Source organism: Macaca thibetana, chromosome 2 (genome assembly GCF_024542745.1).
Source record: "Macaca thibetana thibetana isolate TM-01 chromosome 2, ASM2454274v1, whole genome shotgun sequence".
In the NCBI taxonomy this organism is placed as follows: Eukaryota; Metazoa; Chordata; class Mammalia; order Primates; family Cercopithecidae; genus Macaca; species Macaca thibetana.
Window position 1 is genome coordinate 53,125,373 of NC_065579.1, and position 54,615 is coordinate 53,179,987.

General features: G+C 39.2%; 1 protein-coding gene and 1 pseudogene across 1 annotated transcript; one reads left to right on the forward strand and one right to left on the reverse strand.

Moving 5' to 3' along the window:
* Positions 1–5,167: 5,167 nt before the first annotated feature.
* On the forward strand, positions 5,168–39,038 carry SELENOT (selenoprotein T). The gene is made up of 6 exons (XM_050779801.1): positions 5,168–5,401; positions 30,018–30,128; positions 30,972–31,098; positions 32,703–32,790; positions 35,193–35,346; positions 36,272–39,038. The coding sequence occupies exons 1-5, from the start codon at positions 5,265–5,267 to the stop codon at positions 35,315–35,317; spliced, it is 588 nt and encodes a 195-aa protein (XP_050635758.1). The 5' UTR covers positions 5,168–5,264; the 3' UTR covers positions 35,318–35,346; positions 36,272–39,038.
* LOC126947673 (histone deacetylase complex subunit SAP30-like) lies at positions 21,285–21,818 on the reverse strand (annotated as a pseudogene).
* Positions 39,039–54,615: the final 15,577 nt, after the last annotated feature.

The following is a 54,615-nucleotide window of genomic DNA, read 5'->3' on the forward strand; positions in this document are numbered from 1 at the left end:
TTTTTTTTTTTTTAAGACAAGGTCTTGCACTGTAGCCCAGGCTGGAGTGCAGTGGTGTGATCATGGCTCACTGCGGCTTCGAACTCCCTGACTCAAACAATCCTCTTGCCTCAACCTCCTCAGTAGCTGAGACTACAGGTGTGCACCACCATGCCTGGCTAATTTTTGTATTTTTTGTAGAGACAGGGTTTCATCATGTTGCCCAAGCTGGCCTTGAACTCCTGGACTCAAGTGATCCTCCCCTCTGCAGTATTCCAAAGTGCTGCGATTACAGGCATGAGCTACTGCACCTGACCTATTTGGTATTTTTTTTAAGATGGGGTCTTGCTCTGTCACCCAGGCTTGAGTGCAGTGGTACAGTCATGGCTCACTGTGGCCTCAAACACCTGGGCTCAAGCAATTCTGCCACCTCAGCCTCCCAAGTAGCTGGGACCACAGGTGCGTGCCGCCATGCTCAACTATCTTTTTTTCCTTATTACCAAAATAACATATGTTTAACAGGAAATATATCCAAGCAAAACATTTTGATCCATGTCTTCCTTTTTATGTACTTTAAAAAATACACAAATAATAATGTGATAACACTTTACTGTTTCATATTCAATTTTTTAACACTCTATGTTAAGGACTTTATTTTTCATTGAATTCTAAAACATTGATTTACTTTTTGAATAAGTATTACATGACAACAGCATAAAATTTTAAAATGCAAAAGTTACTTATGCAATAAGAATAACTTCCCTCCCGTTTTTGTTCCTGAGCCACTCTGTTCCCTGTTCTCCTCTCAGGAATCAACCAAGATGATACAGGGCTCTAAGTTAGGGTTCTTGGTTTGCAAACAAAATGTGTGGTAGCTCATAGAGTAAAAGGAAAAGATGAAGAATGAGGCCCTGGAGAAGATAATACCCAGAGTAGTTCGGGGTCTAGAACTTTCCTTAGGGTTCTTCTATTAGAATTAATCAGCTTCAATACCTTTTGGCTTTGGACACAGGTACACCTCTGGTGGGAATGTTTTGAGTACCTCAAGTGGTAGTCCCAAGACTGTGTGCAATGGGGTCTTGCTGGTCCCCTGAAGAGAAACTGAGGTACCATTACCAGAAGAAGGAATAGATGCTGAGAAAAACATGTATCCACTGTATTATTATTATTATATTTTTATTATGAAGGAGCCACCACAAGATAATTGAGCTTGCTAATCAATTTTTGTATGGGGTATCTTATTTCTTACTTTTGATACTGAAATGGACACACTCAGCCTCCCAAAGTGCTGAGTTTACAGGCATGAGCTACCACTCCCAACCACTTTCACTATTTTCTGACTTGTTGAATTCCTTCCCGAGATGGCATCAAGAGCCTGGACAACAACCAGGGTAAGGGTCCCACCAGCATTTCGAGATCTTCCCTAGCTCACCAGTATCAATACTACCATGCCATCTTAGTGCCAGAGTTTTGCTTTTTGTTTATAATCATGTTGGTACCAATTTACCATCTGTTATTTGCAAGGGTTATGTTAAATGGCAATAATCATTCTGTGTCTGTTCTTGTACTTACGTCTAATTTTTAAAATAAATTATGAAGATAAAAACCTTCTTTATAGTCTTGCCAAAAGGATTAAACTTAAAAGTGTCTAGTCCTCTAGATGTAACTACTAATTTACAGAGAATACACAGGACAGAGATATATATTAATGTACACCATGGCAGGATACGGTGGCTCATGCCTGTATTCCTAGAACTTTGGGAGGCCAAGGTGGGAGGATCACTTGAGGTCAAGAATTTGAGAACAGCCTGAGCAACATAGCGAGACTCCATCTTTATTTAAAAAAAAAAAAAAAAAGGCAGGTCGTGGTGGTTCCAGCTACTTAGGTGGCTAAGGTGGGAGAATCCCTTGAGCCCAGGTGGTAGAGCTTGCAGTGAGCCAAGACGGTGCCACTGCACTCTAGCCTGGGCAACAGAGCGAGACCCTGTCTCAAAAAAAAAAAAAAAAAAAAAAAAGGACGGTATATGAGTTTGTAATCAGCAGCAAAACCCACAAACACATGGTTTCTTCAGCAAATAAGTCGCAAGGGAAAAAGAGACAAAGAGGCAGGTTGGGAGATATATAGATAAAAGAAATTGCAAAAGGAAAAAAAAAAGATATTTAATTTTGTTAAGCTCAGACCAAAAACAGGTCACTGTGCTACCCACAAAACACCAAACATTCCTTTTCTTGGTCACGAAGAGGGACTGCTGCTGCTTTAACAATTCAACCCGAGGAAAGGAAAATACCTGAGTAGCCTGAGCTATATAAGGTATGCAAATTTTTTTTTTTTTTAGAGACAGAGTCTCGCTCTGTCACCCAGGTTGGCGTGCCATGGCACAATCTCGGCTCACTGCAAGCTTTGCCTCCTGGGTTCACACCATTCTCCTGCCTCAGCCTCCTGAGCAGCTGGGACTATAGGTGCCCGCCACCACGCCTGGCTAATTTTTTGTATTTTTAGTAGAGATGGGGTTTCACCGTGTTAGCCAGGATGGTCTCGATCTCCTGACCTTGTGATCTGCCTGCCTCGGCCTCCCAAAGTGCTGGGATTACAGGCGTGAGCCACTGTGCCTGGCAAGGTATGCAAAATTTATCAGGTCCAGGGAAACAGGAGTATGGAACTTCAGTCACACCACCCCTGATGCCTGGGGGCAATTTTTAAAATACATTTTATGGCTAGCTGTACCACCCATTATCTTATTTTTTTTGAGACGAGGTCTCACTCTGTCACTCAGGCTGAAGTGCAGTGGAGCCATCAGGGTTCACTGCAGCCTCGACCTTCCTGGCTCAGGTGATCCTCCCACCTCAGTCTCCTAACTGGGACTACAGGTGTGTGCCACCATGCCCAGCTAATTTTTAAATTTTTTGTAGAGGCAGGGTTTCATCATGTTGCCCAGGCTGGTTTCCTAGGCAGACAGAGTGAGACTATGTCTTAAAAAAAAAAAAAAAAAAAATCTAATTTTACTGGAAAGGGGTTCTGATCCAGACCCCAAGAGACAGTTTTTGGATCTCACTCAAGAAAGGATTGGAGGCAAGTCTATGGAGTAAAGTGAAAGCAAGTTTATTAAGAAAGTAAAGGAATACAAGTATGGCTACTGCATATACAGAGCAGCCCTGAGGGCTGCTGATTGGCTATTTTTATGGTTATTTCTTGATTATATGCTAAACAAGGGGTGAATTATTCAAGAGTTTTCTGGGGAGAAGGGCAAGAATTTCCCAGAATAAAGAGTTCCTCTTCCTTTTCAACCATATAGGGTAGTTTCCAGACGTTGCCATGGCATTTGTAAACTTTCACCGTGCTGGTGGGGGTGTCCTTTAGCATGCTAGTGTGTTAAATTAGCATATAATAAGCAGTAAAGGAGATAGCATGCAAATATATTATAATTAGCATATAATGAGCAGTGAGGACGACCAGAGGTCACTTTTGTCGCTATCTTGGTTTTGGCTTCTTTACTGTATCTTGTTTTATCAGCTGGGTCTTTGTGACCTGAATCTTGTGCTGACCTCCTATCTCATCCTGTGAGTAAGAATGCCTAACCTCCTGGGAATGCAGCCCAGCAGGTATCCACCTCATTTTACTTAGTCCCTACTCAAGATGAAGTCACTCTGGATTGAACACCTCTGATAAAAGAACCACTCAGCACCCCAGCTCCATTTTCCAAATCATCCAATCAAGCCTCAGATCCTAACACCTCCTTATTGAGTCTTCTCATGGTTTCCCGTGGTGTGCGTTCCCCTGTCTTAGTCCATCTGGGCTGCTATAACAGAATAACTGAGATTGGGTAATTAATAAAGATACAGATTTATTTCTTACAGTTCTAGAGGCCGAAAATTCCAAGATCAAGGGCTCCACATCTTATGGGGACTTTGTGTTCTGTCGTCCAATGGAGGAAGGTAAATGTGCAGGAGAGTGCAAAAGTGAAAGAGCAATAGACAGAAATGGAAACCTTAAGCCCTTTCATAATTGGCATTAATCCATTCAAGTCCTTTCATAATTGGCATTAATCCATTCATGAGGGTGGACCCCTCCCATAGGCCCCATCTCCCAACACTGTTACATTGGGCATTAAATTTCCAACACATGCTTTTCGGGGGATATATTCAAACCATAGCATCCCTCTTGCTGCAATTAATAATAAACAAAATTGTTCAATTACTGGTGTGTTCCTGGTCTTAAAAGTTTTTGACTTGTTCTAAAAGACACATCAACCAATGACAATGTATAAATTTAATTTTGATTCTTATTTTAACAAATGAACAGTAGGAAAATAAGTAGTTATTGAGACATTTGAACACTATTTAATACTAAGCAATTACTATTTTTTAAAGGTGAGATAATGATACTGTGGTCATTTTTTTTTTCAAACAATAGTTCTTTTTTAGAGATATGTGCTTAAATAATTGTAAGCCAGGCATAGTTGCCTGTGCCTGTGTTCCTAACCACTTGGGAAGCTGAGGCAGGATTGCTTGAGCCCAGGGGTGTGAGGCTGCAGTGAGCTATCATCATGCTACTGCACTTCAGCCTGGGTGACAGTGAGACCGTGTTTAAATATATAGAGATGAAATGATATGACGTCTGAGATTTGCTTCCAAATATGCCCAGGAAGGGAAGAAGTGTTTAGAGATATAGACAAATCAAGAACGTCAAAATGTTAGTAACTGTTAAAGCTTGCTAAGGTAGTTACTCTATTTTTGTATAATATACGTTTGGAATTGTTCAAAGGTTTCTTAAAACTTATGTTTAATATTCTTTTAGGAGAAAGCAATATTGTAAGATCAAAGAAAAGGCCATAAACAGGGCACCCCAAAAATTTCAGCATTACCATTCTGAGGGTCAGGAGTCTCCTCCCTCCTATCCGCCAACACTTGAATCAGGGCTGTCAAGTAGGTGTTTCCAAGTGTCTCAGGCAGATAAATGGATAAATTGCAAAACTGGATATAGAACTCAAATCTGCCTCATACATGGGCCCTGTGACACCCCACCAGCTCCTTTGCTCCCTCTCTTCCTTTCTTATGCCGTCCCAGAGTCTTGCACACTACCAAGATGGTGGTGAGTCAGGACAGTGAAACAGGTCGGCTCTTCACTCCAGTAGTGCGCGCAGGCGCCGGGCCGCGCAGGCGCATTACTGCTCCCCTCCCCCGACCTTGGCTGATCGCGCCTGCGCAGTGGGGAGCAGCTCGCGCCTGGGCTTTGGGCTGGCTGCAGTCTTAGTCTGAGGGCGGCCGAAGCGGCTGGCTCAATTAAGATGAGGCTTCTGCTGCTTCTCCTAGTGGCGGCGTCGGCGATGGTCCGGAGCGAGGCCTCGGCCAATCTGGGCGGCGTGCCCAGCAAGAGATTAAAGATGCAGTACGCCACGGGGCCGCTGCTCAAGTTCCAGATTTGGTGAGTATGTGCAGTGGGCCCCGGCCACCCCGCCGCGCCTGTGCTCGGCGCCGCTGGGTACGCGAGGCCCCGGCTTCGCGGCCTAGCTGGCTGCATCTTCGCTGGCCTCGCAGAACGGTGCGGGAGCCCTTCCACAGACAACCTTCTCGCGGGCCCTTTTAGAGCGGTCAGGCCGCCCTCCTTTTCCAGGTACAACTGCTCACTTGATTTTTGCCTCCTAGAACAGTGGGAGTGGGGAAAGAGGGCGCGAGAAGGTTAAACGCTGAAAGGCGAAGACGGGGGGACACCTGTTAGTACGGAGGACCTGTCGGCGGCGTCACGCCATAGCCACCCCGACTGCCTGCGGAGATGGGGATGAGTAGGCGCCGCGTCAGCGGAGGAGCGCCAAGCATTTGTCAGTTCACTTTTCCTGCCTTCTTTTCCGGGGTTATGTTGGGCGGCCTCGCTCCCTGGCTAGGTGAAGGTTAATTCGGGTCGTTGGAGAGGATCCGGGAGTGACAGACGCCGTTTTTCTCCAGGACTTGCTGGGGGGACTGTTGAGTTTGCGAATGGGGCGTCTGACAGCTGGAGGGCGTGAAGGGGAGGTCTGGGGATGCTGGTTCTGTTTGCCATTTCCAAAGTGTCAGAAAAGGAGCACGTTGTTCTTCTAAACTTTGACAGTTCGCTCGCATTCACCCCTCACCTGCCTCCCAGGAGTTGCCTGCTCTGGCATCTCGTTCTACCTTTCAGTTGTCTTGTGTATTCACAGAAAAGATCTCGGCAGTTTTCGACAGTGTTCTTTAAATGATTTTGTTTTTAACCTAATCGTTAGGAACAGGGCAATGATGCCTTTTATACGGTAAGGGAGGTTGCGGGTGGGGATTGAAAAGCTCCAAAGATTGGGGGAAAAAACACCAAAATTGTAAAATTATAGAAATGAGAATCTTAAACCCCCAAAGATGACATTTTCTCAGGATAAACTGACCATCCCAGGATAGCCAGATTAGTAAATCATCAGAGTCCTGATACATCGGAATGCTGGTGTTGGCCATCATTCACTTAAACCCTTCTTTTAAGAACTTCATGTATTAGTATATTAAAGTTTAGATTTTCTACTTCTCCAACTAGCTTTTTGCTTACTCACTGAACACCAAGCAAATCTTTAAAATAATTTTTAAAAATCAGTTTAAGGTGATGTTTGAGTTAGAAAATAAGATGGTGAGACTTTATTTTTGGAGTAAAAACTAAAAACATTGCAATTTCTTCTGAGTAAAAACAAACAAGGCCTGGCGCGCTGGCTCATGCCTGTAATCCCAGCACTTGGGGAGGCCGAAGCTGGCGGATCACCTGACGTCGGGAGTTCGAGACCACGGGAGTTCGAGACCAGCCTGACCAACATGGAGAAACCGCGTCTCTACTAAAAATATAAAAATTAGCCTGGCGTGGTGGCGCATGCCTGTAATCCCAGCCACTTGGGAGGCTGAGGCAGGAGAATCGCTAGAACCCGGGAAGCGGAGGTTGCAGTGAGCCGAGATCGCGCCATTGCACTCCAGCCTGGGCAACAATAGCGAAACTCCGTCTCAAAAAAAGAAGCAAAAAACCTCCCTGTACGGTGTACTATGTGCCTGAAATATATCATCTTTCATGTAATACTGCAAATGGGAGGATGGTTTAACCATTAACTTTTTTCCTTAATTTTTAAATTAGAAGGTAGTAATCATTTTACCAACCTAAAGATTGTTAAGTGTTGTGATACTTACAGATTTAAGTAGTTTAAAAACTGCAGTTTTCAAATTAATATAATTTTTCTGTATCCTACTTTATCTCTTGGTTGCATTTTTGCTTTTCCAAAATATCACTTTTACATTTGCTTGTTTTGGAACACTTGTCACAATGATTTACCAGGTGTATCTTCCACCAACGCTATTCATAGCAAGGTTTTCAAAATGTGTAAACAAACGTAGGGAAGGGCATTCAGTCCTTCAAATAAACTTAAAAAAAAAAAAGTAGTAAGTACTTCACTTGAACTTTTGATACTTTGTTTTTCTTTGTTTTTAAGTACAGACCTGTCCCAAAAGCCTAATAATTTTCTTTTACAGTCACCCTGAGCATGTTATATAACAAAAATACTTCCATTTTTAAAATTATTTTTATTTTTATTTTTCTGACACTATCCACCAGAGATCATTTTTTAAAATCTGTAGATGGGAAATAACTTTATTAATATGACCCACCAAATACATATCACCTTAGCTTGTTGTTTGTTGCTTTTTCCCCCATAGATTAATCTGTTTGTGGTAAAGTGAATATTGGATTTCTGGTTTTGCTAGAATCTTTTGACATTAATTTGCAAGTTTGTTTGAGAAAGGACAGGAAGCTAATACATTTGAGGATAAACATGAGAATTTTAAAATTCCATTTGAAGTCAGCATTATAAAATGCAGCTTTTCATTAATTACCACTGCTAACAGTCAGAAGAGAACTATTTTACCTTCATTTCAACTGACTGTTTCCCCTCATATTGATCATGAGTACTTTATCAAAAATAACTATACCTCAATATCTCACCTGGTAATTGTACCACTTTTGCAATTGTTAGTCAACAAAATAGCAACACAGTGCTGAGAGATCAACCTTGTAGAGTAACTTACCTATTCTCGTTTTTTTTTTCCTTTCTTTCTTCCTTTTTTTTTTTTTTTTCTGAGACAGAGTCTCTCTGTGTCACCCAGGCTGGACTGCAGTGGCATGATCACAGAGCCTTGACTTCCTGAGCTCTGATGATCCTCCCACCACAGCCTCCCAAGTAGCTGGGACTGCAGACGCGCACCACCACGCCCGGAATTTTCGTGTTTTTTGTAGAGACCTGGTCTTGCCATGTTGCCCAGGCTGTGTGTAATACCTGATGTATGCCAGGAACTAAATATGCTAAAGATGTGACCATCTCAAGAACCTATCAGACTGGCATAGTATTACTTGTGTATCTGAGTCTTTGGTTTATTATATCGATTGAGCAATATAATTAGATAAACTTTTGATTATATTGGCTTCATACTTGGAAAAAATTTATTCCACTTATTTGGACGTTTAACATTTAACATAGAAAAAGGAAGTTCTCTAATCAGAGCTTAAAATTCCATTGTTTTTGAGACAGAGTGTTGCTCTATCGCCCAGGCCTGGAGTGCAGTGGTTGGATTTCAGCTCACTGCAACCTCTGCCTCCCCGGCTCAAGCGATTCTCCTGCCTCAGCCTCACAAGTAGCTGTGATTTAACATGTAATCAAATCTATATCATTGAATTAGTTGCAGTTTAAAGAGATTATTGGCTACAACCCATTACAGTTAATATTTACTTGAACATTTGACAATTGATTTGCTGAGAATAGTAGATTAAATGAAATTGAGATTTCAAAACATAAGTAGAATATGGCAGGATTTTCAAAGTTTTGTTAATTTGAGAATCTACTGCTGTAATTTTAGGACAGCCAACTTCTAAATATAGTTTTAAGAGGTAAATGAAAAACTGTTACAAAAACAGATTTTTATTTAAATTTACAACTACTCAGCCTTGGCTTTCATAGTATGACAGCAAGAAAATAAAGACCAAAGGCTGATTTGGATGTTGATACTCATCAAGATTAGTAGTAAAATGCTGAATTGGAGAAATTGTGAGTTACAGAGATCATGTTGGTTACTTTACTGTAGACTTGATATTTGCATATTCAACAGATATTGGAGCACTTACTCTGTGCAGGCACTTTGCTTCCTGCAGAGAATTCAATTCAGTACTCTCATGGACTTCACAGCAAGAGCAGATGCAGCCATTAATCCATGTACTGACCACACACATAAAATTCAATTTGTGTTAAGTGCTGTGAATAAAGATTATGTATGTGGTGGTATGAGAGATAGCTAGTCGGGATCAGGGAAGGTTTCCGTGAGGAAATGAACTTTGAACTGAGATTCGAAGGATAGGATTTATTTGGCGAGAACTTTCCAGGCAATGGGAGTAACACGTGCAGTGTTCTTATAGTAGGAAAGACCACAGTTTTACCAGAGAAGCCTAAGCCTACTGACCTCAGAGACCTAAAAGAAGGTGCCGTTAAGAGCTTGAGGGTCTGGCTGGCCATGCTTAACAAAGACCATTTGGTTTCCTTGTGGAAAAGACATTCCAGGAGTCAAAGAATAGATGGGAAACCATTTAGGGTGGCTTTTGGAGTTGTCCAGGCAAGAGATGATGCAACTTGGAAAAGAAAGGAGGTGGTAGAAATAGAAAGAGACGTATTTGAAAGATCTTTATGTGGTAAATTTAACAGCTCTTAATGATGAATTATATGTTTGTGGGGAAAAAGAGGTGGGTGAAGTGAGAGATGTCAAAGATGATTCCTGAGTTCTGTGGTGACGCTACACCATTCACTGGAATAATTAAAATAAATGAGTTCTATGAATGTTTTTGGTGGGAGGGAAGGAATATTGACAAGCAGCCTGGAATTGGTGAGGAAAAAATTTTGTTGCGTAGGTTTTAGCATGAACTGCTGATAAATCAAGTCCTGTAGTGATGGGGACATATTTTAAATTTTTGTTTATGCTTTTTTTTTTTTTTTTTTTAATGCCACTTGGAAATCTTTTTTTTTTTTTTTTTGGCTACTTGTCATTCACCTCAAAGGTTAGAGAGAACTCCACCAAGAGATACGCAGAAGAAGCTTTACAAACTAAGGGAAGAGCATATGCAAATGAAGCCTGATTTATCATATGGGGGTGGGGACAGGAAATGAGGAAAGCTGAAGTCCCCTGATCAGTTTAAAACACCTAGCTCAGTTTATATGTTGCTGTTTATCAATTAATTGCTTATTATTGTTATTTTCATTATTGTCTTTTTTTTTTTTTTTAAGACGGAGTCTCCCCTCTGTCTCCCAGGCTGGAGTGCAGTGGTGTGGTCTTGGCTCACTGCAAGCTCCGCCTGCTGGGTTCACTCCATTCTCCTGCCTCACCCTCCCGAGTAGCTGGGTCTACAGGCGCCCGCCACCACGCCCGGCTAATTTTTTGTATTTTTAGTAGAGATGGGGTTTCACCGTGTTAGCCAGAATGGTCTCAATGTCCTGACCTCGTGATCCACCTGCTTCGGCCTCCCAAAGTGCCGGGATTACAGGCGTGAGCCACCGCACCCAGCCTCATTATTAATAGTGTTTAATGCTATGATGAGATATTTGTTAAATAAGCCTTTGAAGCTTTCCTCTCAGCTTTAAAAAACGTGAAAATAGCTGGTTATGAAAATAATACATTTTAGTTATAAAAATAAGTAAAAGGAAGACAGTTAAAAATCCTGTATAATACAGTAGTATGTGTCTATATAGTCTTCAAAATGATTCTATATAGGCACGTACTATATGAAATAATTTTACATAATTCACAGTTGTATGCTTTTTAAAAAATTTGCCTCTCACCCTCACTTATGTTTTCATGTCAGTAAATACAGATTTGCATCAACAGGCATAATATTTATTGGTTAACATTTATGTTGGCCCAATTTTTTTACAAAATTTCTTTGCCAAGATGAATATGGTGTACTTGTCTAATTGTTTCCATAAAATAAATGCATAAAAGCAAAATGTTAATACAAAAGGTATAACATTTTAAATATTGACATAGTTGAATTAGTTAATACTCCTACTGGAAGATCATAAGGTGGGTTGTGTCACACGCATCCATGTGAAGAGACCACCAAACAGGCTTTGTGTGAGCAACAAGGCTGTTTATTTCACCTGGGTGCAGGCAGGCTGAGTCCGAAAAGAAAGTCAGCAAAGGGTGGTGGGATTATCATTAATTCTTACAGGTTTTGGGATAGGCGGTGGAGTTAGGAGCAATGTTTTGCCGGCAGTGGGTAGATCTCACAAAGTACATTCTCAAGGGTGGGGAGAATTACAAAGAACCTTCTTAAGAGTGGGGGAGATTACAAAGTACATTGATCAGTTAGGGTGGGGCGGAAACAAATCACAATGGTGGAATGTCATCAGTTAAGGCTATTTTCACTTCTTCTGTAGATCTTCAGTTGCTTCAGGCCATCTGGATGTATACATGCAGGTCACAGGGGATATGATGGCTTAGCTTGGACTCAGAGGTCTGACAGGTTGAGTTTTTAAAATTTTTCTATTTTGTTCCACTATAATCAGAGAATGACGTTTACTGTTTCTGCTTATTGGGTTTTCTTTGTGACCTAACAAACATGGTCAGTTTTTGTGAATGTTTTTGTGGGCTGCAGAGATAAGGTATTTTCTATAGGAAAAAAGCTTTGATCTGTCTATTAAGATTCATCTATAATGACACTATTCAGATCTGTAATTTTAATTTTTTCTACCACATTACTTTTTCTCTTTAAGGCCTCGATAGGTTTTTTAAGAAAACTTTGGTAAAAAACGCATAACATTAAATTTATTATTTTAATCTCTTCTGCGTGCACAGTTCATTAGTGTTAAGCATATTTGTATTATTGTGCAACAGAGCTTTAGAATTTTTTCATTTTGCAACACCTAAACTCTGTATCCACTAAACATTAATTCTCCCTCTCTCCTTCCTCCCAGCCCTTGGCAACCACTTTTCTACTCTCACTTTTTATTATTTGGACCACTTTATGAGTGGAATCATACAGTATTTGTCCTTTTGGCACTGGCTTATTTTGCTTAATATAATGTCCTCGAGTTTCATCCATGTTACAGCAAACGACAGGATTTCCTTTTTTAAGGCAGCACAATAGTCCATTCAAATCTATATACCACACTTTGTTTATCCATTCATTGATGGGCATCTGGGTTGCTTCCACCTCTTGATTATTGTGAATAATACTGTGATCAACATGGTGTGCAAATGTATCTTCAAGATCCTGCTTTGAATTATTTTGAATATATACACAGAAGTGGGATTGCTGGGTTATATGGTAATTCCATTTTCCAGGAACCTCCGTATTGTTTTTCTTTTTTTTTTTGAGATGGAGTCTCGCTCTGTCGCCCATTCTGGAGTGCAGTGGCGCAATCTCGGCTCACTGCAAGCTCTGCCTCCTGGGTTCATGCCATTCTCCTGCCTCACCCTCCCGAGTAGCTGGGACTACAGGTGTCCGCCACTACGCTCGGCTAATTTTTTTTTTTTTTTTTCATATTTTTAGTAGAGACGGGGTTTCACCGTGTTCGCCAGGATGGTCTCGATCTCCTGACCTCGTGATCCGCCCACCTCGGCCTCCCAAAGTGCTGGGATTACAGGCATGAGCCACCGCGCCTGGCTCCATATTGTTTTTCATAATGGCTGTACCATTTTATATTCCCACCAACAATGTGTAAGGGTTTCAATCTCTCTGAATCACCAATGCTTGTAACTTTCTGTTCTCTTAATAGTGGCCATTCTAATGGCCCTAATTGCGAGGGCCCCAAAATATGTTTTAAATCTGCTTTTTGGTTTTGAGTTTCCTTGTAGTTCTTCCGCATCTCTTTTATCATCCTTTTCTTCTGCCTGTTGCAGAATGTTTTTGGATGTAGGTGCTTATTTTGAATCTTTGATTACTGTTTCTGCTTTTTTTTTTTTTTTAAAGTGACAGAGGTCTTGCTGTAAGTCCTGGGCTCAAGCAATCCTCTTGCCTCATCCTCCCCAGTAACTAGGACTACAGGTATATACCACTACACCTGGCTAATTTTTTGAACTTTTTGTAGACACTGGAGTCTCACTGTGTTGCTGAGGCTGGTTTCAAACTCAAGGCCTCATGATCCTCCCTCCACTACCTCCCAAACAGCTGGGATTACAGACCTAAACTACTGCTTTTTTGTTTTGTGACATTTTCTCCATAGTCCCTCAGGTTTTTTTTTTTTCTTTTTTCTCCTTTCTCAAGCAAGACAACAGAAACAGCTTTAGGTATTAACTAACTGTACCTTCATTAGAATGTTGCTGGTGCCAAAAAGGCATAGATTTTTGTCTGTTTTGCTTTAGATTGTATCTCTAAGGCCCAGAATAGTAGCTGTCATCAGTTAATATTAAAAAATGAGCACACCCTGTCGTAGTCCACTGTTGTTGGCCTTGTAATAACCTATCCTACACATTCCCTCCCCCACTTACTAAATCCCTAATGCATATAAATTGATAGTTGCCAATACAGTTTCTTTTTGGTAGGTTTTACCTGGTTTGCCTCTCCTTCAGCTTGGTAGCTGTTATAAAAATTTAGAATGTAAAAATTTGGAAGATACAGATACGTATAAAAGAAGATGAAAATCCTGTCATCCGGCCGGGCGCGGTGGCTCAAGCCTGTAATCCCAGCACTTTAGGAGGCGGAGACGGGTGGATCACGAGGTCAGGAAATCGAGACCATCGTGGCTAACACGGTGAAACCCTGTCTCTACTAAAAAAAAATACAAAAACTCGCCGGGCGTGGTGGCGGGCGCGGTGGCGGGCGCCTGTAGTCCCAGCTACTGAGGAGGCTGAGGCAGGAGAATGGCGTAAACCCGGGAGGCGGAGCTTGCAGTGAGCCGAGATCCGGCCACTGCACTCCAGCCTGGGCGACAGAGCGAGACTCCGTCTCAAAAAAAAAAAAAAGAAAATCCTGTCATCCAATAACTTCGTAGCATTTTATTATATAAAAGCAGTGCATTTAAAAAACTTCTCCGTCTAGGGGTGGTGGCCCATGCCTATAATCCCAGCACTTTGGGAGGTGGGTGGATCACCTCAAGTCAAGAGTTCAAGGCCAGCCTAGCCAACATGGTGAAACCACATCTCTACTAAAAATACAGTTAGCCGGGTGTGGTGGCACACGACTGTAGTCCCAGCCACTTGGGAGGCTGAGGCAGGAGAATCGTTTGAATCTGGAAGGCAGAGGTTGCAGTGAGCCAAGATCACACCACTGCACTCCAGTCTGGGTAACAGAGCAAGACTCTGTCTCAAAAAAAAAAAAAAAAAAAAAAAAAAAAAAACTCTTCTCCATTGAGACAAGTTTAAGCTATTTGTAGATATTATTAAAGTGTTTTCTGAAGAAGTTGTACCAGTTTATACTGTTCCTACAACTGACAGCATTTGGTGTTTGGTATGATTGGTGTATAAAACCTGTAGATATTTATTTTTTGTTTATGTTTTTTATTCTTGTTTTTGAGACGGAGTCTAGCTCTGTCACCCAGGCTGGAGTGCAGTGGCATGATCTCGGCTCACTGCAACCTCTGCCTCCCGGGTTCAAGTGATTCTCCTGCCTCAGCCTCCCAAGTAGCTGGGACTACAGGCATGTGCCACCACGCCTGGCTAATTTTTGTATTTTTAGTAGAGATGGGGTTTCACTGTGTTGGTCAGGCTGGTCTGAATCTCCTGACCTCATGATCTGCCCTCCTTGGCCTCCCAAAGGGCTGGGATTAGAAGCATGAACCACTGTGCCCAGCCTATTTATTTATTTTTTTAAGACAGAGTCTCACTCTGTTACCCAGGCTGGAGTGCAGTGGCATAATCCTGGCTCACTGCAACCTCTCCTTCCCAGGTTCAAGTGATTCTCGCGCCTCAATTTCCTGAGTAGCTGGGACTACAAGCGTATGCCACCATGCCCGCCTAATTTTTGTATTTTTAGTAAAGACGGGGTTTCACCATGCTGGCCAGGGTGGTCATGAACTCAGGTGATCTGCCAACCTCATCCTCCCAAAGTGCTGGAATTACAGGCATGAGCGACTGCCCAGACAGAGCTGTATATTTAGCATATACAACTTGATGTGTTCGGAGATAATTATACACCATGAAACCATCAAACCAGCATTTGGTGTTATAATAGTACTGATACTACTAATAAAAACATTTGTGGTAAGTGAAAAATAGAGGCCTATAGTTACTTTGTGTTTCTTTTATTATTAGTCTAAATTTATTATTAAATGTGTTCTGATACATGGCTTTTTCTGTGATTTGGCTGGTCATAACTATTGCCTCTTTAAAAATTGAGGCGTTTATTCTTTTCGTTTTAGTTAAAACATTTATATGCCAGGTGCAGTGGCTCATGCTTGTAATCCTAGCACTTTGGGAGGCTGAGGAGGGTGGATCCCTTGAGATCAGGTATTTGAGACCAGCCTGTCTAATATGACAAACCCTATCTCTACTAAAAATACAAAAATTAGGCTGGGGCGGTGGCTGACGCCTATAATCCCAGCACTTTGGGAGGCCAAGGCGGGTGGATCACTTGAGGTCAGGAATTTGAGACCAACCTGACCAACGTGGTGAAACCCCTTCTCTACTAAAAGTACAAAATTAACTGGGTGTGGTGGCACACACCTGTAATCCTAACTACTTGGGAGGCTGAGATATGAGAATCGCTTGAACCCAGGAGACGCCCAGTGCGTCAAGATCACACCACTGCACTCCAGCCTGGGTGATGGAATGAGACTCTATCTTTACAAAAAAAGAAAAAATTAGCTGAGCATGGTGGTGCATACCTGTAATCCCAGATACTCTGAAGGCTGAGGCACCAGAATCACTTGAACCCAAAATGTGGAGGCTGCAGTGAGCCACGATCATGCCACTGTACTCCAGCCTGGGAGACACAGAGAGACTGTCTCAAAAAAGAAAAAAGAAAAATTATATACTAACACTATTCATCTTGTGCAGTGTATTTTGAATATCTTTTTCCTATCTGCCTTTGAATTCAATTTATGGTACTTTTTGTGCTACGGATATTTTTTAATTGATATGCAGTCAGAGATACCAACAATTTTCTTTTTTTTTTTGAGACGGAGTCTCGCTCTGTCGCGCGGGCTGGAGTGCAGTGGCCGAATCTCAGCTCACTGCAAGCTCCGCCTCCCAGGTTTACGCCATTCTCCTGCCTCAGCCTCCCGAGTAGCTGGGACTACAGGTGCCCGACACATCGCCCGGCTAGTTTTTTGTATTTTTTATTAGAGACGGGGTTTCACGGTGTTAGCCAGGATGGTCTCGATCTCCTGACCTCGTGATCCGCCCGTCTCGGCCTCCCAAAGTGCTGGGATTACAGGCTTGAGCCACCGCGCCCGGCCAACAATTTTCTTTTAGGATACTTTTTCTCCTTGAAAGGCTTTCCTTACCCTAAGATCAGAAAAATGTTGCCTGTAATTCTTTTTGGCATATTGTTTCATTTTTAAACATGAAATACTGTTCTGTATTTCTGTACTTTAATATACCCTGAATTAATTTTTTAAAAAAATTTAGATACAGGGGCTACATGTGCAGGTTTGTTACATGGGTATATTGTGTGATGCCAAGGTTTGAGCTTCTATTAAACCCAAATAGTGAACATAGTGTCCAGTAAATAATTTTTCAACCCTTACCCTCTTCCTTCCCTCCCCTTTTTTGGAGGCTTCAATGTCTGTTTTGTTTCTATCTTTATGTTTGTGTGTACTCAATGTTTAGCTCTGATTTATAAGTGAGAATATGATATTTGGTTCTGTTTCTGCATTAATTCACTTAGAATAATGGCCTACAGCTATGTTTGTATTGCTGCAAAGGACATGATTTCTTTTTCTTTTTCTTTTTCTTTTTAATGTTTGCTTAGTATTCCGTGGTATATATGTACCACATATTCTTTATCCAATCCACCATTGATGGGCAACTAAGTTTATTCTATGTCTTTGCTATTGTGATTAGTGCTGCAGTAAACATACTAATACAGATGTCTTTTTAGTAGAATAATTTATTTTCCTTTGGGTATATGCTCAGTAATGGGATTGCTGAGTCAAATGGTAATTCTGATTTAGTTCTTTGAGAAGTTTCTGCTTTTCGCGTGGGCTGAAGTAATTTGCAGTCCCACCAAGGGGAGAAATAGAGAACCCAAAAATAAAGCCACACGCTTACAACTAACTGATCTTCAACAAAGTCAACAAAAATAAAACGATAGGGAAAGGACATGGTGTATTAGGTGTTACCTTTTTTTCTTCATCCTCACCTACATTTGTTATTTTTTGACTTTCAAACAGGAGTCATTCTGATTGTTGTGAGATGGTATCTCATTGTGTTTTTAATTAGCAGTTCTCTGATGATTAGTGATGAGAATTTTTTTCATGTTTGTTGGCTGCTCATATGTCTTCTTTTGAGAAGTGTGTGTTCCTGTCCTTTGCTTGTTATTTGTTTTTTTCCTGTTGATTTAACTTCCTTGTAGATTCTGCATATTAGTCCTTCGTCGGATCCATAGTTTGCAAATATTTTATCCCATTCTGTACGTTGTCTGTTTACTCTGTTGATAGTTTCTTTTGCTGTGCAGAAGCTCTTCAGTTTAATTAGGTCCCACTTGTCGATTTTTGTTTTTGTTACAGTTGCTTTTGAGGATTTAGTCATAAATTCTTTGCCTAGGCCAATGTCCAGAAGAGTATTTCCTAGGTTTTCTTCTAAGATTTTTATAGTTTGAGGTCTTACATTTAAGTCTTTAATCCATCTTGAGTTGATTTTGGTATATGGTGAGAGGTAGGGGTCCAGTTTCATTCTTTGCATATGATTAGCCAGTTTCCCCAGCATCATTTATTGATTAGGAGGTCCTTTCCCCATTGTTGGTTGTAGGTGTGTGGCTTTATTTCTGGGTTCTCTGTTCTGTTCCATTGTTCTATGTGTCTATTTTTATACCAGTACCATGTTTTGGTTACTGTAGCATTGTAGTATAGGATTGCTTTGGCAGTTTGGGCTCTTTCTTAGTTCTATATGAATTTTATAATAGTTTTTTCTAATTCCATGAAAAATGAGGTTGGTAAGTTGATAAGAATTGTGCTGAGTCTTTAAGATTCCTTTGGGCAGTCTGGACATTTTAATGATGTTGACACTTAGAATCCATGAGCATGGAATGTTTTTCCATTTGTGTCATCTATGATTTCTTTCAGCAGTGTTTTGTAGTTCTCCTTGTGGAGTCTTCCATCTCCTTGATTAGATGTATTCCTAGGTATTTTATGTCTTTTGTGGTTATAAATGGGATTGCATTTTTTATTTGTTTTTTCCGCTTGAACGTTATTGTTGTATAGAAATGCTACTAATTTTTTTTTTTTTTTTTTTTTTTGAGACAGGGTCATGTTCTGTTGCCCAGGCTGGAGTTGCTAGGTTTCATAATGTGAAACTATAACGAAATTAGTTAAGTGGTGCAATCACAGCTTACTGCAGCCTTAACACCTGGGCTCGGTTGATCCTTTGGCCTCACCCGTGGAGTATAAGGACTACAAAGTCCATGCCATCACAACTGGTGCTACTGACTTTCATATGCTGAAACTTGACTGAAGTAATTTATCTGATTTATGAGCCTTTTGACAGAATCTGTAGGGTTTTCTAGGTATAGAATTATACATCAACAGTAGACTGGTCACTGTGTCTTACGCCTGTAATCTCCACACTTTGGGAGACCAAAGTGGGAGGATCACTTGAACTCAGGAGTTTGAGACCAGCTGGGCAACATGGTGAAACCTTGTCTGTACTAAAAATAAAAATACAAAAATTAGCTGGGCATGGTGATGCATGCCTGTAATCCCAGCTACTCGGGAGGTTGAGGCAAGAGAATCGCTTGAACCCAAGAGACAGAGGCTGCGGTCAGCCAGGATCATGCCACTGCATTCCAGCCTGGGTAACAGAGTAAGATTGTCTCAAAAAAAAAAAAAAAAAAAAGAAATAATCAACAAAGACAGATAATTTGATTTCCTCTTTTCCCATTTAGATGACTTTTATTTCTTTCTCTCGCCTGATTGTTCTGCCTAGGACTTTCAGTATTATGTTGAATAGGAGTGGTGAGACAGTAGACATCCTTGTTTTGTTCCAGTTCTTAGGAGGAATGCTTTCAACTTTTGCCCATTCAGTATGATGTTGGTTATGGGTTTGTCATAGATGGCTCTTACTATTTTGAGGTATGTTACTTTAAGTTGTTGAGGGTAAAACTTAAGTTTTGAATACACTGCGCCATCAGTAACTTTTCGGCCTGGCCTCCATGCCTCTACGGATGGGACTATAAATTTCCAGAATTCTCTGTGCTACTGCTAGTCCTTTTCCTGCTGCCCTGATACCCTGACACACCCTTGCTACTTATTCTGTTGATGTTTTCTTTTTCTTTTTTTTGAGACTGGGTCTCACTCTGTCACCCAGGCTGGAGTGCAGTGGTGCAGTCATTGCTCACTGTGGCCTCAACTGCCCAGGCTCAAGTCATTCTCCCACCTCAGCCTCCCAAGTAGCTGGAACTACAGGCAGGCACTACATGCCTGGCCAATTTTTGTAATTTTTTGTAAGAGAGGAGGTTTCTCCATGTTGGCAAAACTGGTCTTGAACTCCTGGGCTCAAGCAGTCCTGCCTCAGCCTTCCAAAGTGCCAAGAGTACAGGCAGGAGTCACCTTGCCCAGCCTTGGTGTTTTCTTTCTTTTTAACACATCCTCTGTCAGGATATAGAAAGTTGGGAATGGGAGCATGGAGAGTACCTTACTTCACTGAAGCTGACCAGCTATTCGGTTCTTCCTTTGGGATGAGCCTTAGATCTGTGAGCTTTCAGATAGGAATTTTCCTGAAGCAGAGTTTAGGTAATTTTTCTTAATCTTGACCTTTCTGTCTACCTTGTAATTAATATAATTTTCACCTAGATTTTGTCATTAGGTTGTTAGTGTCAGTGTTTGGTATGATTTATTTTTGTGAATTTTTGTGATTTCAGAATTTGAGTAAGAATTTGATAGAGGCTATGTACTGAAATTACATTACATTAGAGAATTTCAGTAGTTTAATGTTTTAAAAGGCAATTTTGGCTGGTAGAAAAAAATGAGGAACAGAGTGAATGATATCAAAGGTTCCTAGTAGTTATATGAATGAAAGTGAAACCCAACTGTTTTACTTATGATCGGTCTCTATTGTCATATTACAGTGCTTACTTTTGAAGGTAGCTTAACTAATTTTGTTATAGTTTGGTATTATGAAACCTAGCATTTGTACCTCAAGCAAGACAGTCTTTTCGTTAGGTATAAAGGTACCCTTTTCATTGACAAGGTGTTCATTTGATAAGTAGTTATGTCATTAAGCAGAACTATTTAAGGTTGATTGATTTGGTTATCTCAGCACTACAAATTCAGGATGTCACTGTGTTTGGTTTTTCTTCAAATTTGCATCTTAGTAACTAAAAACAGTCTTAATATTTCAATTAGGTGGGGTTCATGTTTCATTATTTTCAATTTTGCTGGTAGAGAGAAGAAAAGGATAGAATATACACAATTGATGACCTAAGAGAAGTGTGATAGAAAGATACACCAGTGAAATTATTGTTCTTTCTCTCCTTGCTCTTTAATTTGTGTTTGTAATTTGTGCATTGCTTTCTGGGCTTGCTTCTGCATTACCTTATAATTGTTCCCCAGGGTTTGCTGTGTATTTGTCTCTCTGAAATTAGATTGTGAACTCCTTCAGGAAAGGAGACTAAAAAATGTTTTACTAACATTTAAAGTATCCAAATGCTGTTAACATTTTTCTAATAATGGTGATAACCTACCTACATACATGTATCACTTTTACATGCCTTATCTCTTGAGTACTCTGAGAATTACCTGTGTGTTGCAGGTGTCATTCGATTTATTGTACAGGTGTGGATACTGTGACAAAAGCAGGTTAATGGACTTGACTATTGTCTTGTTTGTCAGTGAGAGAGCTGATTTCCTGACTGTATTTAACGGTCTTGCCACAGTACTGTTGCATCATGAGTCGTGTGTGTGTGTGTGTGTGTGTGTGTGTGTATTTGTTTTTGTTTTCTTTTTTTAATAGTAGTAACCTTTATTTAAAATAGTTTTTAATTTAGGAAAGTGCATTTTACGTCAGTTTCCAACTAATTATTAGAGTCAGAAACAAAATTAAATCAGAGAAAATTCCTTTGTAGAAAAAATACACAAAGAACATTTCTACATGTGAAAAAGCAGTAAACAGTGTTAACATCCAAGTTTTTAGTCTCAATTCCACATCTTCTAATGAACACCACTGTCAACCTTGAGATCTGATTTGTTCTTGTCATTCTTCACTGATTAGATGAAATATGTTAAGATGTCTTTTTCACTCACTGGAATAGACCTAAAGTGGCAACCAACTATCTCAACAAGTTGTGCTTTATTAAGTCCTGGTTGGTTGCTGGCTTTAAGTGTCTTTTGTATCTCCTAAGTGTATTTACTTGTAATTGGTATAAATCAACCTCTGGGGTATCAATATCTTGAACAGGTGAATCACCTCCATCGTCATCACTCCCTTTTCTCTTTCTTCTGTTTCGAATACTCTGAATTAAGTTTTTATGATAATCACATATGTAAAGATGCCTGCGCTCACATCCAGCTCGATCTTCACCTTCTGGGATATGCTCCTCTGGATCCTCTTGCTGAAGCTGGCGTTGCCTGCCGCCCGGCCGCACTGCTCACCATCCTCCGCAGGCAGCACAGTTGTCCGGAGCCTGGCCTGGCCGCCCCCGGGGGCCCAGCCGCTGAGACCATAAGAATAAGAATCGAGACCATAATTTCGATTCTTATTCTGGATCTGCCACCTACTAGTTATATGACTAAAACAAGTTAACCTCTCTGAGTCTGTTTGCTCATTTATAAAGTGGGCATGATAGAACTTCAAAGGATTGTCTTGAGGGTTTAGTAAGAATTTAGCTAGCTAGCTAGTTTGTTCAAGGACATAGTATCTGATAAATCTTAATGTTTTTTCCCCTGTTGGCTGAATTAGAACAGAAATAAGAGTTAAAACTGCTGGTAAGCCTATTTTGTCCATCTTCTTATTTTGCCCATAGTTAAAAAGCCACTTTTGTTATATTCTGCACTAATCTCCAAAGTTCATTTTGTTTTAGCTTTTATTATTTTAATTAGCCCAGTTTATTTTTAGTTATGTTCATCTCTTGTGCTTATCCTTTAGACACATTGTCTAAAACCAAAAAGCCATGTTTCTGAAGCAGAGTTTTTAAAAGATACTTTATATTTCTCATTAAGATTGTTTGTGACTCTAGACAGAATCCCTCCCCACACACAAACTCCAGCTTATCTATTTTTCAAGCTTTAAGTTAGAGTTCTTGGCATTATTCACATTTTTACTGTACCTTCTTGAAGATGAAAGAGTCCAAAAGATTTAAAGGTTTTTGAGCAGAATTATACATAAAAAACTGTCGTAGTTTGGTGTTGCTATAATAGAATATCACAGACAAGGTAATTTATAAAGAAAAATTTCTTTGTCATAGTTCTGGAGGTTGGGAAGTTCACTGTCAAGGTACTGGCATTTGTTGAAGGCCTTCTTGCTGAGTCAGCTCATGGTGGAAGGTCAAAGAGAGGGCAAGCGAAAGCAGGTGATTGAACTTGCAGCCTCACCTTCCATTAGACCCTGCCTCCCAACAGTGTTGCATTAGGATTGTTTTCATCCTATGCTTTTTGTAGGGCATATTCAAACCACAGCACAAACACACTTGTTTAAAATTTTAAATCACTGTTAAAGCATGTTTCCTTGTTATATGTGGAAAGCATTGCCTAGTATAACTTAATAGTCTGAAGGTAGTTTTCTGAAAAAAAAGTGGACATAGTGCAAACATCTTAATACATTTTTTGATTTGTTTTGTGGAGTGTTATGTCATATAAATTGCAGTTGCACAAAAGTGAATAAAGGAAGGTAATTGTAAAATTTGATGCATCTAAGGTTAAATACTTTAGGGACATTCTCTTCACTAAACTATGCAGAAGATGGGAACCTTTTTTTTTTTTTTTTTTTTTTAAGAGAAAAAGACCCAGAGATGATTGAGAGGTTCAGGTTAAATTAACGTGACGGTGCATTCATCTCATTAGGTTCCCTAAGATTCTCAACACATGGTGTGTTGGCCACTTGATTGATTCACAGGTTTTTTGGAGAGAGGATCTTTGCAAGATGGCTCTTCTGCTCTTGAAGACTGGCAGTAGTTACAGGTACAGATAGATATGTTACTGGTTTTGTACAAGATGCAAAAGAGGAATGGTGATCAAGCCACCCTGGCCACAGGAGAAAGCACATGCAGTTATTCATCAAGAGACAGTACACTTCATGTTTATTTTTTAAAAAATCCAAGGCTTTGGGATCAAGAGAAGGTAAGGTGCTATTGAACAGTTTTGAGTAGTGGCACCACAGAAAAAGATAAATTGGGCTTATAGACGCTGTTATAATAAACGTTATAAATTGAGGATGCTAACAAGTACAAAGGAAACAGATATATAAAACTTTATTCGAGTTAGCTGGGTATTCTGTTGGAGATTCTTAGGAGCTGTGAATGGAGGCAGGTGGGGGATGACTAGTGAGAGGAAGCTCAAGTAAGGCACGTCCTTCCTGCTGGTAATTCTTAGAAGCTACAGATTAGCTTGTCAGATTTTAAATGTTAGTCAAAATAAGTATACCTGAAGTTTATTGCTTGGAAAAGCAAGTCAGATGTGACTAGAAATGGAGGGTTTTTTGGGGGGTTTGTTTTGTTTTGTTTTGTTTTTAATGGAGGATTTTAGAAGGGAGTAGTGTAGAATTTAGAGCTAGAAAGGATCTTACACATGAAAATACGAAAAGTAGACTTTGTAGGTTTATCTAAGATTTTTGTTTAGTGACAGAGCTAGAACTAGGATCCAGGGTTTCTCTTTCATGGTTAGTTCAGCTAGGAAGAATATTTAAAGAAGCCAGGGTAATTCAGATGAACCTTGATAGGTTTAGGAAAGAGGTAAGAGAACAAAAATCCAGTAGGTAAGAAGATGGAAGAATTTTAAAATCATTTTTATAAGAAATAGATATTATTAATTTAGAATTTATGAGTTGTTTCACAGAGGGCTTGAAGTGGGAAAACAATTGAAATTATATAGACCATATAAATACTTCTATAAAACATCTGTTAAAATTGATTCTGTAATTCATTGTTATTTGAATAAAGTGGGCCTGTGTCAATATTAATCAAGTGCTATTTGAATGTCTACTTTCAAGTAGCTGGGACTACAGGTACATACCACTATGCCCAGCTAATTTTTGTATTTCTTGTAGAGACAGGGTTTCACCATGTTACTCAGGCTGGTTTCAAACTCCTGAGCTCAAGCAATACACCTGCCTTGGCCTCCCAAAGTGCTGGGATTACAGGCGTGAGCTACTGCACCCAGCCAAAGTGAGAAATGGTTTTACGCAGGTGAATACTATGATGGAATCTACACTCAGGCAGCTGAATTGATTGGAGGAAGGATAGGTGGAAAGCAGCATACCAATTATTATAATAGTTGAAAGGCAGCTATGGGTATGTGGTGATAAGCCCAGTTGCAATAGAAAAAGCAAATAATGGAGCTGAGTTGGAGGACTGCTTTGAGAGAAGCAGGCTGGATATGTGAGGAATATTACATTCAGAGTACGTTTGTTTCTCTCAGTCTGTGTTCCTTTTTTCCCTCTCATCTCTCTCCAACCTGTGTTTCTTATAACTAGTCTTAAATCTTTTCTCTTATTTAGTAATTATGGAAATGTAAAAAAAAAAAAAGTTTGTTTTAACAAATTCAGGAAAGGCATGGTGACTCATGCCTGTAATCCTAGCACTTTGGGAGGCCGAAGCGGGAGGATCACTTGAGGCCAGGAGTTTGAAATCACCCTGGGCAACATAGTGAGATCTCATCTCGACAAAAAATTAAAAAATAGCTGGGCATAGTGGCACATGCCAATAGTACCAGTTATTGAGGAGACTGAGGTGGAAGGATTGCTTATTTCCTGTTTATCTTGTACTTTTACCTGTTGATTGTAGATTGGTTTCAGGTGACATTTGAATGAACCCAATAAAGAAGCCAGGACTTTCCACATCTTAGAAGCCACGTGTTAGGCTCATTTTGTGTGTATTTCTACAGTGGTAGACAGTGTAATGCTCTAAGAGTGTGGCAGCTGTAAGAGAAATCACCTGGTCTCATGTAATGTAGTTCCTTAACCTGATAAGCTACTACTTACTTGTGTAGTGTTGTTTTTATAACTTAAAAAAAAAATAAATAACTGAGCACGCTTTTTATCTGCATTCAGAGTGTTTGCAGCTGTTTGTTTGTTTGTTTGTTTTTGACAGTCTTACTGTCTCCCAGGCTGGAGTGCAGTGGTACAGTATCGGCTCACTGCAACCTCCGCCTCCTGGGTTGAAGTGATTCTCATGCCTCAGCCTCCCAAGTAACTGGGACTACAGGCACGTGCCACCATGCCCTACTAATTTTTGTATTTTTAGTAGAGACAGGATTTTACCATGTTGGCCAGGCTGGTCTCAAACTCCTGATCTCAGGTGATCCACTTGCCTCAGCCTCCCAAAGTGCTAGGATTACAGCACTGCACTGGCTGATAGTCACTTTTTAAAATCCCAATTCTTCATTTCTAGAGAAGAAACTCTGTTTGGATCTTGTTGTTACAGGTTTGTATTTCTGGAACATCAGCTATGGCAAGGAATGGGGCCTCGTTGTGTAAATGGGACTCAATGCTATGCGTGGATAACTATTGTGAATCAAATGGGAGGGTGAATTGGAGATATTGTGAAAATAGAAAACCACAAACAAATATTTATTTTGTAACAGTAAATATCTGCGATCTTGTTCATGTTGTCTTTTAATGAGGATGCGAGAGACTGGGGTTTATGATTGGCCCAGGTTTGATATAAGTAGGCATTTGACTCCAATTAGCAGCAAATGTAATAGAGAAGGTAAAAGTGGGATGGTTGGCACTATGAATTAGGACACTGAACACATATTGCTCTGTCATCCAGTCTGGAGTGCAGTAGTGTGATCTCAGCTCACTGTAGCCTTCACCTCTTAGACTCAAACGATCCTCCCACCTCAGCCTCCCTAGTAGCTGGTACTTCAGGTATGTGGTACCATACCTGGCTAATTTTTCTTTTCCTTTTTTTTTTTTTTTTTTTTTTTTTTTGTAGAGACGGAGTCTCACTGTATTGCCTAGGCTGGTCTTGAACTCCTAGGATCAAGTGATCCTCCTGCCTCAGCCTCCCAAAGTGCTGGGATTACAAATGTGAGCTACCATGCCCAGCCTATGATAGACTTTAAAAAGCACAAAATCAATTTAAAATAGCATGGACAAGAGATTTTGCTGTATTTTCAAAATTTCCTTTCTGTTATGCATAGATCATCTAATATATAAGCAAGATCTTCTTTTAGAAAAGTAGTTTCCAAAATATTTTATTTATTTATTTATTTATTTATTTTTTTTTTTTTTTTGAGACGGAGTCTCGCTCTGTCGCCCAGGCTGGAGTGCAGTGGCCGGATCTCAGCTCACTGCAAGCTCCGCCTCCCGGGTTCACTCCATTCTCCTGCCTCAGCCTCCCGAGTAGCTGGGACTACAGGCGCCCGCCACCTCGCCCGGCTAGTTTTTTGTAGTTTTAGTAGAGACGGGGTTTCACTGTGTTCACCAGGATGGTCTCGATCTCCTGACCTCGTGATCCACCCGTCTCGGCCTCCCAAAGTGCTGGGATTACAGGCTTGAGCCACCGCGCCCGGCCATCCAAAATATTTTAAATCAAGCAATTGCAACAGTTGATACCATATAGTAAGATATCTCTGTATTACTAGAAAGGGATTTGCAAAGTGATAGACTTAAGATTTCATTTTGGCCGGATGTGGTGGCCCACGCCTATAATCCCAGCACTTTGGGAGGCCGAGGCGGTTGGATCATGAGGTCAGGAATTCAAGACCAGCCTGGCCAACATGGTGAAACCCCATCTCTACTAAAAATACAAAAAAAATTTAGCTGGGCATGGTGGCAGGTGCCTGTAATCCCAACTATTCAGGAGACTGAGGCAGTTGAATTGCTTGAACGCGGGAGGCAGAGTTTGCAGTGAGCCGAGATCGTGCCACTGCACGCTAGCCTGGACAACAGAGCAAGACTCCATCTCAAAAAAAAAAAAAAAGATTCTTTTCAGGAGTTAGGTTTGATTACTAAGGACATTTAGTCCAGGGGCAGAAGGATAGGCAGCTGATGCAACATTTTTATGTTCATATATTTCTTTGGAGGTGTACTGGGAGAGGCAGTTTTAACTCATTGACCTAGAAAGAGTGGAATCATTTGAAAGAACTGGGTGAGGTGGTAGAGGTGATGGTTACTAGCTCTTTACCATATATACCTTTAACATTTGTCCACCTTGGTATGTTACATTTTGGAAAACATCTGTTAGTAGTAGTGATTGCTGCTTCACAACAGAAAAATTATTTTAGAGAAAGCAATTATATAGGAAAAAAAGTTCCTTGGTTTTTCTTCACAAGTCTGGAAGCCAATATAAGGAGGAATATGCATAAGTAAACTTGTCTAAAAATATGTTGTGGCCGTCTTATAAACTGCTTTATTTTTCAGAAGAAAGAAAAGTTCCGTTTTAAAGTCCTTTTTGGAATCTGAGATTATTAGCTAAATTCTATTTGGAGTTTCACACAAAGGTCTAAGACTTAACTGAAGATTTAGGGCCTGATGAACCAAGTAGATTTATGCTTCTAAACACGTTAGCCAGAAAAGTGGGTAACTAGGGGGAATCTGACTGTTAGTTCAGCCTGCGCATATGCACATCTCTAGTTGAGTCTCTTAGGGTTTCCCTTAAGGTACTTCTTAGGGCTCATAAGCTTGGTCCTCTCAGAAGAATCTCTGTATCTTCATCATGGAAAAACCCAGGAGGCCAATTTTATGGGTACCCGATGGTGGCATTGTGGACAAAGGGAACTTACTTCCTGGACATATGAAGGATAGCTCTTGAATCATCAAATTGTTAAATTTGGGGTCTCGTGGAAAGGGCCTAGAAACCCAAATCACAAAGACTATGTTCTGGTCCCAGCCCTGGCACTAAGTGAGGACAGGACCGTATCTGTGTTACTCACCACTAAATACTCACTGCCTACTACAGTGCTTACCATGTAATAAGCATTCAGTAAATATTTGAGTGAGTGAAATAATACATTGGATGCATAACTTTGGAAAAGTCACTTTATCTCTCTGGGTTTCATTTTCCCCCCTTCATCTATAAAATACAAGTTTTGACTAACCAAGTCTCTAGTTCTCAAATTACTGCATTAAAGGTTAGAAAGATACAGTTATTTTAGATAATCAATTCCATTGTAAACACCAGTGCAAACTTGGGCATTGATATCTGGTGGCATTTCTTGATTTTAAGGTAGTTAGGCTTATAGGTTATCTAGATTGTTTTTGTAAAAAGCAATATTAAACTTTTTTTATGTTTGCTTTTGCTTTTTTGGTATAAAGAAAGGATTTATAAAAATTTTTTGCAGAGAAAGCAATTGTGGCAGAATATTAATATGTGATGAATCTAGATGAAGTGTTTATGTAAGATCTTTATACTATTCTTGCACCTTTCCTGTAAATTTGAAATTATATTAAATTAGTAATTTGAACTCAGAAAAGCCCAGCATGTAGTGAGACAGAATAAAAAGTACAACAATGGTAATAATAAAACATTAGGTGGATGTTAAGGATAGTATTTGGAGATTTATAAGTTCACTTAAGTATAGAGATTTGCGTCTCTTTGCAAAATATTTAGACTTGTAAGGGACATTCATTCTAAATGTAAAGGAAATATTCACTATAAAGACTGGTGAATTTCTCACATACCGCTCCCCCACGCCCCCCCCAAAAAACCAGGTTTTCTTAAATTGAGATCTACTAATATTTTTTACCATTTTACCCTGTCAGATAGAAACTCCATGCTGTTCCTTTGGGTTGGTAGTAGTGGTTATCGTTTTTTTTCCTTGATTGACAAAGCTGGCACCTCAGGTTTTACTGTAACTTAATTACTGACCCTACTTCCTCTGTACCAAGTGGTACCTTATATTTATCTGTTCCTTAACTTAGAATTTAGTGAACTTTAGTGTTTAACAATATTACCTGAATTTGTAAGCTCTTCTGTTGATATAATGGTACCATCTTCTTTTTTCTCTCATATGCACTCTGGTGGCATATTTCCTTTTTTTTTTTTTTTCTTTTGCTGGTGCAACATATATCTGAAAATGAGTTGCTTAAGAGACTTTAGAGACTTTCTTCTCTAGAGTAATGATAAGGATTTTCTGTCCATATTACTGAAAATTATGTTCCCAATCTTCATTTTCCTTTGCAAAGTAGAATCCAATTTTAGAGTTAGAAGGGATCTAGGTCTAAGTTCCTTTTGTTGTGCTTGGGCAAACAAGTTTGCCTGGTTAGGGGCAGAATGGGAATAAGAACCAGAGTTTTATTCTCTCATGCCTTGAATTTTTTTTTTTTAAAGTCTTGTGTCCCAAATTTGAAAGTCTCTAGCTCAGATGAATAAGAAGAGTTTTTTTCATTTCACTGTTTATGCAAGTAATTGATACTCCCCCAAAATGGCCAAATCTGTGTGAGAGCTCAAAGTATGCTGAATGTGAATAGGTATTTGCTGTTGTCCAACAGTAACCCAAATCTATAAAGTTTAATGTTCTTTTTAACTTAAAAAATATCAGGCCGCATTACTGGCATATATAGTTTAATGTCTTAATGGAAGGATTTGAGGGGGTGGTAACTGAAATATGTGAAATGTATTATTAAAAAAACTCCATGTATTTGTCATCCTGGTTCAATTATTATGAATTTGTGACTGATTTTGAGAAAAATTTGTCATCTTGATAATTTTTAGGCTTTATCTAACTACAAAATAAATCTAGGTATATGCTAAATGACTTAATAGAAACACTTATTTTTTTCTGCAGTGTCTCCTGAGGTTATAGGCGGGTGTTTGAGGAGTACATGCGGGTTATCAGCCAGCGGTACCCAGACATCCGCATTGAAGGAGAGAATTACCTCCCTCAACCAATATATAGGTAAGAAATTTTAATAACTTAAAAGGAAAGTAATTTATTTGATTTTATAAATGTTTGTGAATTGGTTTAATTAGCTGTCCTTAGTTATTGTAATTACTTAGTTGGTTGTAATAATATACAGAGAATGCTGTTTTATATATAACAAGTTTATTTGACCCAATATAGAAGGCTTTTTCTTTAAGAAGAAATAGGGTCATTTCAGAGATGGCAACCCTTCTAAAGATGTATTTTCCTATGTATTTTTAATTGTAGAAATAGAATAACAATCCTAAATTTTTACAGAAACTGGTATTCTGTGTTTCATAAAATAATAGTATTTTTAAAGACCAATTCTATATAAATTTGTGGGTTAATTTTTCAGTTTATTTTAAATATATTAAACTTTTTTGTTTTAAAATTGCACAATAAACTTTAATTGCTTTCTTTTTTTTTTTTGAGACGGAGTCTTGCTCTATCACCCAGGCTGGAGTGCAGTGGCACGATCTGTGCTCACTACAACCTCCGCCTCCCGGGTTGACGCCATTCTCCTGCCTCAGCCTCCTGAGTAGCTGGGACTACAAGCGCCCGCCACTACGCTCGGCAATTTTTTAAATATTTTTAGTAGAGACGGGGTTTCACTGTGTTAACCAGGATGGTCTCGATCTCCTGACCTCGTGATCCGCCCGCCTCGGCCTCCCAAAGTGCTGAGATTACAGGCTTGAGCCACCGTGCCCAGCCTGCTTTTTCTATAAGTAACTTTTAGATTTGGTGTCTAGAAAATCTTTACATACACTTGAATTACTAAATTTTAAAGTAGGTTTGAAATTGTGGCTTCTGATTATTTTCTTTCTTTTCTTTTGATAGACACATAGCATCTTTCCTATCAGTCTTCAAACTAGTATTAATAGGCTTAATAATTGTTGGCAAGGATCCTTTTGCTTTCTTTGGCATGCAAGCTCCTAGCATCTGGCAGTGGGGCCAAGAAAATAAGGTATGTAACTTAATAGCTTTGGTAACTGTAGGTTTTTACATTGTCAATGAAATATTCTAATAAATTTTCTTATTTTGAATACTTGTTATTGATTCAACTGTTAACATGTATTATTTTAATTTATACCCGTTTTATCTCTGGGGAAGTCACTTAACCTCCCTTGACCTTCATTTCCATATTGATATATTAAGAATGATTAGGTCTTATCCTTTTTAATTTTGGGGGACAGGGAGGTGTTAGTTTAGTATAACCTGGGCACAAAATAATTTGTTATCTGATTTTGATTGTATTACTTAGGTCACATCATATCCGACAAAACATATATACATAATGTAGACCTTTTAAACCAATTAATGTCATATTAGTGGGTTGATTCACATTAAAAAGGGGATTCCCATTAACTTGTTCTTATCAAAACTCATCTGTCTCTTTTTAAATTCTTTGTCCTTTGCCTCTTCTGTTTATGGATCTGTTTGAATAATTGCCTGAAAGAAACAATATAAATATACTTAAGAATTTTGTGCTGTTTCTCTTTTCCTTTGTAGGGTCTTATTGCCGCATACATTCTTTCTAGATTACTCTTATTTTAATTTATTTTACTTAAAATAATTTTTTCTGGAGGGCTTACCATCCTGTCTGAAATGGGTTTAATTTTTATTTTTCTCATGGATTAGATTTTTCTAGGCTTCCTTTTATGAAGTCTTCTTTTTTGGAGTCTTCTATCTGGTCTTGTCCTTTAATTCTAGGCTGAATACCTTTAGCGGACTCCTGCGTAGCTGTACTTTTTTCTTTGGTAACCATTTCTTTCTAGTAACAGGCAGGACTTCTTAATATAAATATCTTCAAGTGGTATCTCTAATTGAAATATATCTCTACCTGGTAGGTTTTATGACATTTCCTTGTGTATTGTTCCCATGAAAATATACTTAACATTCCCAAATGGTAGAGTAATTCCTGTAAAAACAAACCCCACCTAGCTCCTCTGGGGTAGTAGGGAAAGCTCTTTCTCATCTGCTGTGAACATTTGATTTATTTTTCTGAAACAGCTTGCTGTGAATTGGCATTCTCACTGCATCCTACTTTTAGTCCGGTGATTTTGTTAAAGTAAAACTTTGCTGGCCAACAAGAAACACCTCGCCACTTTTAGGAGAGTATAGATTTGCCTTTGAAAGGTGAATGAATGTGCTTTGATATGCCTGTGCTTTCTAGCGTACTTTATTAGTTTGACTTAAAATGATTTGTTTGAAACATATACAGGTTGTATTGAATATTATATGGAGTTACTAATTTTGCATCACAAGTCTCTTATGAATTCATATATTATAAAAATGGTAAAGTGAACTCTTATGCTTGTGTATTTTTGTTTAGCTTATTAAGGCTATTATGAAATCTCTTAGAAATTCTGTGTACATTATGAATATCATCTATAAATGCTTCAGCATGTGTAGAGCTGCAAATTAATATTGGTTTACTTTTGCTTTATGTATGTTATCCGAACATACGGAATAGCAGTAATAGTTTTTATGGGAACTTTTAAAGTAGATTGAAAAGAGCATTTGCCAAAAATGACTTTGCCTGTTGTGCTTAATTATATTTTCTTTTAGGTCTATGCATGTATGATGGTTTTCTTCTTGAGCAACATGATTGAGAACCAGTGTATGTCAACAGGTGCATTTGAGATAACTTTAAATGGTAGGTTCTGAATAGTTTGCATTTTGTGATAGATTTTAAATGATTTATAATCAAGTATCAAGCTTTTATCTTTTATAATAAGAGAAACTTCTTTAGTGTTTGTATAAAAATAAGTTTATTTGAAAATTAAGGAGATAGAAGAATTTAGAAAATTTTAACTTATTTTTTTTTAAATTCGCTCCCTCAGCTTAATCTCTTTACCTCTACTGGAACTTCACATCTTTGAATTCCTTGAGGAGTTGGCCCTCTTCTTTTTTTTTTTTTTTTTTTTGAGACGGAGTTTCGCTCTGTCGCCCGGGCTGGAGTGCAGTGGCCGGATCTCAGCTCACTGCAAGCTCCGCCTCCCCGGTTTACGCCATTCTCCTGCCTCAGCCTCCCAAGTAACTGGGATTACAGGCGCCCGCCATCTCGTCCGGCTAGTTTTTTGTATTTTTTAGTAGAGACGGGGTTTCACCCTGTTCGCCAGGATGGTCTCGATCTCCTGACCTCGTGATCCACCCGTCTCGGCCTCCCAAAGTGCTGGGATTACAGGCTTGAGCCACTGCGCCCGGCCGGCCCTCTTCTTATATCAGATTGTCTCTGTGAACTTTATGTACTCCCATGGCTTTAAAATAACATCTGTATGATGATCCCTAAATGTATATCTGTCAGTCTCTCTCCTAAAATGCTGTGCTCAGGAATCTTAAACATAACCTAGTCTAAAATAAACGCTTGCTTACTTCTCCTTCCTATAATGTCTGTAAACTCTTTTGCTCCTCCTCTGACATTTCTCATTTATTTAATGATACCATCATTTGTCTACTCAGTTGCCCATGCCAGAAACCTATGATAACATCATCGTCTTCCCTAGTCCCCCTATTTAATGGATTACCAAGTCTTCTCAATTCCGCCTCCTAAATTTTTCAAAAATCTACCTTCTGTTCATCTTAACTGCCACCACCCTAGTCCAGGCCACAATTAACTTATTACCCTTTTCTACATTCTCTAAACCAGGGGTTGGCAAATATGGCCTATGAGCTAACAACATTTTTTATACTTTTTGGTTAAAAAAAATAAAAGTAATATTTTGTGACACATGGAAACTATATGAAATTCAAACTTCTGTGCTTATAACTAAAGTTTTGAGTTGCATCAATGAAAAATTCATAGAAATTTATATTATGTAAGTACCTATATAATGTTCTTGATTTTTATCTCTTGGTCCACAAAGCGTAAAATATTTAGCATCTGCCTTCTTACAGAAAAATTGACCAATATCTGTTCTAAACAATGACTTTTTTTTTTTTTGGGAGACGGAGTCTAGCTGTGTTGCCCAGGCTGGAGTGCAGTGGTGCAATCTCAACTCACTGCAAGCTCTGCCTCCCGGGTTCACACCATTCTCCTGTCTCAGCCTCCCAAGTAGCTGGGACTACAGGTGCCCACCACCACGCCTGGCTAATTTTTTGTATTTTTAGTAGAGACGGAGTTTCACCCTGTCAGCCAGGATGGTCTTGATCTCCTGATGTCATGATCCATCCGCCTAGGCCTCCCAAAGTGCTGGGATTACAGGCAGCTGCGCCCAGCCTAAACAATAACTTTTTTAATGCAAATTTTATCTTGCTGCTTGAGTGTTCCCCATTCATTAAATGACTTGACTTTTTTCTCAAGATAAAGACTAGAACATTTAATGTGGCCAAAAGGCTCTGTATTATCTAGTTTAGCAGTTAGCAAACAAAGGTCTTATGGATCTTATCCTCTGCTGCTTGTTTTGTAAATAAAGATTTATTAATAATAAACCATGTCCATTTGTTTATGCATTGCTACAACTGCATTTTTAGGCTACAAGAGTTGAATAGCTGTGTCAGAGACTGTGTATCTTCCCTAGCCCAAAATGTTTATTCTCTGTCCCTTTACAGTTTATTGACCCCAGTCTAATCCTTTCCACCTTCCCATCTTCCCTTATATCACTCCTCTTCTATATTTCTCTCAGCTATGCTGATTTTCTCTTAATTTCATGTGCCAAGCTCCTTTCTGGTCTTTACATTTCTGTTCTCTCCCTCAAAGGTTTTCTACTCTCATGAATCCCCACTCTGTCATGGTAATTTTTCTTTATCTTTTAGATCTCATTTAAATGATACTCTTTATCTGACTAGACAGGGACAGCCTTGTGTGTATGTCCCTCCTAGTACAGTAGTGCCTTTCAGTTTTAGCTCTAAGTACACAGTTGTAATTTTGTAGCCATTTGTGTAGTTCTTTTGACATTTTCCCTACTGGAATGTAAATTCCCTAAGAGCAAGCAGTGTACTTTTTTGCTTACTTTTGTATCCCCAGTTGTGTACATAGATAATAAATATTTGTGGGATGAATGCATATTATAAAATTATCTTTAATTTTTTGGGGGGCGGTACCATTTATTTTTATAGATGTACCTGTGTGGTCTAAGCTGGAATCTGGTCATCTTCCATCCATGCAACAACTTGTTCAAATTCTTGACAATGAAATGAAGCTCAATGTGCATATGGATTCAATCCCACACCATCGATCATAGCACCACCTATCAGCACTGAAAACTCTTTTGTAAGTTGTTTAAAATATAGCTAATGTATAGGTTCCTGTTTATTCTTACGACTCAGCAAGTTGGTAAATATTACGTATATTATTGTTATGCGCATCTGTGTGAAGAGACCACCAAACAGGCTTTGTGTGAGCAATAAAGCTTTTTAATCACCTGAGTGCAGGCGGGCTGAGTCTGAAAAGAGAGTCAGCGAAGGGAGATAAGGGAGATGGGGCCGTTTTATTGGATTTGGGTAGGTAAAGGAAAATTACAGTCGAAGGGGGGTTGTTCTCTGGCGGGCCGGAGTGGGAGTCACAAGGTGCTCAGTGGAGGGACTTTTTTGAGCCAGGATGAGCCAGGAAAAGGACTTTCACAAGGTAATGTCATCAGTTAAGGCGGGGCAGGGCATTTTCACTTCTGTGATTCTTCAGTTACTTCAGGCCATTTGGGCGTATAAGTGCAAGTCACAGGGGATGTGATGGCTTGGCTTGGGCTCAGAGGCCTGACAATTATCACTTGAGTTTTCAATTTAAGATTAAACAGAGGGATGTATTCTTCATTAAAATGTTGAAGTGTATGAAGAGAGTTTGGACCTGCCAAAATAAAGTCAGGTTGTTAGTAATTTTATCTTCAAGGCTTAATAATTGGGTCTGAAAACCTTATTTTCTTTACTCTAAATTCCTAATGGCCAGAGTTGATATATTATGCTAGAGGTGTGTGTACTTCCTGTCCTTACCTTCAAGTAATTAGTTCCTGAGAGTATGCAAATTCTTTGAACATACTCAAGATAAAAAATTTATAGACTAATGTGTGAACACAGAGAGGTCTTAATTAACTTTGCTTAGCGGAGTTGTTCTCAGTTTCTTTCTGATCAATGAATTGACGTTCTAAAGAGTTTTTATGAGTGATTTTTGAAATAAAATATTCTTTTTTCTGTATATCTTTCAGGCATTAAGAGATCATTGCAAGAGCAGCGTGACTGACATTATGAAGGCCTGTACTGAAGACAGCAAGCTGTTAGTACAGACCAGATGCTTTCTTGGCAGGCTCGTTGTACCTCTTGGAAAACCTCAATGCAAGATAGTTTTTCAGTGCTGGCATATTTTGGAATTCTGCACATTCATGGAGTGCAATAATACTGTATAGTTTTCCCCACCCCCCACAAAATCACCCAGTTAATGTGTGTTGTTGTTTTTTTTTTTCAGGTAGACATTACTACCTGTAACTTTTTTTCTTAGTCATATTTGAAAAAGTAGAAAATTGAGTTACAATTTGATTTTTTTTCCAAAGATGTCTGTTAAATCTGTTGTGCTTTTATATAAATGTTTGTTTTTTATAGTTTAAAATTGATTCTTTGGGAATCCAGTTGAAGTTCCCAAATACTTTATAAGAGTTTATCAGACATCTCTAATTTGGCCATGTCCGGTTTATATAGTTTACAAAATATAGCAGATGCAAGATTATGGGGGAAATCCTATATTCAGAGTACTCTACAAATTTTTGTGTATGTGTGTATGTGCGTGTGATTACCAGAGAACTACTAAAAAAAACCAACTGCTTTTTAAATCCTATTGTGTAGTTCAAGTGTCATGCCTTGACCAATCTAATGAGTTGATTAATTAACTGGGCCTTTATACTTAACTAAATAAAAAACTAAGCAGATATGAGTTAAATTTAAAAGTTTCAATTTATTGCTCAGTGTACCTGTTAACATTATATTTAACAATTGTCTGCTGAAATTTTTGTTTTTGATTTATGGATAATTTCATAAGAGTACACACACTTTAGATATACAAATAATAGGTTCATTTACCATCTGTAGGATCATTGAAACTCATCTCACTAAAGAAAGTTCACTTGAACCTCTTTACAGCATTGATATTAGGTGAACAGAAATTACCTGACTAATAATTTGTTTAACATCATATATCAGAATTTTATTGTATATGATGAACAAAACTTAAAATTTTTTAAATTTAATTTTTAAATACTGTTTCAGAGTTCTAAAAAGGCAGTTTTTTAAAAAACTTAAATTGTTAAAAACTGTAAGAATAACTTAGCAGAAATAGAACCAGAATGTAGAAAAATAGTCATGTAACAGCAGTCATAACATACTTCAGCTTCCATATAGGAATAGAAGTGGTAGAGCCAAAAGTGATTTAGGGAAAAATTATAAAGGTACAGGTTGAGTATCCCTTTTCCAAAAATGCTTGGGACAAGAAATATTTCAGATTTCATAATTTTTTCAAAGTTTGGAATATTTGCATTATACTTCCGGTTGGGCATCCCAAATATGAAATCTGAAATGTTCCATGAGCATTTCCTTTAAGTGTCATGTTGGCACTCAGAAAGGTTCAACATTGAGTCCACCTAACACTTAGGTGTTAAAGACCTAACTTTCTGTAACATTTAACCTTATAGTTTGTCATTGAATATTTGTTGAATGCATGTCAGGTAATGGTCTTGATTGTGATAGCTTCAAGGTGGAACATACTGTAATCTCCAGATGCTAGGAAGTTAGTTTAATAATTTACTGCAGAAAATTGATTAAATGACTGTCCTTTTAATTAAGAGTGTGGAGCCATTAACCTCAGTTCTTCATATAGTGACAAGAGTCCTTAGAGATTGTTATTCAAGTTCCTTAGAAATTGTTATTCAGGTATAACATCATCTTTGACTAGAGCTTGAAATCTTGTTATCTGATTGTGTACCACTCCAAATTCCCTGCCTTCTGCAAGTTGAATGTCTTGCTGAATGTGTCTAGGGGTTCATCTTCAGTGATCGACATTCCACTAGTGCCACAGTTAACTTCATGACATGTAGACATTCAAAACTTGAGCCTTGGATGTTCCTGTGGACCTGACAGTTAAAAATATAAAGAACCTAAGATTCAAATACAACTTTCTCTGTTTGCCTTGGGTTGAATAACTTGTCTTTTGGAGAATAGCTTTAAGTGGCTTAGACACTGATAAAATTCAGCTATATTGTTGACACTCATCTGTTTTGTCTTATGCTTAGCCATATTTAAATCTTGACTTTAATAGAGTCTAGTGAAAAAATGAGTGGGAAGAATGAATATAAAAGTAATAATATAAGGAAAAAGGGAAAGTAAACTATTTAGAATGTAGTTTTGTTATATTTCCAACATTTCAATATTTATTAGTTACTTGTAAATTACTGTGGCAGTGTAGTTTATAAATGTCTGTGCACTATATTTATTAGAAGACCATAGAACATGCCAGCAGGTTGGCTAATGCTGTGGGGGTTTTTAACACAGTTGCCATTGTGGAAGAAATTATTTGGTACATTAATAAAAAAAATTGGTAAAACATGGCTTTATACCTCAGTGTGTAAGAAGTGCAAGACAAATATGCTTATTTCTTTTTCTAGAATATAAGTGATTTATTTGCTTATGATACACTATTAATGACAGGAGTCAGTCAGCCTTTATAGCTATCAAAATATAATGAGATCCCAATGATGATCCTTTCTTACTTTGAATGTTAATTAGTTTGGGACTTTGATTGACTGGCAAACATTTTATCATTGTCAGAATTTAATTTAGGTTTCAAAAATAGCTTACAGGATTTTAAACATGGTGTGGTATTCTAAAGCCTTTTTTTAAAAAAGTACTTTTTGAAAGAAACAAATGAGGATTGTAAAGTTTGGGGACTTACCTCTGTAGCATTGTGAAAATAAACTTTTATTAAGCTGATTTGAAAGGAACTCCTACTTTGTGGAATTAAATCTACACTAGAGCACTTTATATGGTAACTATACTTGCAAAATTTTGCATTATAAAAATTATTGTCATTACTTTTTAATGGCTTCTTAACCTGACCAGTGTTTACCACCCACTGTCAGCCTGGCACTCAAGTCTTACCACCCTCTTGGACCTTACACTACTTCTCAAGCCTCACAGTCTACTTGTGCTTCAGTGCTGCTGAACTGTCAATAGCTCTGTGATGTATTCTATGCTGGAGTGGTGCAAAGTGGAACAGTTTCCATCACTGTCCGTCTTTACCCCCAACCTGCAGAATTCCTGAAACACACTAACGTCCTTAAATCTGGAGAGAAACAAAATGAATGCTTTCCCTCTATTAACTGGTATAGACAATTTAACAATCTCAGAAGAAAGAGCAAAGATCAGACTTTTTAAAAAAATTCAGCTGGATCCTTTTCCCCTAGGCTTCAGAAAAGCAAATAGAAACAAATAGATCCACAGGCCAGGTGCAGTGGCTCCTGGCTGGGAGACCAAGATGGGTGGATTGCTTGAGCCGAGGAGTTCAAGACCAGTCTGGGCAACATGGCGAAATTCCATCTCTACAAAAAAAAAATTAGCCAAGCATGGTGGCATGCACCTGTAGGCCCAGCTACTTGGGAGACTGAGACAGGAGGATTGCTTAAGCCCAGGAGGTTGAGGCTGCAGTGAGCCAAGATTGTACCACTGCAAGTGACAGAGCAAGACCCTGTCTCAAAACAGAAAACAACAACAAAAAAGAGACAGACCCAGCTCCAAACTGTATCTTGAAGAAAAATATGAACTGGTTTCAGATACAGTAGAAAGCTGTAAAGTCATCCATTCTATATCAAGACTAACAGAACGTTTTCTTTTGCCTATGTTAAGCATGAGCAGAATAAAAAAGCACACAGACAAACAGTAGTGGTTTTAAAATTTTAATGTGCTTAAAAATCACTGGGACAAATTTCTGGATCCCACTCCTAATGGTTCTGATTTAGTTGATCTGAAATGGTGCCAGGTAATTTGCATTTCAAACAAGCCTCAAAATAATGTAAATACTGTTAGTCTGTGGTGTATAGACCAGGAGTCCCCAATCCTTGGACCATGGACTGGTAGTGGTCTGTGGCCTATGAGGAACCCAGCCACACACCAGGAGGTGAGTGGCAGGCAAGCAAGCATTACCTCCTGAACTTTGCCTCGTGTCAGACCAGCGCATTAGATTATCATAGGAGCCCGAATCCTATTGTGAACTGTGCCTGCGAGGGATCTGGGTTGTGTGGTCCTTTTGAGAATCCTAATGCCTGATGATCTGAGGTGGAACAGTTTCATCCCGAAACCATCCCCCCAGCCCCCCCGGTCTGTTCATGGAAAATTTGTCTTCCATAAAAGCAGTCCCTGGTGCCAGAAAAGGTTGGGGACCGCTGGTCTACACTGAGTAGCGCCATACCACAGCAGAATGCAGAAGAAGATTCATGACTCGTCCTAGATGCATCACATGTATAGAATGACTTAACACAAATTCAGCAAAATGGGATCTCAGGAGATAAAAAGAATGATATGAGAGGGAGATTATGTTTCTAAGAAAACACTGACTTAATTGTCCCAGTCTTATCAAGGCAACACATCCTTTCTTGTTACCACTTTACAATCTTTTGCATGAATTTCTTTTAGAAGGAAGTGTTAAATCTTTGAGTATAATATAAAATAACTGGTTTTAATTGCCAGATTTTCTCAGAGCAAACCAGGCAATAGCACGCCTACATTATCCTTAATTTACAGTGACAACTGATTTTGATTTTCACATTAAACGAAAATCTATTTAAATTCTTGGAATTCTGAGTAGAGAAAAATTTACATATTTAGCTTTATTAGAGTAATTAACCATAATAGAACTGTTTAAATTGCCAGGGAAACCCAGTTTACTATTTTGTCCCCACCAACTCCCTGGAAGGATTAATTAGTTCATGTAACTGACAAAGTCCAATGTAGAATTGGCTTCAGGGATTCAAATGAGAGAATCAGAACTCTCCTCTAAATTGGCCTCATTTTCTCCATGAACCTCACCATAATTAGGGAAGAGAGTTGGGGAAGGGGGTGAGAAAGGGGGATGATGAGGAGGGGAAGGGAAGAAGGAGAGCATGGATTAAACTCCCAGAAAAGTACTCTGGTCCAACTTGTGTGTCACATTTCCTATCTTGGAACTTCCTCACTTGATATCTACTCCCTGACCATTTTGTCATCTGTTAACCCCTTTTTCCTTTATTGACCACTTCCACCCAACCTCCTTCTCATTCAGGGTTATAATTGTTTAAGACAAGCCTATTGCTTTGTGGTTATAGGCTGCTCAGATCAGGTAGCTATTTAACCTGTTTGAGAGTTGTCTAGAATGGATGGAGCCAGCACTTGATTGCTTGGTTAAGAAACAAAAATATTAAGGCCTAGGGAGATTGCTACCAACACTCCCTTGGGCCACTGGCCATACTTGTCTGTTCTGTGTACTAGCAACTCTTACAAGAGGAAAAAAACAATTACAACTCCTTTATTACTCTTGAGTTGCTAAGAGCAGATCTGTTTGAAAGAGAGTGTGCTGTTGACATTTTTCCCTAAGCGTTTTAAAAAATAGTATTAGAAAATGCTGATGAATTTTGTCTTTTAAACAGCTCATAAAATTTAGGAATAAAATTAATTTTTAATATATTAAAGTATATAATGTATATAAGCAACAGGTGACTCATAAATGTGATTCTTCCAGTAAAATTGTGTTTTATACAGATGTATAGGAATTTGGTGTTGAGATCTACTTCAGTACTTCAATTTTCAAATTTAAAAAAATGGCCAAGAGAGGTTAAGTGTCTTGCCCTGGTTATATAGCTTATGACAACAAAACAAAACCAAACAAACAAAGCCTGCACCCTTGGGGGGGCCTGGGGAAAGCAGAATAACAGCTGAGGACTTTGTCAGGAATTAGGTGGGAAGAAAGAAGACAGTAACAAGGCAATCTTACAAATTTAATCTCAATTTCACTTCACATTAATGCTTTAGCTAAGATGAGCTGAATTTTTTCAAATAAACTGAAAAAGGCAGGTGTATGTGGTGCAAGATACACCAGAGGAAGGCAAGTTTACATAATAATTTCTTATCCTAATATAACGAAATTGAGGTTTCAGATTGACTGGGTCTATTTTCCCACTTGGAAAGATCCTTACCCAAAAGCAAGTTTATAAATTGCAGTTCTTCAGATCATTTGTCCTGTTCACCGATTACTTGATGAGAATTGAAAACACACAGAGATTACCAGCTATGTGTCCTAGGCAACATGGTTACCTCACGTGTAAGGTAACTTTAAAAACAACACACGTGTCCGGGCTCAGTGGCTCATGTCTGTAATCCCAGCACTTTGGGAGCCTGAGGCGAGTGGATCACCTGAGGTCAGGAGTTTGAGACCAGCCTGGCCAACATGGTGAAACCCCGTCTCTACTAAAAATACAAAAATTAGCCAGGCATGGGGGCGCACACCTTGTAGTCCCAGCTACTTGGGAGGCTGAGGCAGGAGAATTGCTTGAACTGGGAGGCAGAGGTTGCAGTGAGCTAAGATTGTACCACTGCACTCCAGCCTAAGCGACAGAGCAAAACTCCATCTCAAAAAAAAAACAGCACACCTGCATCTCAGCTGCAGTTTGGATCACGTGTTCTCTCAACATTCTTGCTGTTTTAATTTGGTGAAATGCTGTGTTCAACTAGATCTCAACTTTGCTGAAGCACTGGCCTGCCTGGGACCATGGCCTAATGTGGCCTATTGCAAAACACAATTTTGTTGATGTCTCATTTTAAAATTCATCCCCAAAACATTTTATTTCAAATTGTTCATTGCTGGGATTAATATAAAAATTTTGTTTTATTATTCTTAACTCCCTAAATCTTTAAGCAAAATGAATGCTCGGGAAATGCGTTTCTCCTGAGGCTGTGTGTAACCCCTGCATGTTATTCCCCATGGGTTTGGAGGAATGTGTGGAGGAATGTGTGTATGTGTGGACAGCATCTTAAGAAATAAGGTGATCATTATAGAGTCATCTTCAAATTTGTATAAGTTTTCTAGATAATCTGCAGTACAGCCTTATGCTTAAGGATTATTGCAGTAACAGAAGAAGATGTGTTTCAGGAACTTTGTATCCCCAAGATGCATGTGGGAAGATTATATGGAAAATGAAGATAATGAGTTTTAAAATAATACACAAAGTTACAATACCAGAAAAAGCAATTAAATACTGTAGAAAGTAATGACAAACATGCTGAGAACAGTCTTGAGGAAGGCTAAAGTGGTGGTTCCATAAATGTTGACTGAATGAATGAATGAATATGGTTAAGGCAATGGTTCTCAACTGGGGTTTTACTTTCCAGGCTCACGCAGAGTGGCTTCTTTGGGTCCTGTAATGGATCCTGTTCTTAACCACCACCTCTAGCTGGGAGCTGGGGTGGAAGAGTCTTACCCCAATCAGGCCCCAGACGGGAGAGGGCAGTGCTTGTTTCCTAGTCACTCTGAAAGGCTGAAAGCTGTTAAGGAGACTTAGTGTCATTTCAAGCAGTCTCCCTTGCCTCTGTGAGTAGTTTTTCCATATTTATGCTTAAAACAAACAGGAAGCTTTTCATTCCAATAATGAAATAAAAGGCTAAATTCAAGGTAACAAACATTTTAGTGGGAAAGATTGTCAAGGATAGCAAACCAACAAAGGGAAATAGCTCTTATTAGGTCTTTTCTTCTTTTGATTAGAGGAAAAAAGCCAAAGAACTACTTTTGAGGCTTGAAGTGGCTAGAGGACTACCCCAGAAGACACAAAGAAAGAGGGTTCACAGTGTTTCTAGGGCACTTCCTGTTTTCTTTGAACTTGTGTGGGAATGTGAAGCTGTGGTGAGAAGCAGCTTTGAAATGTGACCAAAAAAAAATAAAAAAGAAAAGACTGGTTTTAGTATGGTTTATTTTCTTTCAAAGCATTTGTACTAATGAGTTGGATGGTAAGAGGTGATTAACATTCCAGACCAGTAGATTTCAGAAATGTCTTCCAACAATGAAAATAACTTGTGTTAATCCTCCGGGCTTTCACCTTTACTTAGGCTGACTGAGGGGTGGGAAATAGCTTTGGAATCTGTACTGAGGACCAAGCAAATTTACAGTTCGAAAGTCAATCCTATTTAATTTTCCACCTTCTCCAGAATACTGTTTCCATTTAGCTTCTTGAGAGCATTTATGGAGGGATTACTATGTGCTAGGTACCGTAGGGGGTAACCGTTGTGAAGACGTGTGGCACAATTCCTGTATTCAAGGTGCATATGGTATAGCAGAGGAGAGAATCACAAAAATGTTATGGCAAAACGACAAGAAGCCTCATGAGGCCTATAGGAGCAGGAGGGGCATTGGTTCTAGATGCTTGAGTATATAATTTTCCATAAATGGGGACAGTGCACAGGAGGAGCAGCACTTCAGGGATGAGAAAGCAGAAGCACAGGGTTTCTGTGATAATTCCTATAGGGAAGGGGGCTGGACCGTAGTGTATATTGGTGGGGGTGGAGGGAGATATGCAGGGAAACTGGCTGTGGGCATTGACAGCTGAGGTGAGGAATTGGACTGCACTGTATGGATAATAAGCAAGGAGAGTTTCTGAGCTGATGATACTGATGAATAAGATCAGATCTGGCTTTTAGGGGTGAATCTGTCTGCACTGAGGCTATGGTGGGCAGAGAGCAGGATGAAGAGGTAGAGGTTCCAACAAAAGCATGCTGGGCACTTTCAGCATCACACTCCAGACATCTTCAACCTTGGATTAATAATTTATAAGTAATATATTCCATTTAAAAATTAATGTTCACTTTTGTGGTTACACTCCCCTTGTAGCCTCTGAGTTTTCTTTTACCCTTCTTAAATCTAGTTTCATCTTTACAATTTAGCTTTTAAACTTTGGGTATCATTTAAATTTTTTTCTTGTCTGTTTTCTGCTCATTGGCTAAGGAGCCTTTTTCCTGTCCTGAGAATATGAGATTCATTGCAATTAAAGAGCCTAGTGGTTTAATGTGATTATTCCTTCTTGTTTTTCTGAGAAGTCATCCTTGTCTTTTGTGGACCAGTCAATCCTGCCTTTGATCTCTAGGGAAAATACACTGTGAGTATTTATTTCAGGAAAGACACTGATCCTAGATATTCACTTAGGGGATGAATTTTCCTTATTCCAAGGAAAATTGTATGATAGAATTTTTTTTTTTTTTTTGAGACGGAGTTTCACTCTTGTTGCCCAGGCTGGAGTACAATGGTGTAATCTCGGCTCACTGCAACCTCCGGCTCCGAGGTTCAAGCGATTCTCCTGCCTCAGCCTCCCAAGTAGTTGGGATTGCAGGCATGCGCCACCATGCCTGGCTAATTGTTTGTATTTTTAGTAGAGATAGAGTTTCTCCATGTTGGTCAGGCTGGTCTTGAACTCCCAACCTCAGGTGATCCACCTGCCTTGGCCTCCCAAAGTGCTGGGATTACAAGCGTGAGCCACCGTACCCAGCCTGTATGATAGAAATTAAACTGATTACCCTTGTGGACTGAATGAGAACCTCCATATTCTCATTCAATACAAGCATAAGTAGGACCTAGATATCTTATCTTGCTGAAATCTAGCAAGGCATACGGGCTACCTGGTATACAGTATATAGGATGCTCCCTCCCACCCCAGGCAAGATGGCGTGATGCACTTACTTGTCCTTCTCTGGGAAGATAATGAGCAGTGATGACAGATTTCTCAAGGGTCCCTTATGATAGAGTTGCAATTCCCCATTCTTTTTCCCTTCTCAGAAATTTCTGAAACTCATTTAGTTAAAAGATTAAAAAAACACATTGCAAAGGGACTTGAAGTAATTGGGACCCGACTCACCTTCCTGATATAAATAACTAGAAGTAGACAAAATATGTGAAATAACTACACTCAGAAATTGGACAACAGACAGTGCAGGGCGTTGATCCCCAAGAGAAAGATAAATACCAAGGAACTACAACAAAATGTTTCAAGTTTTCTCCTTGGAGGCTGTATTAGTTAGGTAGGGCTGTCATAACAAAATACCACCAATTGGGTGGGCTAAACAACAGAAATTTGTTTTCTCACAGTTCTGACAGCCAGAAGTCCAAGATTAAGGTGTTGTCAGGGTTGGTTTCTTTCTTTTTAATTTTTTAATTTAAAAAAATTTTTGTGACAGAGTCTTGCTCTATCACTCAGGCTGGAGTGCAGTGGTGTGATCATAGCTCACTGTAGCCTTGATCTTCCAGGCTCAAGTGATCCTCCTGCCTCAGCCGCCCAAGTAGGTGGGACTGCAGGTTTGTGCCACCACCCGGCTAAATTTTTTTATTTTTAATAGAGGTGAGGTCTTGCTATGTTGCCTAGGCTGGTCTTGAGCTCCTAAGATCAAGCATTCCTCCTGCCTTGGCCTTCCAAAGTGCTGGGATTATAGGTGTGAGCCACTATATCTGGCCAGGGTTGGTTTCTAGTATGGCCTTTCTAATTTTTGTAGAGATAGGGTCTTGCTCTGTTGCCCAGGCTAGCCTCAAACTCCTGGCCTCAGGTGATCTGCTTTGGCTTCCTGAAGTGCTGGGATTACAGGTGTGAGTGACCGAGCCTGGCCAAGGGGCTCTTTTTAGACTAAGGTACAGATTGGGGGATCCCAAGCACAAAACAGTCATCTCACTGAGTTGAAGAAGCAGATTGGAGTTCAAGAAGGTGGTTTGGAATTGGCACGGCAGACAACTGTAGAGAAGAGAGCTATGCAGAGAAAGAGCTCCAGAAGTCTGCACAGGAGTTTCTTTTGAGTATTGCTGAAATCCCATGAGCTAGGCACACTTTGCCCTATGCATCTCTTCCATCTGGCTGTTCCTGAGTTGTATACTTTATAATAAACCAGAACATTTTAAGTCAAGTGTATCCCTGAGTTTGTTAGCCATTCTAGCAAATTATTGAACTTGAGGGTTGTGGGAACCTCTGATTTATGTCTGATTGGTCAAAAGTATGGGTGGTCCAGGACTTGCAACTGAAGTGGGAACAGACTTGTGGAACCGAACACTTAACTTGTGGGAGCTGACACTAACTTCAGGTAGATAGTGTTATCAATAGAAATGAATGGAATGTCAGGACACTCGGCTGGTTAGTGTGGGAACCCTTCCTCCCTCAACACACACATTTGATATCAGAAGTATAGCGTGAGTAGGGAAACAACTTTAAAATTTTTTAAAAGTATTTTTTACTGTTTTATTTTTATTTTTTAATTAGAAGTAGAGATGAGATCTTGCTGTGTTGCTCAGACTTGTCTCCAGCTCCAGAGCTCAGACAAACCTCTTGCCTTAGCCTGCCAAACTGCTGGGATTACGGGTGTGAGCCATGTCCAGCTAAGAAAGTTTTCTTTTATGGTTTTAAAACTTTTTCACTTTGAAAGCCTCATAGTGATCCAGAAGTAACCCAACAGCCTCACAGAACAAAGTCTTAGATCCATTGACAAAAATAACAGAATTCAACACTCCTCAATATAGAATTTGCAATGTTAATCCAGTAAAAAATTACTAAACATAAACGCAGGAAATATGAACCTTAGACAGAAGAAAAATCAGTAAATAGAAACCAACCCAGAGGCCAGATGGTGACTCATGCCTGTAATCCCAGCACTTTTGGAGGCTAAGGTAGGCGGATCACTTGAGCCCAAGAGTTCGAGACCAGCCTGGGCAACATGGCGAAACCCTGCCTCTATTTAAATAAATTTTTTAAAATTAAACTTAATTTAATTATAAAAGAAACCAACCAGAAATGACAAAGATGATGGAATTAGCAGAAAAGGATTTTAAAATAATTTATGTATATGTGGTCAGATATTTAAAGAAAAACATGAATAGAACAAGAGAAATTAAAGATATTAAAACAGAACTAAGTGAAACTTCGAGCATTTAAAATACAATATTTTATGTGAATAATTTACTGAGACTTAACAGAAAATTAGATACTGATAAAGAAAAAGATTCATGAACTTGAAGAGAACAAAAGAAACTATGCAAATGGAAGAAAGAGTATAAAGACTGAAGAATCAACAGAGTATCAGTGACCTGTAGACAACATTATGAGCTATAACTTACAGGTAATTAGAATCTTAGAGGAGGCAGGGATCAGGAAAAAATATTTGAAAAAAAATAATGAAAAATATTCTGAAATTTTTAAAAATAGAGACAGATTCTCACTATGTTGCCTAGGCTGTTCTTAAACTCCTCGGCTCCAGTGATCCTCTTGCTTTAGCCTCCTGAAGTGTTGGGATTAGAGGTGCAGGCCACTCACTATGCCTGATGATTTAAAAAAAATTTTTTTTGTTTGAAACGGAGTCTCACTCTGTCACCCAGACTGGAGTGCAGTGGCGCAATCTCGGCTCACTGCAACCTCAGCCTCCCAGGTTCAAGTGATTCTCCTGCCTCAGCCTCCTGAGTAGCTGGGACTACAGGCGCATGCCACCACACCCGGCTAAATTTTTGTATTTTTAGTACAGAAGGGGTTTCACTGTGTTAGTCAGGATTGTCTCCATCTCCTGACCTCGTGATCTGCCCACCTCTGCCTACCAGAGGGCTGGGATTATAGGTGTAAGCCACCATGGCTGGCCAAAATTATTTCATTGAGACCTAATTCACAAGGCTCACATGCTAATTCACTCATTTAAAGTACACAATTTGATGTTTTTAAGTACATTCACAGGTTTGTACAACCATCGCTACGACCTAATTTTAGAACATTTTTGTCCTGCCTAAAACAAGCCTCTCCAATTACCACAGTCAATTTTAGAATATGTTTATTAACTCAAAAATGAAAGCCTGTGCCCTTTGGATATCATTTCCCTATCTTGGCATCCCTGTAGCCTTAAGAAACCTCTAGTCTATGTTCTGTATCTACACATTTGTCTATTCTTAACAATTGATATAAATTAAATCATATAATATGTAGTATTTTGTGGCTGGCTTCTTCCACTTAGTGTGGTATTTTCAAGGCTCATAAATGCTGTTTCATTTATTAACATTTCATTTTTTAAATTGCGAAATAATGTTTCCATGTATGAGTATATCACATTTTATTTCATCAATTGGTGGGCATTTGGGTTGTTTATTTTTATTTTTATTTAATTAATTTTTAGAGACAGGGTCTTCCTATGTTGCCCAGGTTGGTCTCAAACTCCTGGGCTCAAGCAGTCCTCCCACCTTAGCCTCCCAATGTGCTGTAATTACAGGCATGAGACACTGTGACCACTCAGATTGTTTCTTTGGGGCTGCAAGAATAGTGCTCCCATCAGGCGCAGTGGCTCACATCTATAATCCCAACACTTTGGGAGGCCAAGGTGGGCAGATCACTTGAGCCCAGGAGTTTGAGACCAGCCTGGGCAACATGGTGAAACTCCATCGAAAAATATAAAAAATTAGCTAGGCATGGTGGCACACACCTGTAGTCACAGCTACTCGGAGTTGGGATGGGGGCTGAGGCAGGAGGATCACTTGAGTCCAGAAGGCTTGAGGCTGCAGTGACCCCTGATTGTGCCACTGCACTCCAGCCTGGGTGACGGAGTGAGATCCTGTCTCAAATAAATAAATAAATAAATAAATAAATAAATAAAACAAAGTGCTCCCAAGAACCACAGAATGTACATTCTCATATGCACAAAGAACATACACAAAGATTAACCACATGCTCAGTCACAAAGCAAATCACAATAAATTCAAAAAAGTCAAAATCATCCCAAGCATCTTCTTGTACCACGGTGGAATAAAAATAGAAATCAATACCAAGAGGAACTCTCAAAACCACACAAATACATGGAAACTAAACAATTTGCTCCTGAAAGTCTTTAGGGTAAACAACAAAATTAAGACAGAAATCAAAAAATTATTTGAAACAAATGAAAATAGAGACACAAGGTACCAAAACTTCTGGAGTGCAGCAAAAGCAGTGTTAAGAGGAAAGTTTATAGCACTAAATGCCTACATCAAGACAATAGAAAGATTAAAATTAAAAGCCTAATTTCACACCTAAAGGAACTAAAAATCCAAGAACAAACTAAACCCAAAGCTAGCAGAAGAAAAGTAATAACTAAAATCAGAACAGAACAAAATGAAACTGAGACCCTAAAGAACCATACAAAAATTAACAAATGAAAAGTTGGTTTTTTGAAAGGATAAATGAGATTGATAGACCACTAGCTAGATTATCAAAGAAAAAAAAAAAAGAGAAGATCCAAATAAGCACAGTCAGAAATGACAACGGTGTTAGATATAACAACCAATCCCACAGGAATATGAAAGATTCTCCAAGACTATTATGTACATCTCTATGTGCACAAACCAGAAAATCTAGAGGAAACGAATAATTCTCTGGAAATACACAACCTCCCAAGATTGAACCAGAAAGAAATTGAAACACTGAACAGACTAATAATGAGTTACAAAATTGAATCAGTAACAGAAAATCTACCAACCAAAAACAGCCCTGGACCAGAGGGAGTCATGGCCGAATTCTACCAGATATACAGGAAGCCGGTACCAATCCTACTGCAACTATAGGAGAAAAGAGGAGGGATTCCTTCCTAACTCATTCTGTGAAACAAGGTTTTTTTTTTTTTTTTTTTACCAGTATCATCCTGATACCAAAATCTGGCAAAGACTCAACAAAAAAGAAAACTACAGGCAATATTCCTGATAAACATGCACACAAAAATCCTCAACAAAATATTAGTAAACTGAATCCAGCAGCACATCAAAAAGATAATTCACTACAATCAAGTGGGCTTTATCCTTGGGATGCAAGAATGTTTCAACATGTGCAATTCATGCCAAGCACACTGGGTCATGCCTGTAATCCCAGCACTTTGGGAGGCTAAGGTCGGTGGATTGCTTGAGATCAGCCTGGGCAATATGGTGAAACCCCATCTCTACTAAAAATACAAAAAATTAGCTGGGCATGGGGGCATATGCCTGTAGTCCAGCTACTCAGGAGGCTGAGGTGGGAAGATTGCTTGAGCCTGGGAGGCAGAGTTTGCAGTGAGCCGAGATCGGCCACTGCATGCCAGCCTGGGTAAGAGTGGGACATCATACCAAATGGGCAAAATTTGGTTATATTTTCTCTAAGAACTGGAACAAGATAAGGATGTCCACTCTCACTACTCCTATTTAACATAGTACTAGAAGTCCTAGCTAGAGCAATCAGGCAAGAGAAATATATAAAAGGCATCCAAACAGGAAAAGAGGAAGTCAAATTATCTCTCTTTGTTGATGATATGATTCTATACATAGAAAATTTTAATGATTCCATGAAAAGACACCTAGACCTGATAAATGACTTCAGTAACGTTTCAGGATATAAAAAAAATCAACGTGCAAAAATCAGTGGCATTTCTATACACCAATAACATTCTAGCTGACAATCAGATCAAGAATGCAAGTGTATTTACAATAGCTACACACACACACACACACACACACACAAATATTTAGGAATACATCTAACTAAGGAAGGGAAAGATCTCTACAAGAACTAAAAAACACTGCTGAAAGAAATTATAGATGACACAAACAAATGGAAAAAATATTTAATGCTTATGGAGTTATCATTAAAAAGTCCATACTGTCTAAAGCAATCTACAGATTCAATGTAATTCCTATCAAATTACCAATGTCATTTTTCACAGAATTAGAAAAAACTATTCTAAAATTTATACGGAACAAAAAATAGCCCAAATAGCCTAAGCAATCCTAAATAAAAAGAACAAAGTCACACAGGTACATTACTTGAGAGTCTTTTCTTTTTTAATATAGGTCTTTACATCTACAAATTTTCTATCGAGCACTGCTTTAGCTGCATCCTATGTTTTGGTATATTGCGTTTTGTTTTCATTTATCTGAAATGTATTTTCTACTTTCCCTTGTGATTTCTTCTTTGGCCCATGTGTTATTTAGGAATGTATTGTTTAATGTACCATTTACAATAGCATCAAAAACAACAAAATAGGAATAATTTAACCAAGGGGATGAAAAATCTGAAAACTATAAGATATCGATGAAAGAAATTGAGGCATTAGCTGGGTGTGGTGGCTGGCATCTGTAATCCCAGCTACTTTGGAGGCTGAAGCAGAGAATTGCTTGAACCTGGGAGGCAGTTTGCAGTGAGCTGAGATCGCACCACTGCATTCCAGCCTGGGTGACAGAGCGAGACTCTGTCGAAAGAAAGAGAGAGAGAAAGAGAAGAGAGAGAGAGAGAGAGAGAGAGAGAGAGAGAGAGAGAGGGAGGGAGGGAGGGAGGGAGGAGGAAGGGAGGGAGGGAGGGAGGGTGGGAGGGAGAGAGAGAGAGAGAGAGAAAAGAAAGAAAGAAGAAAGAAAGAAATTGAGGAAGACACACATAAATGGAAAGATGTACCATGTTCTTGGATTGGAATAATTTATATATATATAAATTATTATACAAAAGGGCAATATATATATATGTGTGTGTGTGTATATATATATATTTATTTATTTATTTTGGAGATGGAGTCTGGCTCTGTCGCCCAGGCTGGAGTGCAGTGGCGAGATCTAGGCTCACTGCAAGCTCCGCCTCTCGGGTTCACGCCATTCTCCTGCCTCAGTCTCCCGAGTAGCTGGGACTACAGGCGCCCGCCACCACGCCCGGCTAGTTTTTTGTATTTTATAGTAGAGACGGGGTTTCACCGTGTTAGCCAGGATGGATTTTTTGTGTTTTTAGTAGAGACGAGGTTTCACCATGTTAGTCAGGATCGTCTCAATCTCCTGACCTCGTGATCCGCCCGCCTCGGCCTCCCAAAGTGCTGGGATTACAGGCGTGAGCCACTGTGCCCGGCCAATATTCTTAAAATGTACACACTATCCAAAGAGATCTATAGATTCGATATTATCAAAATTCTGATGGTATTTTCCACAGAAATATAAAAAAGCAGTTCTAAAATTCGTAAGGAACCAACAAAGACTCTGAATATCTAAAGCAAACCTGAGGAAGAAGAACAAAGCTGAGGCATCGAACTTCCTGGTAAACAAGCAGGAAGCTATAGTAATCAAAATGGTATAGTATTCATATAAAAAGAGACACATAGACCAATGGAACAGAATCAAGTGCCCGGAAATAAGCCCATTCATATACAGTCAACTGATATTTGAAAAGAGCATTACGAATATACAATGGGCCAAGTGTGGTGGTTCACGCCTGTAATCCCAGCACTTTGGCAGGTCAAGGTGGGTGGATTGCTTGAGGCCAGGAGTTTGAGACCATCCCGGCCAACATGGCAAAACCCCGTCTCTACTAAAAATACAAAAATTAGCTGGGCATGGTGGCACGTGCTTGTAATCCAAACTACATGGGAGGCTGACACAGGAGAACTGCTTCAATCAGGAAGGTGGAGGTTGCAGTGAGCCGAGATCGCACCACTGCACTCCAGCCTGGGTGACAAGAGCAAGACTCTCTCTCAAAAGAAAATATACATATATATATGTACACACACACATATAATGAAGAAAGGATAATCTCTTCAATAAATGGTGTTGGGAAACTGGATATCCACATGCAAAACTATGAAATAGGATCCCTGTCTTACACTACTCACAAAAAATTAACTTGAAATACATTAAATATATTAATGTAAGACCTGAAAATGTCAAATTCCTATAAGAAAACATAGGGAAAAATCTCCTTGACCCTGGTTTTGGCAATGATTTTTGGATATGACACCAATAGCACAGACAACAAAAGCAAAAATAAACAAGTGGACCTGCATTAAACTAAAATTTTTTGCACGGCAAAGGAAACAACCAACAAGGCAAGCTACAGAATGGAAGAAATATCTGTAAACCATATATTTGATGAGAGGCAAGCATCTAAAACATATAAGGAACTCATACAACTCAAAAACAAATAATCTCATTAAAAATGGGCAAAGAACCTTAACAGACGTTTTTCCAAAGAAGACATACAAATAGCCAAGTACGGAAAAATAGTGCTCCACATCACTAAACATCAAGGAAATGGAAATCAAAACCGCGATAAGATGTCACCCCACTCATTATGATGGATATTAACAAAATAATAAAAGATAGGCCGGGCGCGGTGGCTCAAGCCTGTAATCCCAGCACTTTGGGAGGCCGAGACGGGCGGATCACGAGGTCAGGAGATCGAGACCATCCTGGCTAACACAATGAAACCCCGTCTCCACTAAAAATACAAAAAAAAAAATTAGCCGGGCGTGGTGGCGGCGCCTGTAGTCCCAGCTACTCGGGAGGCTGAGCCAGGAGAATGGCGGGAACCCGGGAGGCGGAGCTTGCAGTGAGCCGAGATCGCGCCACTGCACTCCAGCCTGGGCGACAGAGCGAGACTCTGCCTCAAAAAAAAAAAAAAAATAATAATAATAATAATAATAATAAAAGATAGCTATTGATGAGGATGTGGTGAAAAGGCAACCGTTGTGCACTGTTGGTAGAAATGTAAATTGGTACAACCATTATGGCAAAGGGTATTGAGAG